Source organism: Stegodyphus dumicola, chromosome 4 (genome assembly GCF_044657685.1).
Source record: "Stegodyphus dumicola isolate Sdum_Otavi_A_Nest chromosome 4, ASM4465768v1".
In the NCBI taxonomy this organism is placed as follows: Eukaryota; Metazoa; Arthropoda; class Arachnida; order Araneae; family Eresidae; genus Stegodyphus; species Stegodyphus dumicola.
Genome location: NC_140771.1, coordinates 2,346,723 through 2,418,811, shown reverse-complemented (window position 1 = coordinate 2,418,811; position 72,089 = coordinate 2,346,723). Strand labels below are relative to the sequence as shown.

At 38.3% G+C, this 72,089-nt stretch overlaps 1 protein-coding gene across 1 annotated transcript; it reads left to right on the top strand.

Annotated features, from left to right (window-relative positions):
* The first annotated feature begins 40,266 nt into the window (after positions 1 to 40,266).
* Positions 40,267 to 42,623, top strand: LOC146997464 (uncharacterized). The gene has a single exon (XM_085814461.1). The coding sequence runs from the start codon at positions 40,311 to 40,313 to the stop codon at positions 42,342 to 42,344; it is 2,034 nt and encodes a 677-aa protein (XP_085670587.1). The 5' UTR covers positions 40,267 to 40,310; the 3' UTR covers positions 42,345 to 42,623.
* The last annotated feature ends 29,466 nt before the right edge of the window (positions 42,624 to 72,089 follow it).

Here is a 72,089-nt window from a genome sequence, read left to right as displayed (position 1 = left end):
TTAAAATCTCCACCTAAAATTATTCTATTGTTGAGTCTCGAAAGTAGTTGCAAATCGGCAGCTACATGCTTATGCCTGGGTTTGTTGTGTGGAATGTAAGTGGAGATAACAGTGTATGGTCGTGAGGTGCGTGGAGTGACTGTGATAGCTAATGCCTCTACGGCTAAAAGCTGTGGAAGTGTTATGCGAGTATGAGGGATAGAGCACTTAATGAGTACAAGCAAACCGCCTTCAGCATGCCGCGAGCTCCTGATCCGATCTAGGCGATACAAAACATAATTATTGATACTAAACACTACATTAGGACCAAGCATGTGTTCCTGTATGAGGATGATATCAGGGTCATACTCCTTTATAAATTCTCTAAGTTCATGGATTCGGTGAAACAATCCCTGAGCATTCCATGTTACGATACGAACACCACTGGTCATAATCAATTCATGCTAGCTATCCCGTTAACGTCTTCAACGACGCGATATAAGATATTAACTTTGTCGCCTAGCGACGTACAATTTTGAATGTTGGGCAATTCAGTTTTGAAAGCTCTGAGAATATGGTTTAGATTAGGGCCAAATGCTTTTTGAAATTCGGACATAATTTGCATCAGCTCTATAAAATCAGATATATTAGACACATTATTATTTGAGTTAAAATTAAGCAGTCCTGTACTAGCGTTATTGGTGGTAATATTATTTTGGCTAGCAGCATTGACCAATGGTGTCCGCATTGCAGCAGCAGGGCGTGCACTATGGGCGTGGCCAATGGGCCGATCTGAGTTCCGTGCATCTTGTGATCCGACCTTAGCCGCCTGTGCATAGCTATATCCAGACACAGTATTTGAAAATTTTGGAGTTTTCTTCCGTACCGAGGGGAAGCGTGGGCATCCACGATAACTTGCTGGGTGATTACCAGAGCAGTTTGAGCATTTGGGTTCCTCCAGTTGTCCTTTGGTGCAATTCCTGGTCTGGTGGTCTCCGGCGCACTTTACACACTTCGGAGCGAAGTGACAATTCTCGGAGCTATGGTGCCATTTCTGGCAGTTGAAGCACTGCGACACCAGGTTTTTGGTAATATATTTTTCCACCGTGATGGAAAACCTCAGTAGATCTTGTAGTGAATAGATGTCCTCAACTCGGTCGTTTTTAAATAACTGCACCTGGAACAGCGGCATAGGGGCTTTGGTAAGGAACTTCGTAAGCTGCACAACTTTGTGCACGTGAAAGCCTCTCGTGCTAAGCGCATTATGAATTTTTGTTTTATCCATATTCGAGGGCAATCCTCGTATAACAATTTTAATTGGCCTTTCATGCCGTAAATTTACCAGAAAATGCTCAACATTATTTTTTTGAAAATAGTCGCTGATGATCCTGTGATCATCCGGCGTTTTTGGTATGATTTTTAAAAATTCACCGCTAATGTGGCCAAGAAAATCAACATTGGGTAGTTTAACAGCCAACTCGTCCAGATAGTTGTCGAATCGTGCTTCCGCTCCTGGTTTGACCATAATAGGCGGGACAGAATTTACGCTCGCCTGTTGCTGCTGCAAGTTATTGCCGTCAGTTAAAGTTAAGTTGTTGAGAGTAGCGGCAACGTTAGAATTGACCATATCATTGTTTACATTATCATGAGAAGCCTCGGCTAGAGCATCAAATTTATTTTTAGTAGCAATATCATTATTTGGAGAATTTTTCATGTGTACGGCTCTAGCCGTTTTAATAGGTTTCACAAAGCCGTCGCTATCCGAAGAGTCATTAATATAAGACTTCCTTTTAGCAGCACTGCGCGTAACGGCGGGAGTGTGCACATGAGAAGACTGACTGCCGTTGGAAACTGACTTAGAATTTCCTCCGGATTTACATACATCAACAGTAGCATCATTTAAATTAGAAATATTTCCATTATTATCATTTACATTATCAATACCAGCTTTGCCAAGATTAATTTTCAAATGGGGAAAATAACTTGCCATAATTTCGCACTTACCTTGCAGTATCTCGATCTCCGGGACCAGCTTGTTCAGTGCCTGGTTCATGCTCACCAATGTCTCCGAAGGGGGGTCCGATGGCTGCCGTATCCGCTCCATTTCGCAGATGGTATCACCATATAATTGCACCTTGGCACGTAATTTCCATAAGTCCGCAACACTATCAATCAGGTCGTCCTCAGTCATAGCAAAATCCACAGGAAACGGCGTAGAAGAAACAGAAGTAGCGGCGACACCACACTCCATATCCGTGTCGCCGGAGTCACGGGGTAGCGGCGGAAAGCTATCCGCGTTAGGGTTAAACTCACTCGTCGGTTTACTCATCACCACTCACACCTTTCCGGCGACTCAGGCGAACGCAGTTCGCTAAAGCCGGCTCCCGCGCGGTTGCGCTATCCCGGGATAACCAATGTTGGCGATTTTCGAACTTGTGATTTTTACTGAGCATAGAATGTTCCTGAAATGTAAAGAAAATACAAAACATGTGGTACAGAGAACAAAAGATGGGAAGATGGGCCGAAAATAACATGCCCGAACATTACAGATGAAAGGATTGTCGTAAGAAAAGTCGCCGAAGGATCAGTTGCCCGCTACAGAGCAGGCGCTACGCTGATTGGTCGAAAGTGGAAAGTCCATGTGCGAAATCATGGCAAGCTGCGGGAGAAAAGGGGTGGAGTCAGGTAGCGCGAGAGGCTGTTATTAGCAACCAATCAGATGCTAGGAAAAGCTGGTACTGAGTATTGGACTAATTACAGAAATACAACACATTAGAAGTAACATATTATACATTAGGAGCAATTAGACAGTCGGATGATTGCCGTGTGAGCCAGAATTTACAAAAAATACAATACAATATAATACAAAACATTGAAATAGAGACAGGAACAGTTCTAGCCCGGTCGTAATTTCGGGCTAAACCTATGTACAGTAAGTAAGCTAAAGTCACAGGTATGCAAATGATACCATATGTTACAAGCTTTTTACACATTAACAACAGCAATATAATAATTTTGAACACACATAATCACAAACATATATATAAATCCTTTTTTTTTTTTTTTTTTTCCTCATATACACATGTGCGTTTACTGATTATTTGATTTTCTTGGCATTTCTTTGTGCATATAAATTTTTAAACTTTTTTTTTTTTTCAATAAATATATAAGGATAAAGATTTCATTCGAAATACAACAGCGACAATTATCTGAGCACTGCTAGTGGTCTTCTACGATAACGAGGATGGCGAAAATTGTACGAGAGACGAGGAATTGTACAGTTGCCTGTACGTGGAATCCTTCGGATAAATCTTTTTGATAGATGCTTGATGAAATCACGTATGGTGGGAATATTTAATTCCCTGTGCAATGCCTCGTTACGTATGAACCACCGGCAGCGCGTAATTTGTCGTAGGTAGGTATTCTGGCTCACTTGCAATTTTTTCATCCGAGAGTCACATACGAAGCCCCATGCGGGACCTGCGTATGTTAGGATGGGTCGTAACATGGATTTATAAAGGAGTAACTTATTTGCTAAAGATAAACCACTGTCCCGAGCAATTAAGGGGTTGAGTACACTTTTACGAGCTCGGTACTTTGTAATAACATGGTCAATGTGGGGCTTCCATGTGAGATGGCTATCAAGAATAATACCTAGGTATCGGGCTTGCTTGGTCCAGGGAATTGTACTGTTATTCATAAAAATTTGCCAGGAGGCATCCATTTTAGTTTTATGGGTGAACAGAATGGCCTCCGATTTTTCAACATTGACCTTAACTTTCCAGTGCTGAAGCCAGGTTTCCAATGCATGAACGTGGGATTGGAGTGTTTGTACGACTGAACTAACAGATGCATTTTGGGCAAGGATTGCGGTGTCATCTGCGTACATTGCGAGTGTAGAGTCGTGCATGTGTGGAATGTCGTTCGTGTAAAGACTAAAAAGTAATGGTCCTAAAAGCGACCCTTGTGGGACGCCACTATAAATGGTACGACTTGTGGAGTATGTATTATTAACACGAACGACGAAATTTCTATCACGTAGATAGGAAGAGATGGTGTGTGTAATGTAGGCAGGGACTCCCTGCACTATGAGCTTTGTTATGAGGCCCTCCAGCCAAACCCTATCGAAAGCCTTAGCAACATCGAGAAATATGGCACCAGTAGCTAATCTGTTCTGCAATCCATAGGAGATAAGTTCGGTAACTCTGTATAGTTGATGGGTGGTTGAATGTGATTTCCGAAATCCGTGTTGCTGGGGAATGATGATGTGTTTTTCCTCCACAAACTGAAGAAGTCTTCTCAGGATCACGTGCTCTGCGACTTTGCTAAGTGCCGACAGCAAGCTGATTGGCCTATAACTGATCGCTGCAGTTGGATCTTTCCCTGGTTTTAGGTGAGGTGAAATAACTGCTGTTTTCCACGCCGAGGGGAAATAGCCGTATCGTAGAATCAGATTTATGATGTGAACTAGTTTGAAGACAGTAATGATACCCATATTTTTAAGCATCTTATTAGTGATTTTGTCCCGTCCGGGACTCTTACGCGTTTTAAGTTTAACGATGTGCATAAGAACTTCCGATGGGAGAACGGGAGGAATGTTGTATGCGTTGGGTTTGTAATGGAAGTTTGTGACAGTGTCAGTAACAAATTTTTCTGTGGGGGGGTGAGAAATGTTGTGTGTATGAAACTGATCGGCAAAGTGATCGGCAATCGATTCAGCCTTTTCAGAGTCAGTGTATGCAATTCCTTGCGGGCCATTAAGGGGCGGAATGTTGTTGTAGCATCTTTTGTACTTTTGTACTTAGCGGCCGCTTCCCAGATAGAGTTATCTTCCGGGTTAAGCGACTGTAAGTAGTTAGTCCAATCTTTATGTGCCTGTTGTCGTGTAAGGTTCCTGACTTCGTGATTTAATTTTTTGAGCAACAGCTTGTCACTCGGATGCCTGCGTCTCTGCCATTCTTTTCGTGCCGCATTCCTACGTTTGATGAGGTTTTTAACCTCCGCGTTTCTTTGCATTCGACGATCTGGAATGGCTTTGCTGTTTTGCTCCAGTGCTGCATGCATTTCGGAAGTTAGTTCACTCACCAAGTTATCAATCTGTTCCCTGCTGTGTATTTCATGTGTTGCATAGTGTGTGTTGTTTAGAGCTTTGGTGTAAGAGCACCAATTAGTGACAAAAGCTCTTTGGTCTGGTGAGTTAGGGCGAGCAATATCCAAGTTGATAATAACAGGGTTATGATCCGAGGAAAGTCCATCGACTGCTTCGGCTGTAGCATGCATAATTCCCCTGATGAGGAAAAAGTCCAAAACCGAAGCAGTAGTCTCGCCGTAACGTGTTGGGGTGGGGGGAGCTGCGATGGTAATACCGGCCGTATGGGCGAACTGGTGGATTACTCGTCCAAGGTAATTGGTGTTAACGCAGTTCCAATCGCGGTGGTGTGCATTAAAATCTCCACCTAAAATTATTCTATTGTTGAGTCTCGAAAGTAGTTGCAAATCGGCAGCTACATGCTTATGCCTGGGTTTGTTGTGTGGAATGTAAGTGGAGATAACAGTGTATGGTCGTGAGGTGCGTGGAGTGACTGTGATAGCTAATGCCTCTACGGCTAAAAGCTGTGGAAGTGTTATGCGAGTATGAGGGATAGAGCACTTAATGAGTACAAGCAAACCGCCTTCAGCATGCCGCGAGCTCCTGATCCGATCTAGGCGATACAAAACATAATTATTGATACTAAACACTACATTAGGACCAAGCATGTGTTCCTGTATGAGGATGATATCAGGGTCATACTCCTTTATAAATTCTCTAAGTTCATGGATTCGGTGAAACAATCCCTGAGCATTCCATGTTACGATACGAACACCACTGGTCATAATCAATTCATGCTAGCTATCCCGTTAACGTCTTCAACGACGCGATATAAGATATTAACTTTGTCGCCTAGCGACGTACAACTTTGAATGTTGGGCAATTCAGTTTTGAAAGCTCTGAGAATATGGTTTAGATTAGGGCCAAATGCTTTTTGAAATTCGGACATAATTTGCATCAGCTCTATAAAATCAGATATATTAGACACATTATTATTTGAGTTAAAATTAAGCAGTCCTGTACTAGCGTTATTGGTGGTAATATTATTTTGGCTAGCAGCATTGACCAATGGTGTCCGCATTGCAGCAGCAGGGCGTGCACTATGGGCGTGGCCAATGGGCCGATCTGAGTTCCGTGCATCTTGTGATCCGACCTTAGCCGCCTGTGCATAGCTATATCCAGACACAGTATTTGAAAATTTTGGAGTTTTCTTCCGTACCGAGGGGAAGCGTGGGCATCCACGATAACTTGCTGGGTGATTACCAGAGCAGTTTGAGCATTTGGGTTCCTCCAGTTGTCCTTTGGTGCAATTCCTGGTCTGGTGGTCTCCGGCGCACTTTACACACTTCGGAGCGAAGTGACAATTCTCGGAGCTATGGTGCCATTTCTGGCAGTTGAAGCACTGCGACACCAGGTTTTTGGTAATATATTTTTCCACCGTGATGGAAAACCTCAGTAGATCTTGTAGTGAATAGATGTCCTCAACTCGGTCGTTTTTAAATAACTGCACCTGGAACAGCGGCATAGGGGCTTTGGTAAGGAACTTCGTAAGCTGCACAACTTTGTGCACGTGAAAGCCTCTCGTGCTAAGCGCATTATGAATTTTTGTTTTATCCATATTCGAGGGCAATCCTCGTATAACAATTTTAATTGGCCTTTCATGCCGTAAATTTACCAGAAAATGCTCAACATTATTTTTTTGAAAATAGTCGCTGATGATCCTGTGATCATCCGGCGTTTTTGGTATGATTTTTAAAAATTCACCGCTAATGTGGCCAAGAAAATCAACATTGGGTAGTTTAACAGCCAACTCGTCCAGATAGTTGTCGAATCGTGCTTCCGCTCCTGGTTTGACCATAATAGGCGGGACAGAATTTACGCTCGCCTGTTGCTGCTGCAAGTTATTGCCGTCAGTTAAAGTTAAGTTGTTGAGAGTAGCGGCAACGTTAGAATTGACCATATCATTGTTTACATTATCATGAGAAGCCTCGGCTAGAGCATCAAATTTATTTTTAGTAGCAATATCATTATTTGGAGAATTTTTCATGTGTACGGCTCTAGCCGTTTTAATAGGTTTCACAAAGCCGTCGCTATCCGAAGAGTCATTAATATAAGACTTCCTTTTAGCAGCACTGCGCGTAACGGCGGGAGTGTGCACATGAGAAGACTGACTGCCGTTGGAAACTGACTTAGAATTTCCTCCGGATTTACATACATCAACAGTAGCATCATTTAAATTAGAAATATTTCCATTATTATCATTTACATTATCAATACCAGCTTTGCCAAGATTAATTTTCAAATGGGGAAAATAACTTGCCATAATTTCGCACTTACCTTGCAGTATCTCGATCTCCGGGACCAGCTTGTTCAGTGCCTGGTTCATGCTCACCAATGTCTCCGAAGGGGGGTCCGATGGCTGCCGTATCCGCTCCATTTCGCAGATGGTATCACCATATAATTGCACCTTGGCACGTAATTTCCATAAGTCCGCAACACTATCAATCAGGTCGTCCTCAGTCATAGCAAAATCCACAGGAAACGGCGTAGAAGAAACAGAAGTAGCGGCGACACCACACTCCATATCCGTGTCGCCGGAGTCACGGGGTAGCGGCGGAAAGCTATCCGCGTTAGGGTTAAACTCACTCGTCGGTTTACTCATCACCACTCACACCTTTCCGGCGACTCAGGCGAACGCAGTTCGCTAAAGCGGGCTCCCGCGCGGTTGCGCTATCCCGGGATAACCAATGTTGGCGATTTTCGAACTTGTGATTTTTACTGAGCATAGAATGTTCCTGAAATGTAAAGAAAATACAAAACATGTGGTACAGAGAACAAAAGATGGGAAGATGGGCCGAAAATAACATGCCCGAACATTACAGATGAAAGGATTGTCGTAAGAAAAGTCGCCGAAGGATCAGTTGCCCGCTACAGAGCAGGCGCTACGCTGATTGGTCGAAAGTGGAAAGTCCATGTGCGAAATCATGGCAAGCTGCGGGAGAAAAGGGGTGGAGTCAGGTAGCGCGAGAGGCTGTTATTAGCAACCAATCAGATGCTAGGAAAAGCTGGTACTGAGTATTGGACTAATTACAGAAATACAACACATTAGAAGTAACATATTATACATTAGGAGCAATTAGACAGTCGGATGATTGCCGTGTGAGCCAGAATTTACAAAAAATACAATACAATATAATACAAAACATTGAAATAGAGACAGGAACAGTTCTAGCCCGGTCGTAATTTCGGGCTAAACCTATGTACAGTAAGTAAGCTAAAGTCACAGGTATGCAAATGATACCATATGTTACAAGCTTTTTACACATTAACAACAGCAATATAATAATTTTGAACACACATAATCACAAACATATATATAAATCCTTTTTTTTTTTTTTTTTTTTTCCTCATATACACATGTGCGTTTACTGATTATTTGATTTTCTTGGCATTTCTTTGTGCATATAAATTTTTAAACTTTTTTTTTTTTCAATAAATATATAAGGATAAAGATTTCATTCGAAATACAACAGCGACAATTATCTGAGCACTGCTAGTGGTCTTCTACGATAACGAGGATGGCGAAAATTGTACGAGAGACGAGGAATTGTACAGTTGCCTGTACGTGGAATCCTTCGGATAAATCTTTTTGATAGATGCTTGATGAAATCACGTATGGTGGGAATATTTAATTCCCTGTGCAATGCCTCGTTACGTATGAACCACCGGCAGCGCGTAATTTGTCGTAGGTAGGTATTCTGGCTCACTTGCAATTTTTTCATCCGAGAGTCACATACGAAGCCCCATGCGGGACCTGCGTATGTTAGGATGGGTCGTAACATGGATTTATAAAGGAGTAACTTATTTGCTAAAGATAAACCACTGTCCCGAGCAATTAAGGGGTTGAGTACACTTTTACGAGCTCGGTACTTTGTAATAACATGGTCAATGTGGGGCTTCCATGTGAGATGGCTATCAAGAATAATACCTAGGTATCGGGCTTGCTTGGTCCAGGGAATTGTACTGTTATTCATAAAAATTTGCCAGGAGGCATCCATTTTAGTTTTATGGGTGAACAGAATGGCCTCCGATTTTTCAACATTGACCTTAACTTTCCAGTGCTGAAGCCAGGTTTCCAATGCATGAACGTGGGATTGGAGTGTTTGTACGACTGAACTAACAGATGCATTTTGGGCAAGGATTGCGGTGTCATCTGCGTACATTGCGAGTGTAGAGTCGTGCATGTGTGGAATGTCGTTCGTGTAAAGACTAAAAAGTAATGGTCCTAAAAGCGACCCTTGTGGGACGCCACTATAAATGGTACGACTTGTGGAGTATGTATTATTAACACGAACGACGAAATTTCTATCACGTAGATAGGAAGAGATGGTGTGTGTAATGTAGGCAGGGACTCCCTGCACTATGAGCTTTGTTATGAGGCCCTCCAGCCAAACCCTATCGAAAGCCTTAGCAACATCGAGAAATATGGCACCAGTAGCTAATCTGTTCTGCAATCCATAGGAGATAAGTTCGGTAACTCTGTATAGTTGATGGGTGGTTGAATGTGATTTCCGAAATCCGTGTTGCTGGGGAATGATGATGTGTTTTTCCTCCACAAACTGAAGAAGTCTTCTCAGGATCACGTGCTCTGCGACTTTGCTAAGTGCCGACAGCAAGCTGATTGGCCTATAACTGATCGCTGCAGTTGGATCTTTCCCTGGTTTTAGGAGAGGTGAAATAACTGCTGTTTTACACGCCGAGGGGAAATAGCCGTATCGTAGAATCAGATTTATGATGTGAACTAGCTTGAAGACAGTAATGATACCCATATTTTTAAGCATCTTATTAGTGATTTTGTCCCGTCCGGGACTCTTGCGCGTTTTAAGTTTAACGATGTGCATAAGAACTTCCGATGGGAGAACGGGAGGAATGTTGTATGCGTTGGGATTGTAATGGAAGTTTGTGACAGTGTCAGTAACAAATTTTTCTGTAGGGGGGTGAGAAATGTTGTGTGTATGAAACTGATCGGCAAAGTGATCGGCAAGCGATTCAGCCTTTTCAGAGTCAGTGTATGCAATTCCTTGCGGGCCATTAAGGGGCGGAATGTTGTTGTAGCATCTTTTGTACTTAGCGGCTGCTTCCCAGATAGAGTTATCTTCCGGGTTAAGCGACTGTAAGTAGTTAGTCCAATCTTTATGTGCCTGTTGTCGTGTAAGGTTCCTGACTTCGTGATTTAATTTTTTGAGCAACAGCTTGTCACTCGGATGCCTGCGTCTCTGCCATTCTTTTCGTGCCGCATTCCTACGTTTGATGAGGTTTTTAACCTCCGCGTTTCTTTGCAGTCGACGATCTGGAATGGCTTTGCTGTTTTGCTCGAGTGCTGCATGCATTTCGGAAGTTAGTTCACTCACCAAGTTATCAATCTGTTCCCTGCTGTGTATTTCATGTGTTGCATAGTGTGTGTTGTTTAGAGCTTTGGTGTAAGAGCACCAATTAGTGACAAAAGCTCTTTGGTCTGGTGAGTTAGGGCGAGCAATATCCAAGTTGATAATAACAGGGTTATGATCCGAGGAAAGTTCATCGACTGCTTCGGCTGCAGCATGCATAATTCCCCTGATGAGGAAAAAGTCCAAAACCGAAGCAGTAGTCTCGCCGTAACGTGTTGGGGTGGGGGGAGCTGCGATGGTAATACCGGCCGTATGGGCGAACTGGTGGATTACTCGTCCAAGGTAATTGGTGTTAACGCAGTTCCAATCGCGGTGGTGTGCATTAAAATCTCCACCTAGAATTATTCTATTGTTGAGTCTCGAAAGTACCGGCGACTCAGGCGAACGCAGTTCGCTAAAGCGGGCTCCCGCGCGGTTGCGCTATCCCGGGATAACCAATGTTGGCGATTTTCGAACTTGTGATTTTTACTGAGCATAGAATGTTCCTGAAATGCAGAGAAAATACAGAACATGTGGTACAGAAAACAAAAGATGGGCCGAAAATAACATGCTCGAACATTATAGATGAACGGATTGTTGTAAGAAAGGTCGCCGAAGGATCAGCTGCCCGCTACAGAGCAGGCGCAACGCTGATTGGTCGAAAGTGGGAAGTCCATGTGCGAAATCATGGCAAGCTGCAGGAGAAAAGGGGTGGAGTCTGGTAGCGCGAGAGGCTGTTATTAGCAACCAATCAGATGCTAGGAAAAGCTGGTACTCAGTATTGGACTAATTTACAGAAATACAACATAATAGAAATAACATATTATACATTAGGAGCAATTAGACAGTCGGATGATTGCCATGTGAGTCAGAATTTACAAAAATATAATACAATATAATACAAAACATTGAAATAGAGACAGAAACAGTTCTAGCCCGGTCGGAATTTCGGGCTAAACCTATGTACAGTAAGTAAGCTAAGGTCACAGGTATGCATATGATACCATATGTTACAAGCTTTTTACACATTAACAACAGCATTATATTAACTTTGAACACACATAATCACAAATATATATACAAGTCCTTTTTTTTTTTTTTTTTTTTTTTTTTTCCTCATATACACAAGTGCGTTTACTGATTATTTGATTTTCTTGGCATTTCTTTGTGCACATAAATTTTTAAACTTTTTTTTTTTTTTTTTTTCAATAAATATATAAGGATAAAGATTTCATTCGAAATACAACAGCGACAATTATCTGAGCACTGCTAGTGGTCTTCTACGATAACGAGGATGGCGAATGTTGTACGAGAGACGAGGAATTGTACAGTTGCCTGTACGTGGTATCCTTCGGATAAATCTTTTTGATAGATGCTTGATGAAATCACGTATGGTGGGAATATTTAATTCCCTGTGCAATGCCTCGTTACGTATGAACCACCGGCAGCGCGTAATTTGTCGTAGGTATGTATTCTGGCTCACTTGCAATTTTTTCATCCGAGAGTCACATACGAAGCCCCATGCGGGACCTGCGTATGTTAGGATGGGTCGTAACATGGATTTATAAAGGAGTAACTTATTTGCTAAAGATAAACCACTGTCCCGAGCAATTAAGGGGTTGAGTACACTTTTACGAGCTCGGTACTTTGTAATAACATGGTCAATGTGGGGCTTCCATGTGAGATGACTATCAAGAATAATACCTAGGTATCGGGCTTGCTTGGTCCAGGGAATTGTGCTGTTATTCATAAAAATTTGCCAGGAGGCATCCATTTTAGTTTTATGGGTGAACAGAATGGCCTCCGATTTTTCAACATTAACCTTAACTTTCCAGTGCTGAAGCCAGGTTTCCAATGCATGAACGTGGGATTGGAGTGTTTGTACGACTGAACTAACAGATGCATTTTGGGCAAGGATTGCGGTGTCATCTGCGTACATTGCGAGTGTAGAGTCGTGCATGTGTGGAATGTCGTTCGTGTAAAGACTAAAAAGTAATGGTCCTAAAAGCGACCCTTGTGGGACGCCACTATAAATGGTACGACTTGTGGAGTATGTATTATTAACACGAACGACGAAATTTCTATCACGTAGATAGGAAGAGATGGTGTGTGTAATGTAGGCAGGGACTCCCTGCACTATGAGCTTTGTTATGAGGCCCTCCAGCCAAACCCTATCGAAATCCTTAGCAACATCGAGAAATATGGCACCAGTAGCTAATCTGTTCTGCAATCCATAGGAGATAAGTTCGGTAACTCTGTATAGTTGATGGGTGGTTGAATGTGATTTCCGAAATCCGTGTTGCTGGGGAATGATGATGTGTTTTTCCTCCACAAACTGAAGAAATCTTCTCAGGATCACGTGCTCTGCGACTTTGCTAAGTGCCGACAGCAAGCTGATTGGCCTATAACTGATCGCTGCAGTTGGATCTTTCCCTGGTTTTAGGAGAGGTGAAATAACTGCTGTTTTCCACGCCGAGGGGAAATAGCCGTATCGTAGAATCAGATTTATGATGCGAACTAGTTTGAAGACAGTAATGATACCCATATTTTTAAGCATCTTATTAGTGATTTTGTCCCGGCCGGGACTCTTACGCGTTTTAAGTTTAACGATGTGCATAAGAACTTCCGATGGGAGAACGGGAGGAATGTTGTATGCGTTGGGATTGTAATGGAAGTTTGTGACAGTGTCAGTAACAAATTTTTCTGTGGGGGGGTGAGAAATGTTGTGTGTATGAAACTGATCGGCAAAGTGATCGGCAAGCGATTCAGCCTTTTCAGAGTCAGTGTACGCAATTCCTTGCAGGCCATTAAGGGGCGGAATGTTGTTGTAGCATCTTTTGCACTTAGCGGCCGCTTCCCAGATAGAGTTATCTTCCGGGTTAAGCGACTGTAAGTAGTTAGTCCAATCTTTATGTGCCTGTTGTCGTGTAAGGTTCCTGACTTCGTGATTTAATTTTTTGAGCAACAGCTTGTCACTCGGATGCCTGCGTCTCTGCCATTCTTTTCGTGCCGCATTCCTACGTTTGATGAGGTTTTTAACCTCCGCGTTTCTTTGCATTCGACGATCTGGAATGGCTTTGCAGTTTTGCTCGAGTGCTGCATGCATTTCGGAAGTTAGTTCACTCACCAAGTTATCAATCTGTTCCCTGCTGTGTATTTCATGTGTTGCATAGTGTGTGTTGTTTAGAGCTTTGGTGTAAGAGCACCAATTAGTGACAAAAGCTCTTTGGTCTGGTGAGTTAGGGCGAGCAATATCCAAGTTGATAATAACAGGGTTATGATCCGAGGAAAGTTCATCGACTGCTTCGGCTGTAGCATGCATAATTCCCCTGATGAGGAAAAAGTCTAAAACCGAAGCAGTACTCTCGCCGTAACGTGTTGGGGTGGGGGGAGCTGCGATGGTAATACCGGCCGTATGGGCGAACTGGTGGATTACTCGTCCAAGGTAATTGGTGTTAACGCAGTTCCAATCGCGGTGGTGTGCATTAAAATCTCCACCTAAAATTATTCTATTGTTGAGTCTCGAAAGTAGTTGCAAATCGGCAGCTACATGCTTATGCCTGGGTTTGTTGTGTGGAATGTAAGTGGAGATAACAGTGTATGGTCGTGAGGTGCGTGGAGTGACTGTGATAGCTAATGCCTCTACGGCTAAAAGCTGTGGAAGTGTTATGCGAGTATGAGGGATAGAGCACTTAATGAGTACAAGCAAACCGCCTTCAGCATGCTGCGAGCTCCTGATCCGATCTAGGCGATACAAAACATAATTATTGATACTAAACACTACATTAGGACCAAGCATGTGTTCCTGTATGAGGATGATATCAGGGTCATACTCCTTTATAAATTCTCTAAGTTCATGGATTCGGTGAAACAATCCCTGAGCATTCCATGTTACGATACGAACACCACTGGCCATAATCAATTCATGCTAGCTATCCCGTTAACGTCTTCCACGACGCGATATAAGATATTAACTTTGTCGCCTAGCGACGTACAATTTTGCATGTTGGGCAATTCAGTTTTGAAAGCTCTGAGAATATGGTTTAGATTAGGGCCAAATGCTTTTTGAAATTCGGACATAATTTGCATCAGCTCTATAAAATCAGATATATTAGACACATTATTATTTGAGTTAAAATTAAGCAGTCCTGTACTAGCGTTATTGGTGGTAATATTATTTTGGTTAGCAGCATTGACCAATGGCGTCCGCATTGCAGCAGCAGGGCGTGCACTATGGGCGTGGCCAATGGGCCGATCTGAGTTCCGTGCATCTTGTGTTCCGACCTTAGCCGCCTGTGCATAGCTATATCCAGACACAGCATTTGAAAATTTTGGAGTTTTCTTCCGTACCGAGGGGAAGCGTGGGCATCCACGATAACTTGCTGGGTGATTACCAGAGCAGTTTGAGCATTTGGGTTCCTCCAGCTGTCCTTTGGTGCAATTCCTGGTCTGGTGGTCTCCGGCGCACTTTACGCACTTCGGAGCGAAGTGACAATTCTCTGAGCTATGGTGCCATTTCTGGCAGTTGAAGCACTGTGACACCAGGTTTTTGGTAATATATTTTTCCACCGTGATGGAAAACCTCAGTAGATCTTGTAGTGAATAGATGTCCTCAACTCGGTCGTTTTTAAATAGCTGCACCTGGAACAGCGGCATAGGGGCTTTGGTACGGAACTTCGTAAGCTGTACAACTTTGTGCACGTGAAAGCCTCTCGTGCTAAGCGCGTTATGAATTTTTGTTTTATCCATATTCGAGGGCAATCCTCGTATAACAATTTTAATTGGCCTTTCATGGCGTAAATTTACCAGAAAATGCTCAACATTATTTTTTTGAAAATAGTCGCTGATGATCCTGTGATCATCCGGCGTTTTTGGCATGATCTTTAAAAATTCACCGCTAATGCGGCCAAGAAAATCAACATTGGGTAGTTTAACAGCCAACTCGTCCAAATAGTTGTCGAAACGTGCTTCCGCTCCTGGTTTGACCATAATAGGGGGGACAGAATTTACACTCGCCGGTTGCTGCTGCAAGTTATTGCCGTCAGTTAAAGTTAAGTTGTTGAGACTGGCAGCAACGTTAGAATTGACCATATCATTGTTTACATTATCATGAGAAGCCTCGGCTAGAGCATCAAATTTATTTTTAGTAGCAATATCATTATTTGGAGAATTTTTCATGTGTACGGCTCTGGCCGTTTTAATAGGTTTCACAAAGCCGTCGCTATCCGAAGAGTCATTAACATGAGACTTTCTTTTAGCAGCACTGCGCGTAACGGCGGGAGTGTGCACATGAGAAGACTGACTGCCGTTGGAAACTGACTTAGAATTTCCTCCGGCTTTACATACATCAATAGTAGCATCATTTAAATTAGAAACATTTCCATTATTATCATTTACATTATCAATACCAGCTTTGCCAAGGTTGATTTTCAAATGGGGAAAATAACTTGCCATAATTTCGCACTTACCTTGCAGTATCTCGATCTCCGGGACCAGCTTGTTCAATGCCTGGTTCATGCTCACCAAAGTCTCCGAAGGGGGGTCCGATGGCTGCCGTATCCGCTCCATCTCGCAGATAGTATCACCATATAATTGCACCTTGGCACGTAGTTTCCATAAATCCGCAACACTATCAATCAGGTCGTCTTCAGTCATAGCAAAATCCACAGGAAACGGCGTAGAAGAAACAGAAGTAGCTGCGACACCACACTCCATATCCGTGTCGCCGGAGTCACGGGGTAGCGGCGGAAAGCTATCCGCGTTAGGGTTAAACTCACTCGTCGGTTTACTCATCACCACTCACACCTTTCCGGCGACTCAGGCGAACGCAGTTCGCTAAAGCGGGCTCCCGCGCGGTTGCGCTATCCCGGGATAACCAATGTTGGCGATTTTCGAACTTGTGATTTTTACTGAGCATAGAATGTTCCTGAAATGTAGAGAAAATACAGAACATGTGGTACAGAGAACAAAAGATGGGCCGAAAATAACATGCCCGAACATTATAGATGAACGGATTGTTGTAAGAAAGGTCGCCGAAGGATCAGCTGCCCGCTACAGAGCAGGCGCAACGCTGGTTGGTCGAAAGTGGGAAGTCCATGTGCGAAATCATGGCAAGCTGCAGGAGAAAAGGGGTGGAGTCTGGTAGCGTGAGAGGCTGTTATTAGCAACCAATCAGATGCTAGGAAAAGCTGGCACTGAGTTTTGGACTAATTTACAGAAATACAACATAATAGAAATAACATATTATACATTAGGAGCAATTAGACAGTCGGATGATTGCCGTGTGAGCCAGAATTTACAAAAATAGAATACAGTATAATACAAAACATTGAAATAGAGACAGAAACAGTTCTAGCCCGGTCGGAATTTCGGGCTAAACCTATGTACAGTAAGTAAGCTAAGGTCACAGGTATGCATATGATACCATATGTTACAAGCTTTTTACACATTAACAACAGCATTATATTAACTTTGAACACACATAATCACAAATATATATACAAGTCCTTTTTTTTTTTTTTTTTTTTTTTTTTTTTTTTTTTTTTTTTCCCCTCATATACACAAGTGCGTTTACTGATTATTTGATTTTCTTGGCATTTCTTTGTGCACATAAATTTTTAAACTTTTTTTTTTTTTTTTCAATAAATATATAAGGATAAAGATTTCATTCGAAATACAACAGCGACAATTATCTGAGCACTGCTAGTGGTCTTCTACGATAACGAGGATGGCGAAAGTTGTACGAGAGACGAGGAATTGTACAGTTGCCTGTACGAGGTATCCTTCGGATAAATCTTTTTGATAGATGCTTGATGAAATCACGTATGGTGGGAATATTTAATTCCCTGTGCAATGCCTCGTTACGTATGAACCACCGGCAGCGCGTAATTTGTCGTAGGTATGTATTCTGGCTCACTTGCAATTTTTTCATCCGAGAGTCACATACGAAGCCCCATGCGGGACCTGCGTATGTTAGGATGGGTCGTAACATGGATTTATAAAGGAGTAACTTATTTGCTAAAGATAAACCACTGTCCCGAGCAATTAAGGGGTTGAGTACACTTTTACGAGCTCGGTACTTTGTAATAACATGGTCAATGTGGGGCTTCCATGTGAGATGGCTATCAAGAATAATACCTAGGTATCGGGCTTGCTTGGTCCAGGGAATTGTACTGTTATTCATGAAAATTTGCCAGGAGGCATCCATTTTAGTTTTATGGGTGAACAGAATGGCCTCCGATTTTTCAACATTGACCTTAACTTTCCAGTGCTGAAGCCAGGTTTCCAATGCATGAACGTGGGATTGGAGTGTTTGTACGACTGAACTAACAGATGCATTTTGGGCAAGGATTGCGGTGTCATCTGCGTACATTGCGAGTGTAGAGTCGTGCATGTGTGGAATGTCGTTCGTGTAAAGACTAAAAAGTAATGGTCCTAAAAGCGACCCTTGTGGGACGCCACTATAAATGGTACGACTTGTGGAGTATGTATGATTAACACGAACGACGAAATTTCTATCACGTAGATAGGAAGAGATGGTGTGTGTAATGTAGGCAGGGACTCCCTGCACTATGAGCTTTGTTATGAGGCCCTCCAGCCAAACCCTATCGAAAGCCTTAGCAACATCGAGAAATATGGCACCAGTAGCTAATCTGTTCTGCAATCCATAGGAGATAAGTTCGGTAACTCTGTATAGTTGATGGGTGGTTGAATGTGATTTCCGAAATCCGTGTTGCTGGGGAATGATGATGTGTTTTTCCTCCACAAACTGAAGAAGTCTTCTCAGGATCACGTGCTCTGCGACTTTGCTAAGTGCCGACAGCAAGCTGATTGGCCTATAACTGATCGCTGCAGTTGGATCTTTCCCTGGTTTTAGGAGAGGTGAAATAACTGCTGTTTTCCACGCCGAGGGGAAATAGCCGTATCGTAGAATCAGATTTATGATGTGAACTAGCTTGAAGACAGTAATGATACCCATATTTTTAAGCATCTTATTAGTGATTTTGTCCCGTCCGGGACTCTTGCGCGTTTTAAGTTTAACGATGTGCATAAGAACTTCCGATGGGAGAACGGGAGGAATGTTGTATGCGTTGGGATTGTAATGGAAGTTTGTGACAGTGTCAGTAACAAATTTTTCTGTAGGGGGGTGAGAAATGTTGTGTGTATGAAACTGATCGGCAAAGTGATCGGCAAGCGATTCAGCCTTTTCAGAGTCAGTGTATGCAATTCCTTGCGGGCCATTAAGGGGCGGAATGTTGTTGTAGCATCTTTTGTACTTAGCGGCTGCTTCCCAGATAGAGTTATCTTCCGGGTTAAGCGACTGTAAGTAGTTAGTCCAATCTTTATGTGCCTGTTGTCGTGTAAGGTTCCTGACTTCGTGATTTAATTTTTTGAGCAACAGCTTGTCACTCGGATGCCTGCGTCTCTGCCATTCTTTTCGTGCCGCATTCCTACGTTTGATGAGGTTTTTAACCTCCGCGTTTCTTTGCAGTCGACGATCTGGAATGGCTTTGCTGTTTTGCTCGAGTGCTGCATGCATTTCGGAAGTTAGTTCACTCACCAAGTTATCAATCTGTTCCCTGCTGTGTATTTCATGTGTTGCATAGTGTGTGTTGTTTAGAGCTTTGGTGTAAGAGCACCAATTAGTGACAAAAGCTCTTTGGTCTGGTGAGTTAGGGCGAGCAATATCCAAGTTGATAATAACAGGGTTATGATCCGAGGAAAGTTCATCGACTGCTTCGGCTGTAGCATGCATAATTCCCCTGATGAGGAAAAAGTCTAAAACCGAAGCAGTACTCTCGCCGTAACGTGTTGGGGTGGGGGGAGCTGCGATGGTAATACCGGCCGTATGGGCGAACTGGTGGATTACTCGTCCAAGGTAATTGGTGTTAACGCAGTTCCAATCGCGGTGGTGTGCATTAAAATCTCCACCTAAAATTATTCTATTGTTGAGTCTCGAAAGTAGTTGCAAATCGGCAGCTACATGCTTATGCCTGGGTTTGTTGTGTGGAATGTAAGTGGAGATAACAGTGTATGGTCGTGAGGTGCGTGGAGTGACTGTGATAGCTAATGCCTCTACGGCTAAAAGCTGTGGAAGTGTTATGCGAGTATGAGGGATAGAGCACTTAATGAGTACAAGCAAACCGCCTTCAGCATGCTGCGAGCTCCTGATCCGATCTAGGCGATACAAAACATAATTATTGATACTAAACACTACATTAGGACCAAGCATGTGTTCCTGTATGAGGATGATATCAGGGTCATACTCCTTTATAAATTCTCTAAGTTCATGGATTCGGTGAAACAATCCCTGAGCATTCCATGTTACGATACGAACACCACTGGCCATAATCAATTCATGCTAGCTATCCCGTTAACGTCTTCCACGACGCGATATAAGATATTAACTTTGTCGCCTAGCGACGTACAATTTTGCATGTTGGGCAATTCAGTTTTGAAAGCTCTGAGAATATGGTTTAGATTAGGGCCAAATGCTTTTTGAAATTCGGACATAATTTGCATCAGCTCTATAAAATCAGATATATTAGACACATTATTATTTGAGTTAAAATTAAGCAGTCCTGTACTAGCGTTATTGGTGGTAATATTATTTTGGTTAGCAGCATTGACCAATGGCGTCCGCATTGCAGCAGCAGGGCGTGCACTATGGGCGTGGCCAATGGGCCGATCTGAGTTCCGTGCATCTTGTGTTCCGACCTTAGCCGCCTGTGCATAGCTATATCCAGACACAGCATTTGAAAATTTTGGAGTTTTCTTCCGTACCGAGGGGAAGCGTGGGCATCCACGATAACTTGCTGGGTGATTACCAGAGCAGTTTGAGCATTTGGGTTCCTCCAGCTGTCCTTTGGTGCAATTCCTGGTCTGGTGGTCTCCGGCGCACTTTACGCACTTCGGAGCGAAGTGACAATTCTCTGAGCTATGGTGCCATTTCTGGCAGTTGAAGCACTGTGACACCAGGTTTTTGGTAATATATTTTTCCACCGTGATGGAAAACCTCAGTAGATCTTGTAGTGAATAGATGTCCTCAACTCGGTCGTTTTTAAATAGCTGCACCTGGAACAGCGGCATAGGGGCTTTGGTACGGAACTTCGTAAGCTGTACAACTTTGTGCACGTGAAAGCCTCTCGTGCTAAGCGCGTTATGAATTTTTGTTTTATCCATATTCGAGGGCAATCCTCGTATAACAATTTTAATTGGCCTTTCATGGCGTAAATTTACCAGAAAATGCTCAACATTATTTTTTTGAAAATAGTCGCTGATGATCCTGTGATCATCCGGCGTTTTTGGCATGATCTTTAAAAATTCACCGCTAATGCGGCCAAGAAAATCAACATTGGGTAGTTTAACAGCCAACTCGTCCAAATAGTTGTCGAAACGTGCTTCCGCTCCTGGTTTGACCATAATAGGGGGGACAGAATTTACACTCGCCGGTTGCTGCTGCAAGTTATTGCCGTCAGTTAAAGTTAAGTTGTTGAGACTGGCAGCAACGTTAGAATTGACCATATCATTGTTTACATTATCATGAGAAGCCTCGGCTAGAGCATCAAATTTATTTTTAGTAGCAATATCATTATTTGGAGAATTTTTCATGTGTACGGCTCTGGCCGTTTTAATAGGTTTCACAAAGCCGTCGCTATCCGAAGAGTCATTAACATGAGACTTTCTTTTAGCAGCACTGCGCGTAACGGCGGGAGTGTGCACATGAGAAGACTGACTGCCGTTGGAAACTGACTTAGAATTTCCTCCGGCTTTACATACATCAATAGTAGCATCATTTAAATTAGAAACATTTCCATTATTATCATTTACATTATCAATACCAGCTTTGCCAAGGTTGATTTTCAAATGGGGAAAATAACTTGCCATAATTTCGCACTTACCTTGCAGTATCTCGATCTCCGGGACCAGCTTGTTCAATGCCTGGTTCATGCTCACCAAAGTCTCCGAAGGGGGGTCCGATGGCTGCCGTATCCGCTCCATCTCGCAGATAGTATCACCATATAATTGCACCTTGGCACGTAGTTTCCATAAATCCGCAACACTATCAATCAGGTCGTCTTCAGTCATAGCAAAATCCACAGGAAACGGCGTAGAAGAAACAGAAGTAGCGGCGACACCACACTCCATATCCGTGTCGCCGGAGTCACGGGGTAGCAGCGGAAAGCTATCCGCGTTAGGGTTAAACTCACTCGTCGGTTTACTCATCACCACTCACACCTTTCCGGCGACTCAGGCGAACGCAGTTCGCTAAAGCGGGCTCCCGCGCGGTTGCGCTATCCCGGGATAACCAATGTTGGCGATTTTCGAACTTGTGATTTTTACTGAGCATAGAATGTTCCTGAAATGTAGAGAAAATACAGAACATGTGGTACAGAGAACAAAAGATGGGCCGAAAATAACATGCCCGAACATTATAGATGAACGGATTGTTGTAAGAAAGGTCGCCGAAGGATCAGCTGCCCGCTACAGAGCAGGCGCAACGCTGGTTGGTCGAAAGTGGGAAGTCCATGTGCGAAATCATGGCAAGCTGCGGGAGAAAAGGGGTGGAGTCTGGTAGCGTGAGAGGCTGTTATTAGCAACCAATCAGATGCTAGGAAAAGCTGGCACTGAGTTTTGGACTAATTTACAGAAATACAACATAATAGAAATAACATATTATACATTAGGAGCAATTAGACAGTCGGATGATTGCCGTGTGAGCCAGAATTTACAAAAATAGAATACAATATAATACAAAACATTGAAATAGAGACAGAAACAGTTCTAGCCCGGTCGGAATTTCGGGCTAAACCTATGTACAGTAAGTAAGCTAAGGTCACAGGTATGCATATGATACCATATGTTACAAGCTTTTTACACATTAACAACAGCAATATAATAATTTTGAACACACATAATCACAAACATATATATAAATCCTTTTTTTTTTTTTTTTTTTTTTCCTCATATACACATGTGCGTTTACTGATTATTTGATTTTCTTGGCATTTCTTTGTGCATATAAATTTTTAAACTTTTTTTTTTTTTCAATAAATATATAAGGATAAAGATTTCATTCGAAATACAACAGCGACAATTATCTGAGCACTGCTAGTGGTCTTCTACGATAACGAGGATGGCGAAAGTTGTACGAGAGACGAGGAATTGTACAGTTGCCTGTACGTGGTATCCTTCGGATAAATCTTTTTGATAGATGCTTGATGAAATCACGTATGGTGGGAATATTTAATTCCCTGTGCAATGCCTCGTTACGTATGAACCACCGGCAGCGCGTAATTTGTCGTAGGTATGTATTCTGGCTCACTTGCAATTTTTTCATCCGAGAGTCACATACGAAGCCCCATGCGGGACCTGCGTATGTTAGGATGGGTCGTAACATGGATTTATAAAGGAGTAACTTATTTGCTAAAGATAAACCACTGTCCCGAGCAATTAAGGGGTTGAGTACACTTTTACGAGCTCGGTACTTTGTAATAACATGGTCAATGTGGGGCTTCCATGTGAGATGGCTATCAAGAATAATACCTAGGTATCGGGCTTGCTTGGTCCAGGGAATTGTACTGTTATTCATGAAAATTTGCCAGGAGGCATCCATTTTAGTTTTATGGGTGAACAGAATGGCCTCCGATTTTTCAACATTGACCTTAACTTTCCAGTGCTGAAGCCAGGTTTCCAATGCATGAACGTGGGATTGGAGTGTTTGTACGACTGAACTAACAGATGCATTTTGGGCAAGGATTGCGGTGTCATCTGCGTACATTGCGAGTGTAGAGTCGTGCATGTGTGGAATGTCGTTCGTGTAAAGACTAAAAAGTAATGGTCCTAAAAGCGACCCTTGTGGGACGCCACTATAAATGGTACGACTTGTGGAGTATGTATGATTAACACGAACGACGAAATTTCTATCACGTAGATAGGAAGAGATGGTGTGTGTAATGTAGGCAGGGACTCCCTGCACTATGAGCTTTGTTATGAGGCCCTCCAGCCAAACCCTATCGAAAGCCTTAGCAACATCGAGAAATATGGCACCAGTAGCTAATCTGTTCTGCAATCCATAGGAGATAAGTTCGGTAACTCTGTATAGTTGATGGGTGGTTGAATGTGATTTCCGAAATCCGTGTTGCTGGGGAATGATGATGTGTTTTTCCTCCACAAACTGAAGAAGTCTTCTCAGGATCACGTGCTCTGCGACTTTGCTAAGTGCCGACAGCAAGCTGATTGGCCTATAACTGATCGCTGCAGTTGGATCTTTCCCTGGTTTTAGGAGAGGTGAAATAACTGCTGTTTTACACGCCGAGGGGAAATAGCCGTATCGTAGAATCAGATTTATGATGTGAACTAGTTTGAAGACAGTAATGATCTTCTGGCATTCAAAAACGCCTTACCGCAGCTCAGAGTGGCTCCATCTGGTGCTGACGCGGCCTACTATATCTTTGAGAGTTATATTACTCTCCAATTCTCTGATTCCCACATTCATTAAAATTCAATACTTTGAAAGGGTTGAAAAATCTTCAACTATGCACCGATCACTTTGCCGATCAGTTTCATACACACAACATTTCTCACCCCCCTACAGAAAAATTTGTTACTGACACTGTCACAAACTTCCATTACAATCCCAACGCATACAACATTCCTCCCGTTCTCCCATCGGAAGTTCTTATGCACATCGTTAAACTTAAAACGCGCAAGAGTCCCGGACGGGACAAAATCACTAATAAGATGCTTAAAAATATGGGTATCATTACTGTCTTCAAGCTAGTTCACATCATAAATCTGATTCTACGATACGGCTATTTCCCCTCGGCGTGGAAAACAGCAGTTATTTCACCTCTCCTAAAACCAGGGAAAGATCCAACTGCAGCGATCAGTTATAGGCCAATCAGCTTGCTGTCGGCACTTAGCAAAGTCGCAGAGCACGTGATCCTGAGAAGACTTCTTCAGTTTGTGGAGGAAAAACACATCATCATTCCCCAGCAACACGGATTTCGGAAATCACATTCAACCACCCATCAACTATACAGAGTTACCGAACTTATCTCCTATGGATTGCAGAACAGATTAGCTACTGGTGCCATATTTCTCGATGTTGCTAAGGCTTTCGATAGGGTTTGGCTGGAGGGCCTCATAACAAAGCTCATAGTGCAGGGAGTCCCTGCCTACATTACACACACCATCTCTTCCTATCTACGTGATAGAAATTTCGTCGTTCGTGTTAATCATACATACTCCACAAGTCGTACCATTTATAGTGGCGTCCCACAAGGGTCGCTTTTAGGACCATTACTTTTTAGTCTTTACACGAACGACATTCCACACATGCACGACTCTACACTCGCAATGTACGCAGATGACACCGCAATCCTTGCCCAAAATGCATCTGTTAGTTCAGTCGTACAAACACTCCAATCCCACGTTCATGCATTGGAAACCTGGCTTCAGCACTGGAAAGTTAAGGTCAATGTTGAAAAATCGGAGGCCATTCTGTTCACCCATAAAACTAAAATGGATGCCTCCTGGCAAATTTTCATGAATAACAGTACAATTCCCTGGACCAAGCAAGCCCGATACCTAGGTATTATTCTTGATAGCCATCTCACATGGAAGCCCCACATTGACCATGTTATTACAAAGTACCGAGCTCGTAAAAGTGTACTCAACCCCTTAATTGCTCGGGACAGTGGTTTATCTTTAGCAAATAAGTTACTCCTTTATAAATCCATGTTACGACCCATCCTAACATACGCAGGTCCCGCATGGGGCTTCGTATGTGACTCTCGGATGAAAAAATTGCAAGTGAGCCAGAATACCTACCTACGACAAATTACGCGCTGCCGGTGGTTCATACGTAACGAGGCATTGCACAGGGAATTAAATATTCCCACCATACGTGATTTCATCAAGCATCTATCAAAAAGATTTATCCGAAGGATTCCACGTACAGGCAACTGTACAATTCCTCGTCTCTCGTACAATTTTCGCCATCCTCGTTATCGTAGAAGACCACTAGCAGTGCTCAGATAATTGTCGCTGTTGTATTTCGAATGAAATCTTTATCCTTATATATTTATTGGAAAAAAAAAATAAAAATAAAAGTTTAAAAATTTATATGCACAAAGAAATGCACATGTGTATATGAAGAAAAAAAAAAAAAAAAAAAAAAAAAAAAAAGGAAAAAAAAAAAAAAAGGATTTATATATGTATTTGTGATTATGTGTGTTCAAAGTTAATATAATGCTGTTGTTAATGTGTAAAAAGCTTGTAACATATGGTATCATTTGCATACCTGTGACTTTAGCTTACTTACTGTACATAGGTTTAGCCCGAAATTACGACCGGGCTAGAACTGTTCCTGTCTCTATTACAATGTTTTGTATTATTGTATTTTATTTTTTTTTGTATTTATTGTAAATTCTGGCTCACACGGCAATCATCCGACTGTCTAATTGCTCCTAATGTATAATATGTTATTTCTAATGTGTTGTATTTCTGTAATTAGTCGAATACTCAGTACCAGCTTTTCCTAGCATCTGATTGGTTGCTAATAACAGCCTCTCGCGCTACCTGACTCCACCCCTTTCCTCCCGCAGCTTGCCATGATTTCGCACATGGACTTTCCACTTTCGACCAATCAGCGTAGCGCCTGCTCTGTAGCGGGCAACTGATCCTTCGGCGACTTTTCTTACAACAATCCTTTCATCTGTAATGTTCGGGCATGTTATTTTCGGCCCATCTTCCCATCTTTTGTTTTGTATTTTCTCTACATTTCAGGAACATTCTATGCTCAGTAAAAATCACAAGTTCGAAAATCGCCAACATTGGTTATCCCGGGATAGCGCAACCGCGCGGGAGCCCGCTTTAGCGAACTGCGTTCGCCTGAGTCGCCAGAAGTAATTTGCTCTGGTCAATGCCAGGCTGATTTGAAATTTGGATTATAGCCAAAAGGATCTCGGTACAATTTAGAGTCGAATTTGCTCCTAAGGGGACCGATAGATTTGGAAGAATTTGGGGTGCAGTCTGTTGCATACCCGTATCATCCTTGAACCGGCACGTTCCTTTCAACGGGCGCCTGGACGGAAGGGTCCTATTCCGATCGAAGTTGCGTCTCTTTTCGAACATTGTGGGCATAAGTGTTGTTCGGCAGAGTGATGATGGCATGTCTATAAGCAATGTGGATGACATACAGTCCAGCTGAAAGATGATTTGATGATACCTGCACTTGGGGAGAAGTATTCAGAGGCTAACTCCTAGGTTGAAAGTCGCTGCGCTGAGGTATAGAAGGCGGCGTCGGTGGGCGGAGAGATCTTGAAAATCTTCAGGTCAGGTGGGTGAAAATGTCCAATGGGAGAAAAAGTTGGAATTAGGAAATAGACCTGAGGGGTCTCATGCAAGCAAGTGTATTATGTTAACAGATCAGAGATATAATTTAAGAGTTTTTTTTTTTTTTTAATTATTTAGTTAAAGATGTTAGCTTCCTCGCAAATAGTAAAAAGAATTAATAGTTTCTCCATGGGTGTGTCTGCTGCTTTTAATTGGTGTAAGTTATTTTTGAGAGTGGAAAAGAATTTAAATATGTTATTGTAGCCGAAGATATTATTGAGTTCTTTTAGTGTAGAAAAAATGTCGGTGAAAATGTTCGCGTTAGGTGTAGTGTTGGTAGTCTGATTTCTAATGTCTTGTGTATTGTTGGAAGTAACTTGTGCGTATGTTCTGCCTTGTGTAAAATTTGGGGTGCTATTGCTTGGTGTAAAAGTGTGATTTGGTGAATTATTTGTGTTTCTGTTTTTGGGGAATTTCTCGCAACCGCGGAATGAAGCTGGATGATTTTTTTGGCAGTTTGCGCATGTGGGGTTATCTAATTTACCTTGTGTTGGGCAGTCTGTTGTTTTATGTTGTTGTGCGCATTTAACACACCTAGGTAGGAAGAAACAATTGTCTGATAAGTGATTAAAACGTTGGCAGTTGTGGCATTGTGGTGTAATGTTTTTGTTGATATATTTTTCGATTGTGATAATGAACATACCTAGGTGTGTTTCACTGTAGATTTTGTCAATGTTTGGTGTTGGCATGAGTTGTATCTGAAATAGTGGCATGGGTTGTTTGGTCTTGAATCTTGTGAGTTGTACTACTTTGTGTACAGTGTATCCGAGGTGTGTGAGTTCCGTGGAAATTTCATGTGTGTCAGTGGTAATGGGTAGGCCTCGGATAACTACTTTAATTGGGCGTTTGTGCTAGGGTGTGATGATATAGTGTTCGATGTTATGTTTTTGTAGGTCTGTGGTGAGTTGTCTGTGATCATCTGTTGTTGAAGGTAGTAATTTGAGGTATTCTCCACTTATTTTGGCGTAAAATGTAGCGTGGGTAAGTGTTGTGAGTTTCTTGATGTACTGGTTGTGTGTGGTGCCATCTATCGGCTTGACCATAATTGGTGTAGGTGTGCTGTAGTTAGAAAGTCTTGTCCTTTTCTGGGTGACAGCAAACGTGTAGGACGTACTGAAGTTACTCTCCCGATTCTCGCAGATCTGTCCCAGTCCAGTAGGCGGACAGAGATTGCACTTTACTTTTTTCTTACCTTCGGGTATTTAAAATGTCCTTTTTTAGGACTGTCGGCGATACTGATGAAGACATTACGGAACCGGACCAACGGACTTATGATTTTAAGGATACGGAATTCTCAGAAAAACCTTCAAATAGCAAACAGAAACTTCCTTTAAAGTTGAATGACTTTTTGAGCCAGCCTGAGACGAAAAAGAATAAGAAAAAGAAAACTTCGCATGAGGGGAAAAATGATGAACCATCACAGGAGAGAAGCATGATACAAAATACGGAAAACGTTAAACCCACTGAATCAGCAATGTATAAAATCGATATACATGACCGAGAAAGGGAAAGACAAATCTCTGCACTAATAAAAGAACACGGAGTTAGCAATCTTCTGGAAATTCTTAAGCATGGGAAAACTCCCGAAACCCTGACTGAAGAATGGATCTCTCCCAAGAAAACTGCGAAGATTCCGAAAGAAACTACGTCTATGGAAATCATCACCGAAAATAGATTTAAAGACTTAGAAGAAAAAGAAGATAATGAAAATAACATGGAGACCACCAGTGAAACGGAAATTCCACCACCAATTGTATTTACACAAAAAGAAGTAAATTGGATGGAGATAAGAGAGCTACTTTTAACGGTATGCTCGGATGAATTCGAAGCAGAAACGAAAATGCAATCTATTTATGTGAAAGTCAAAACTCCCAACGAATATAGAGCTGCCACACGCTTACTACATGCCAGGAATATACCCTTTCACACATATAGACTCGAAAGTGAAAAACCATTGAAAGTGATATTAAAAAATCTACCGGCCAGCATGCAAGAAGAACTGATCAAAGATGATCTTGAAAGACGTAAATTCCCAGTCTTGAAGGTGAAACAATTCACACGCAGCCCAAAATTTAATCTCGAAAAATTACCTATTTTCCTAATTGAATTGAAGAAAAGCAAAGCAGGATATGCCATTTATCATCTTGACAATATGTTCAATATGAACATAAAAATTGAAAAATATCAACCAAAGAAAAGAATTATTCAATGCTTTCGCTGCCAGGAATACGGACATTCCCAACATTTATGCACGAAACCGGAACGATGCTGTAAGTGCGGAGCACACCATCGAAGCAAACTATGCCCATTAAAACCGGAAGAAAAGCCAACATGTATTTTCTGCTCGAAGCAACATGTATCCTCATATCGTGGATGTGAGGTTTATCAGAAAAAATTCGAAAAGAAAAAACCTGTACCAAGTGCACCAAAATTTAGAAATAACAACGAAGATTTTCCTCCTCTCCCGACAAGAACTGATAATGGAAACACTCAAAACGCCGAATCCAGTCGTAATAGAAGTAGAAACATCCAACCTCCGCCTGAAGATCTTAATGAAGCAATAGAATGGATCAAAGACCCCAAAATCAATAACTTATTAAGTAACATCATCAATCATATAAGAAAAATAAGAACAGCGAAGAACTCTGCTGAAAAGTTTATGCTAGGATTTCAAGCAGTCATGTCGATAATAAAGTTCGCCGAGGATTCTGATTAACTTCAAGTATCACAGTTAAAAATATTATCTGAAAAATTCTATTCATTAAGGCCATGAACCTCTCTTTTAACTTTTGGCTTCTTTTCAAGCAGCAACCGGAGAGTCAGCACTTGGGTGGGTGACCACCCTCGTGACTGGCCTCGACGAATGACGACCTTGGTGGGTGAGCGAAGAAATTCAGGAGTAAACGCAGAAACGTTTCGCCGCTCGGACAGCCACTGCTCATTTTGTTTTCGCTTAAAATCGCAGGATTTTTATCCTTTTGAATTTTTTCGCCTCTGTGCGGGTGCGTATTGCACCACTATTCTCTCTAATCAACTGGCCGTATGGCATGATCAAAACCGATTGGATTAAGGCTCGTTGTAGCCAAGGCCAATTTTGTAAAAGATACCGATTAGATTAGAAAGTCTTGTATCTGGTGATTGTGAGCTGTTTATTTGTTGTGTGGGTTGATTGGAATGAGTGTCTGGTTGCGAGAGTGCTGTGTAGCTGTTTTGGGTGGGTATAATGTTGGGTGTAACATTTACGGCCCAAGGCCCAAGGCGATATTTTCCGGAGTACCTTTGCAACTTAATGCAATTACCTCCACAACTTCGTTAAGGAGAACTGAGGTGATTAAGACAAAGCACTGGCTGAAGGGTAATGAAGGAGACCATTAAGGGTTTACAGGGAAGGAAGTGAATAAGGAGTCCACACTATGGACGATAAATTCTTTCTGCTTTCAACCTGTTTTACTAGGTTGAAAGAGAGAGAGGTGATGGACAAAGGCGAATTCCTGAATGCATTGCATTAATGGAATCAGAGAGATTGAAAGACAATTAGCCGGGAAACATAGTTTTCCAGGACTCGGGAAAGGTATATTAGGTAATACGGAAAACCGCAGTAATCGCTAATGCCTTGGGGATGGGCTGGGGGGGGGGAAGAGTCTTACGACTAAAGCTCGGAGCAAGGGATGGTGAAACGAAAAGAAAGGGGGGAAAGGATTCAGGAGGCGAAGAAGTTCTCCTACCGCCCGTGAGAGTACAATAGGAGCAACTTTTGAAGCAGAAGGAACCGTGAAGAAAGTTAACTGTAGAAAAGACGGAGAAGTTTTAGGATAGTTAAAGGGAAGGGAAGCAAGGAAAAGTGTTATAAGTTGGAGAGGAGAGGTGGATTAAAAAAGGGAAGGAATAAAAATTGGGACAGAATTAACCAAAATTACCTGATTGCAGTTGGTGATTGAAGATATGCAAGCTTGTATATATGCAGATTGCTGGAACAAAAATTCATGAAATAAAAGTGTTTTGAGTAGCATATGGGGGAGTTAGATTTAAAAGATTAGAATATTAATTTAAATTTCAATAATTAAGCAGTTTAAGTTGAATAATTAAGTTAGATGATAAAATAATAAAGAAACGTTAAAACTATTGCAAATCTGATTTATAATTGTCTGGGCCGTGTTTTATGAAAAGATGAGGTCTTGGCAAGTGGAGGGGCATGTTACCTATAGCAGCACGGATATATAACCGAGAAACGAGGCCGAATTAGGTCCGGCGGGCATGTGGAAGTATAGAAATAATTAAGGGTCGTCGGGTTAGGCCCGTGAAGTGCTTGTTAATTTAAAAAAATTTTAGAAAGAATTCCTAGTCAAGCAGACACCTCCGCTTCGGCTTCCTAGGAAAGATGTTATAAGTTCTATCAAGAACGCTCCTAGGTCGCTTAGCTGAGCTGGGCTCAGCTGGATCATAAGCAGGAAGTGAATGCAAGACTGGGTTTTCGATCTGTGTTAATCTATTAAAGAATTTGGCCGAATTTTGCCTGAAAAAGGCGTCAAGGGGAAGAATTTTGAGGTCGCTATGAAGCACTTCATTACGGACGAAATAATGAGCATTTGTCAGAATACGAAGCGTGACGCTCTGGAATACTTGAATTTTCTTCAGGTGGCTATTGGCGGCAGTCGACCAGACGACAGCTGCGTAGGTCAGGATCGGAAGGATGGTGCTTTTGTACAGGAGGATGTTGTTGTTGAGAGAGAGGTTGCTGGTTCTATTGAGAAGGGACATCAGTTGAGTTCTTGTAGTACGAGCTTTGGATATGGCATAATTAATGTGTGTATTCCAGAGCAGCTTCGCATCTAGATATACTCCCAGATATTTGTAGGCTTCCACCCAGGGTACATTTTCTTCAAATAATCTGAGTGGAGGGAGTTGACTATGGACGTTCCTCTTTCTGGAAAAGAAAACTGTGGCGGCACTTTTTGCGACATTAATTTTGATTTTCCAGGTAATGAGCCAGGACTCCAAGTCTGTTAAATACAGCTGTAGGTGGTTGAGAGTGGCATGTAGTGTTGAGTGCTGTGAAATGATGGCTGTGTCGTCTGCATAGAGTGCTAGGTCGACACTTGGTGTTTGTGGTATGTCGTTTACATACAAGTTGAAGAGCGTAGCGCTAAGAATTCCTCCCTGAGGCACCCCAGCCAGGATAGGGCGAGGGGAAGAGACAGAATATTTAACTTTAACAGAAAAGGTACGATTAGTGAGGTAAGAGTGCATTATGTGCACGAAATTAGCCGAAATTTCAAGTCGCATGAGCTTGTATAAAATTCCGATATGCCAACATCTGTCGAAAGCCTTTGCTACGTCTAAATAAACAATAGCTGTAGGCTTTCCACTGCGAGATCCTGTATGAATGATTTCTACTACCCTCAGTAGCTGGGCCTGAGTTGAGTGTTTAGCACGAAAACCGAATTGCTGAGGAATAAAAATATTTCGGTTTCGGCAGAAATCATTCAGGTATCTAAGCAGTATAGCTTCGTAAATTTTACTAAGTGAAGACAGAAGGCTGATCGGTCTATAATTTTGAGGGACCTTTGGGTCCATTCCAGGTTTTAGAATAGGAATGACTAATGCATTCTTCCAGCTATGAGGATAATATTTTAGCCTTAGCATTGAATTTATCAAAACTGCTAGGTAAAATATGAATTTTACTGGTAAGTTTTTAATCATGCGATTAGAAATCCTATCCAGGCCAGGTGCTTTTGCAGGGGTGAGATTTTTGACAAAAGCAGAAATCTCAGTCATTGTTGTGGTGATGGGTTCCTCTGAATTTGTATCTGAGGAGAGAAATTCTTCAACTTGGTGTTGGACTTCATGCGTGTGCTCTGCACAGGAATCGAACATGAGTCCAGTGTTAGGTGAAAATTGTGTTTGAAGGCTGTCTGCTATGCGTTCAGCCTTTTCGGTGTCTGTTAGTGCCATCCGGTCGTTGACCGTGCCCATTAGGGGGGGAATGTCGTGTTTTGGTTTGCGAAGCCGTGCGCTAGCAACCCAGAGGCTATTGTCAGAAGTCTTTAAGGACTTAAGATAGTTTGCGTATTTTTCGTCTGTGTGTTTCTTAATGTCAGACTTGATCTCATTCTGGATCCTTCGCAGTTGCACTCGAAAGTTTTCCAAACGTGTATTTTGCCAATCTCTGCGAAGGCGGTTTTTAATTTTGATTTTATCTTTAATGTGATCAGGTAATTTGTAATAATTTTGCCTGAATTTGGGTTTGGAAGCGGCTGTAAATGCGCTTCCTAGGGTTTGGTTGAGCCTGTCAATGGCAAAATCAACCTCCTGATTATCGTGAATTTTGATAGGGGGGAGAATACCATTTTCCAAAACATACCGAAAGTTGTCCCAATTTGTGGAGACTTGCGCCGGTAAATTTTGGTTAATTTTAGATGTTTTAAGGGTGAGGTGAACCGGATAATGGTCAGAGGACAATTCCGGAATCACTTCGATCGAATAATCTACTGGGATATTTTTAAATAAGGCCAGATCAATAATGGAAGGAGCACCTAACCCCCCAGGAAACTGGTAATGGGTAGGTGTGTTTGGCGCAATAATTTGGATACGGGCGTCCTGAGCCCAAATTTTGAGTTTATCGCCATAGTTGTTGGCAGTGACACAATCCCAACTTCTATGACGGGCATTTAAATCTCCTGCGATAATCAGGTTATTTGCTACACCACTTAATTTTCTGAGATCAGAGATAAATGCGGGTCCCTGTCTCGGAGGCATATAGCAGGACGCTACTGCTATTGGGGGACAATTTGGAATATGAATTTGTACTATAGTCGCTTCTAAGGCCTCCAGTGGTGGCGTGGGTATCCTAGAATGCTTTAGGGAGCGTTTTACATAAATGCTAGTACCGCCACTAGCACGAACAGTGTCACTGATGCATACCTCTCTGTCATTTCGGTAGCAGAAATAATTCGCGATGTTCTCGCTAAGTCCCTCAACCAGATGTGTCTCCTGAACGAGGAAGAGGTCCATGTGATGCTCATTAATAAAATCCCGGACTTCGTGAATCTTCTTCTTGATTCCGTTAGCGTTCCAGTAGGAGATCAGGAGAGAATCTTCACTAGTTGCACAGTTGAACTTGAGGCCTTTAGTTTAAGAGGCCACAGTATGCCTCATAAATATAAAATGCTCTCTCAGGCCCCGTGGAGACATTTCGGAGCCTAGGGAGAGCATTTCTAAAAGCCTCGAGGAGGATCTTATGTTCTTAGCAGTTTTATGTGGTTTTTGGAATCCTTCCGTGTCGTCGTCACTGTCTGAATTATCACGTGGTTTGCGTTTCTGTTGTGTGATTGGCTGTGTAATGCTTGCATGGGAAAGAGCAATATTCAACTTACCCCTCAGCTTATCCAGCAGAATCTTCTTCTTTTCTAGCTCCTTTTTCAGAATGTCCGAATGGTAATCCTTGTCCGTGACTGGTCTGTTGGCCGATAAATCCCGAATGAGTTCGCTGACGGTAGAAATATTAATTTCCAATCCAGTGATTTCCTTTCGAAGTGTAGCTATTTCATGCTCCGTGAGAACGTGATCAGCATTGCCCTGGTCCATATCAGTGTCCGTCGTATTCGAGGTGTCCAAAACAGGATCCATAGCTTTATCGGGTGGAACCGCTTCACTACGGGGAGTCTGCTTCGTACGAGCCATCTCAAAAGTAAGAGCTTCTTCAGCACTTCACAACGCAACTAGAAATCAAGAAATAATAAAAATACCCGTAAGGGCAGCAGAGTATGATACTCCAGGGCGAGTATTATTTGCACTGGGAGTGTGTGCAGCCGGCAGAACTGGAAATGTATTATGTTGTAAGTTAAATTTGTTTGTGTTGTCAACGGTCTGACTGGGTTTGGTGCTTGGCTTTGGAGGTTGTCTGTTTTTGGAGCCTGGGAACTTCGGGCAGGAACGCCAGTTAGCAGCATGGTTTCCCGAACAATTTGCACATTTGTTCGGCTCTTCAAAGGGTTTAGTGCATTCCTTGGCTTGATGCGGCCCAGCGCATCTGACGCATCGTCTTGGTAAGGTGCAAACTTCAGATGAATGAAAAAATCCCTGACAACGCCAGCATTGGGAGGGACCCTTCTGTCCTTTGAAGTGTTCCATGGATACCTCAGTTCCAAGGAGTTCAGTTATAGAATAGATTTCTTCGGCTTTGAGGCTATTGAAGATTTGTAAATAAAAGAGAGGCATTGGCATTTTGGTCTTCCATTTCTTTAGTTGAGAGATTTTGTGAATTTTGAAGCCAAGCACTTCAACCGCAGTCTGCACAACGTTGAGAGGTGTATTTGAGGGTAATCCCCTAATGACCACTTTAAGTGGTCTATCTGATTTGAGTGTGTGGGACTTGAATTCAATATTATTGTCTGTGAGGAATCTAACAACTGTTCTATAGTCTGTTTCATTAGTGGTAGTGAGTTTAAGAAAATCAATGTTTTGTTTGGAAAGAACAGTTGGTGCATGTCGGCGTAGCTGATTGAGGAGAAAGAACCAATCAGCTCGCGGTTTTATGAAAATTGGAGGTGGTGCTTGAATTTTTGGTGTTTGAGTGACAGCCGGCTGCTGCGTCGAGTGTTCAGTGTTATCAGAGTTTATGTTTGTGAAAGAATTGGATGTTGTGATGGTTTCATTACTATTAGTGTTGGGAAGTGTTTTTTTGGCAATTAAATGTTTTGGAGGAACTACAAATCCTTCATTGTCTGTGGGTCTGGTTCGTTTTTTAGAATCATTTTTGGGATTTTCTTTTGGAGGATTTTGATTGGCTGAGGATGAGGGTGGATTTGTGTTTTGAGTTTTAGCGTTAGAATTTTGAGTTTTGGAGTTCGAATCAGGGGTTTTAGAAGTCTTTTTGCATTCTTTGAAGAATTCCTCTTCAGTGGCAGGGAGGGTAAATAAATTTATGCCGAGTTTAGAGCAGAGGGTATGTAAGGAAAATAAAACTTTCTCACCCTCATCCTGTAACTGTTTGACCATCAGTTCCTTATTAGGTGTCTCAGTTCGTTGAAGACGCTGGATGTCAAAAAGGAGGTCTGTGTGCCGATTCTTGAGTGAGTATATCTGGATTGCGCTCTTGGATAACTCTAGCGCTGAAGGAGAGGCAGGTGGAATAGTTGCAGTTATTTCCATTTCGGTTTGTATCAGTAAAGGTGGAGGAGAAGAAGGTTGATTGCCCGCTGGCGGCGCAGGATACCATTCGCATTGACCATTCGCAGGATACCATTCGTATTCAGGATACCATTCGCATTGACATTACGGAGCTCAGAGCTCGTACGTCCGTCACTGTTAGCAGCCATCGCTGTAATGTAAACTCTCTACACCACTTGCGAACGTTTTTGACATCCATGCACGACTGTCCATACACTTCTGTCAATAGGCGGTGAATTTCAACCGGTTTAACGCCTTTTGCGTTCAAAAATTGAATAACTGCGCGCAGTTCGCAGTTGGCGGTAACGTTTATCGGGAGCTCCATTTCGAATGGCTGCCAAGCCAAGACTGAGCATCCGAGCCAATGCCAATGATTTAAAAATTTCGGAGTTCCTATGGTTCAAAACCATCTACCTCCACAATGCCAATGCCAATGATTTAAAAATTTCGGAGTTCCTATGGTTCAAAACCATCTACCTCCACATCATAATTACTAAAAGCGAGCAGAAATAAGAAAAATTTGGCATAAGTGATTTACTTGATGCACACTAGAGGGAGCCACAGGCTCGAGAAAGTTTAGGGATAGAGATGAGAAATAAAAACTTAAGTTTCATAATTTTTTTATAAGTTTTTAGGTTTTAAAATTTTTTTGTATTTTATATTTTATACTTTTTACATCCGAGCGAAGCGCCTGCGTGCTTATGCGGTAGCGGAGAAGGCACCACTGACAACAGTGTTGCCAACAACCGTATTAAAACTTTCTCTACGTCCCCCAAAAAATAGGAGACCTTTTTTTTGGAATTGCTCCTCGTACATTTCTACACCCGGTCGTAATAAGATAACAGTATCGAATTGAATTGAATTTACACCATTTGCAATAAAATTACTGCATAAATTTGAATTGTTCAAGTACTTTTCTTCCTCCACTCTATATGTACGGCCATGGCCATTAGATTGTGATCCTAAAGTAATAAAACCTAATGTAAACTTTATTATCGTATTTTTAGCATTCGTAAAAGAAATAAAAAATGAATACTTATAAATTACTTATGTGAATGAGCTTTCTGTACACAATTGCAACAAAATTATATATTAAAGAACACTAAATCACAAAAGCATGTATGAAAGTAAATCACAAAATAGGAAATAGAAAAAAGAAATAAACTTCATACATCGTATCATTAAAAAAATCAACTTCATACATTTGTTTTTCATTAAATAGAAAAAAAAAATCAACTTCATACTATCGTAATTTATTTTTTAATTGACCCTTCGAGGAGAGCGATAAGTTTTCTTTTCTGGAGGTCAGTATCTGTCAGAATCCCAAACTTTATGATTACATTATAAGGTATTTCTCCCGCCTTCTTAGCGAGCCTTCATGGTGTAGTGGTCTGCACGCTCAGCGCGTAATTGAGAGGTCCGCGGTCCGATTTCCGGCGAAGGCATTGCTCATTTTTCTTTCCTCCTGCTTCCAATCAACCTAATGTCTCTACAACATATCTTATTCAAATTTATTATACATGAGTTAAACTTCCTGTGCTTCACTTTTTAGAATGAGCATAAAATTTTACTAACCATAATTATAAGGAAATAAATAAATGATTGCTAAAATGAAGATAGCGTAAGGTCGCTTATGGACATCCTGTATATCAGGGGTAGTCAACCTTTATATACCTACCACCCACTTTCTAGGTAGTAAAATGCCCTTACCGCTCACCGGTTTCGCAGTAGCTTAATTTAGCGTCAATGCAAAGTAAATGTTTCAGTGCAGCATTAGTAAAATACATATAGTTAAATTTATCCATTTATTTGTAGAAACATTAAGTCATTCTGAAGCAGAAGACATGAAAAATGAGCACTGCCCTCGCCGGGACTCGAACCTCTGTCCTCTCGATACGCGCCGAGTGTGCTGGCCATTACACCACGAAGGAGCGCTAAGAAAGCGGGAGAACACCTCATATATTAAAATTTTGCTCATATTTTTAAGAGATAGAAAGTTGTGTTCCGCGTAGCTAGCTGGGACATTGGTTCCAACGAAAATATTTCAGCTAGGAGCCTTTCGATGGTAGGAAAAGAAGAAATTCGTTTCTAGGAAAAATTTCTCCTAGCGTCATGCTTTGTTACGATGTGATAATCCCATCATCGCGCTATCGTCGCAGAACAACACCTAAGAGAAATGACGAAGTCTTATGTATATGGAAACAGGAAAGAGCAGCACGTGGGGGAATGAACTTTCAGAATCAGATGGACAAAAGCCTCTACCACCCACCATTAATTCCTTCGCATCGAGAGAGGACCAAATCTATTTTTCTCAAACATCGAAAACGCCCGTGTGGGCAAATATCTCTTGGAATGGTTTTCCTTTCCCTACGACAAGTAGAATGCCACAGAACTAACAATAACCTACTTAAAGCGACAATTTTTTTCTTGGATGCTTTTACCACTGTGTGCAGTTTCCTCTTGGGACAGGATTGCAACTTTGGGCACCAACAACTAAACACTGACAGGAAGCAAAAGAAAAAGCTGGTACATTAAAATAACAGAAGTACCTTTATTCTCTTCAAAAGAATGATTAGGTTGTCGATGATTATGATAAACTCTCGAAAGCAATGCGCTCGCGTAATGGGGGAAAGCACTAGGTAGAAAATTATTCAGACGTTAGGGCGGCCTGCCAATATCTGAATCCTCGGGCGTTTGGGGGGACTTCGATGCGAAAGAGTTAAAGCTTAAATAGCCCTTTAGTAGACGGTAGGAACCAGATTGACTATTCCTGGTGTATATATATACAGGTGCGTCATAAAAATGTATACACATTTTGAACTATCATATAAAATGTATTTTCTTAGCTACAAGGTTAAATTTATAGGAAACGTAATGTTATATCAACATATGGCAGCAGAGTCGTCGATCTAGCTGCGCAACCAGGTAATGACAAGAGAGTAACATTGACATGGCGGGTGATATGTTTGGGCTTCCAACAGCAGAAGCGATATTAAATGGTACTGGAAACGCTTAGATACAGAGGAGATGTGACAATGGAACTGGTCCACCATCAAGATTAACAGTTACACCTCTACGAGAAAAATTCGAGGTTCATAGAAAAGTGTCTGATTTGCAGAAAGGCCGATCAAGTCGACGTCATGCGGTTGCATGTGATGAATCCTCAGCTCCAATGCTCAAAGCGTTTCAATGTTCACCACAAAAAAACTCACATGAATATATTGTAAGTGCTAATGGTGAGTGATAAGGTACCAGGACAGTTGATAGGACGCAGGGGACCAATCGAGTTTCCCCCGCTTCTTACGCCGCTTCGTTTTGCGATTTTGCGTCGAATCACTCTGAATGTACGTATCGCTTTTCAAACTATTGCCACCCAATATTATCGCCCTATATTATATTTGAGGAAATTAAATAGTGAAGAATCTGCATAAATGTATGTATGTTTCTCGCATTTTGCTAAAATAGCGGTACCTGGACCATCCAATTTTGAATGACGTAATCCTACTGCGAATATGGGCATCTGGAAGACCAAATTTGAAATTTAGAATTTGTTTTATTATCGATTTCCTGTTTTGCAAAACTTTAATGAATTTTTGATTAACGAACTCGAGAATTTCAAAGCGAGCAATGGCAGCGTTGTACAGGAAACACATTTTTATCTCCAGCGCGCGAAACTGTGTATCGGAAATTCTAAATATATGCTCAGTTAAAAATTATTTTGCGATATTGCTCTTGAACTGAATTCGATGGTTTAAGTGGGAAAAACATCATATTTAATAAATAAAAGTAACGTGCAAAATGTTAAAAAAGCGTCCTTTTGGACATAATTTAAACAAATAAATTATTTGATTTAACAGTTGGAAATAATATTCCAATAATGTGATAAAACCATTCGAATGCTATGAACAAAAATAATTATCATCAGATAATTTGCTTGGTTAAAAACACTTCCTTTATTAACTAAACAGTATCTACATATGTATATTAGGTACTTGTATTGCTTTTGGAAAAAGTTAGTATAAATAATGAAAAACGGAAGCTTTTGAAACATTAAGTATACCTTATAAATGAGAACCAAGTGCCGTAAGGGAGGATAATGAATTGAAATCCACGCACAGAGGTTTGAAGAAGGGCCAGTGAATTAAGCATATCCGGTTATTTTAAATAGTGGGTCTAACCATTTAAAAGGAAGCACTACAAGTATTTTGGTCAACTGCGTAGTCGGCGATATCCTCATCTGCATTAGAATGGGGTCGAAAAATGTTGCATGTTGTTTCGCTGAAGATCTATTCGATTTTGTGTGGAGGAAATTCAAGGTACCGGCAGAGACGCTTGAGGGACTATATGGTAGAGATAAAACTACAAAGTCTAAATTTACCGAACATATTGGAAGGTGGGTTGTCGTCTTTCAGCTAGCTGCTAGACAAGGTGCCAAACTGCGATTTGAAGCACATTATCCATCGCTTAAATCGGGAAAAAAAGTCGATTTCGCTAAGGTTTACGATGAATTTTCGGTAAATTTTCTTGTAGACAAACGAGATATTTTTATGCAAACTGCGGCTTCGTGCGCATTTTACGGTGAATTAACTTTGTATCAGTACACTCACTGCGACGTGAACCAAAAGCAAGTTCTGCGTTTATTACCAAGTTTGTGGTCTAAATTCTTCATTGAACATTTTAGCAAATCCTTTAACGAACAGGGAGGCTGGGAGGCGTTCCAAAGAAGAGCAGAAAATCAGTTCGCAAATTTGTCGGTGAGACTGGATCGTACACTTTCCCTCCTTCAACAACCTTATGAATTGAATCAAGCTGAATTCATGAGAATGCTTACGTCTGAAAGCGACAACGAATCTACTGATGAGAACATCTCTTTAAGAAGGTCTATGTGCCTTCAGCAATCTGGGAATAAAGATCTCGAGCTGAAACGATTTACAGTATTTTCGGTGCAGAAAACTCAACTAGAAATCAATTCGGAAAGTGACTTGGAGGAAAGTTCTCAGCAAACCGACTCAGAAAGTCAATTAGAAGCTGACTCGGAAAGTGAACTGGCTCAAAAAGGGACCTCTGAATCGGAAAATCAATCAAAGGATGTCTCGGAAAGTGAATCGCAGCAAGAACTAAGGTCCGAATCAAGACATCGGTCGGAAGAGGACTCGGAAAGTGAATCGCAGCAAGAAGAACCAAAGCCTGGATCGTCGAAAATTCGGTCGGAAGAGGACTCGGAAAGTGAATCGCAGCAAGAAGAACCAAAGCCTGGATCGTCGAAAATTCGGTCGGAAGAGGACTCGGAAAGTGAATCGCAGCAAGAAGAACCAAAGCCTGGATCGTCGAAAATTCGGTCGGAAGAGGACTCGGAAAGTGAATCGCAGCAAGAAGAACCAAAGCCTGGATCGTCGAAAATTCGGTCGGAAGAGGACTCGGAAAGTGAATCGCAGCAAGAAGAACCAAAGCCTGGATCGTCGAAAATTCGGTCGGAAGAGGACTCGGAAAGTGAATCGCAGCAAGAAGAACCAAAGCCTGGATCGTCGAAAATTCGGTCGGAAGAGGACTCGGAAAGTGAATCGCAGCAAGAAGAACCAAAGCCTGGATCGTCGAAAATTCGGTCGGAAGAGGACTCGGAAAGTGAATCGCAGCAAGAAGAACCAAAGCCTGGATCGTCGAAAATTCGGTCGGAAGAGGACTCGGAAAGTGAATCGCAGCAAGAAGAACCAAAGCCTAGATCGAAAAGTCAGTCAGAAGATGACTCTGAAAGTGAATTGCAGCAAGAAGGACCAAAGCCTAGATCGAAAAATCAGTCGGAAGAGGACTCTGAAAGTGAATCGCAGCAAGAAGGACCAAAACTTGGATCGAAAAATCAGTCGGAAGAGGACTCTGAAAGTGAATCGCAGCAAGAAGGACCAAAACCTGGATCGAAAAATCAGTCGGAAGAGGACTCTGAAAGTGAATCGGAACAAAAACTGAAGTCTAGATCTGAATCTCGATCAGAAGATGACGCGGAAAGTGAATTGCAACAAGAGGTACTAAAGTCTGAACCGCAATCTCTAACAGATGAGGACTCTGAAAGCGAAACACCGCAGAAGCTACTGAAACTTGACTCTGAATGTAAATTTCAGCAGAAAGAAAGACCGATTCGTAAAGCTAGTCAAAAGTTCGCTCAAGAAAGTAAAGTGGAACAGAAAAAAAGACCAATTCGGAAAGCCAGTCAGAAGTATACTCGGCGAAGTGCAGTGGAACAGAAACAAAAATTGACTCTGGCGAAAGCAAAAGCAAGTAGAAGATGACTCTGAAGGTCTACAAAAAGCTGAATAAGGGTGCAACTTGACTGCATTCTGAAGCAATGTGACCAGCTCGTGGAACTTTAATGTTTAAAGAAGTATGTTCAATAGCAGTGAAACTAACGTAAACTAATGGCCCTGTCTTATTGAAAGACTGTAATGATTAAATCCATATTAATTTTTACCATTTTTCTTAACACTGTATTTTTAAATAATATTTTGATGTAATATTTTTGAATGTTTTTAAGTTTTGACATTAAATCCACTTTTTTAGTCTCTTTTAAACCGTTTAGACTTGGTATGTGTTAACATTTTAAGTGTTTAGAAGTGTACTTGTGGACAGCATTATCATTTTAAAAATACATGCAAGATATTTTTAGTTAGCATTTGCTTAATCCGAGATCTTTAAAATTACAGGTAGGTGGAAATTGGAATGTAGTTTTAATGAAAGTAAAGAACACTTAAATCTTGTAAAAAATAAGCAATTATAAATTGAAAAGCGCCGAGACACATTTTCCTTTGAACAGCTTGTAATTTGTTTCTCGTTTACTTAATTGTTTTAAGGTTGTTTTTAAATAACCTCGACTTTCAAATGTTTTCGTTGAATAAGAAATTTCACTCTCCAATAGCTTTGATAGATGGCACTTTAATACAATAATAAATCCTCTAGCAAAAAGGTTGTAAATATTTTCAAATAACCTCAACTTTCAAATATTTTCTCTGAATAAGAAATTTCAGTTCCTGATAGGTTTAAACAAAGTTATATTTTGCAGTTTCTTACAGAAATAGAACTTCCTGCAAAAATCTATCACCTTTATCCAATTTAAATGGATTTTGACGTACCTGATGTTCTGATGTTAAAACAATTATGCCACACTCGAAAATTAGAATTCTCGGCATTAAGTAACAATAAAATAGCATCCACTACCTATAAATCTTGCAATCTTAATTTTATTCTTGGTATTAATCCGAAGTCTGAAATACTTAGTAGCAGATAAAATATTCTTATTTTGAGAAAAATTTATTTCTTGTATCTAGAAATAATGTTTGCAATAATAATGAACACAAATATTTGTTGTGCTTTTGAACAAATTTTAGTGATAATCAGTATCGAAATAAACTACTGTTCATTCGGAACAGATAATCGTGAAACGAACTGTGAATTTCTTCTGTTCCTGTCATCGGAATCATTCCATCAGCCACTGTGCTCAACATCGCTAATTAAACCGCATATAATGATCCTAGTTAGCCAATGTGACTAAATTATAAACGTTGCATATACAAGTCCTTCAAATTATGTGTCATTCCTTTTAATTGGGGCTCAGCATCGCAGTAAAATCACTGAACACTGGTAGTTCGTCCGAGGATCGAATCCGCCAACGGGCTGGCTGTATGGGCGTTTTCGTGGTTTTCTCTATGTGTAACGTGTGTACGAAACAGTTTCTTTTAAAAAGTCTTGGACTAAAGCATCCCTTTCCTTAGGTTTAACTTCGCTAAGCCCTCAGAAAACTATTAGTGTTAAACTACTAGGACCAAACTACTAGTGTTCAGCGGCTTTTGCCGCTTGTGGGACAAGTATCAGCATTTGAAAAGTAATTACTGTAGAGCTAATACTTTTTTCCAGAATGTAAGCAGATGAAACCAGTTAACTTAGCCCTCTAGGTTTAACCTAGAGGTAACTTAGTTTAGTAACTTAGATTAGGTAACCTCGAGGTAACTTAGTTAACTTAGCCCTCGAGTTTTTGCCGTACTTAACCAAACGAAACCTTTCAATCTGATATCAGGAAATTCTTGTATATCTGACTTTTAATAGTTCTTGCACATATACTTCAAGATAATTATAGTAAGTAAGGTTTTTAAATACATTTAAAATTTTATCGAATATAGGCACATTAGTTTTCTTAACGATTTGATTATTTGCGGTTATTTACTTATGACAGATTCTTTTTAAGAAACGATATTAAGTATAAATCTATATACATTTTCATACATGCTTTTATGCACATTTTAAAACTGGTACCATAGCAAACATGGCTTCTATGGTATCATGAACGTTTGTGTTTGTCCAATACTCAAAATACATTAATATAAGTATGAGGAACTATACGTTCTTCGAGATTCGATGCAAGATTACTCTAGAAGTATTTGATAGTTACCTACTGAACTAACTGACTGTTTAAATGTGTGAACTTAGTGCCAAATAACACTGTTTTCAGCTTCTGCAATTAATTACAATTCAATAGTTCAATATAATTCAACAATTATATTTAGGTTTTTGATATAAGAATTCTAAAATGTTTAAGTAAAGATTGGCTGTATTTTTGACAATAAATTCATTAACGTACTGCGAATTTAACAGTATAGAACTGACTGCAGTTATAACCATGAGTGAAAAAAACCGTGTGGGTTTCTCAGTCAGTAAGTGAGGATTTTAAATTGCATATCCTGTTGGCCTCTTTTAAATTTAATATTTTTAATTCTTAACAACGCCAGTTTCTAAGGGGTTATTTACAGCAAAGTTTTTGTTTTCAGAATATACATAAAAGTTTGCAAGTGTATTATTTTATTTCAATTTAGTTTACTGAGAAAAGGAATTGCAAATGTATCATCCTTATCGAACACATACAAAACAATTTCCTCCAGAAAAATATAGGTTGTGAGATCAACATTTCTGTGATTAAGTGTAATTTCGTGATAGCTCATTTGGATTATGATATAATTTTCATAAGCAAGACAAACACGCTTTTTAGGGTATTATTTCAATAAAATGGGGTTAAACAGATTTAAATTAAATCTATTTTATTAAAAATATTAATTAGAAAACAAGAATACGCTTGTGAGAGATAAGAATAATACGTAATACATAGACGCAGGTGAATCTCCTCGCCCCCCCCCCAAAAAAAAGTTACAAGCATCGGCATTTTTTTTTTTTTTTTTTTTTTTACTTATTGCGTGCTCCGCCCTTAGGAATACACTACACGGAAAGGGAGGAATGCTCCGTGGAGGCCTTTTTAAGGAAAACTGGTTCCTATCCACGTTACAAAACTTGCCTGACTAGCTCTCAAGCCTCCAGTCTGCTTTCAAGAGACAGAACGCTCAAAACTTCTTCCCCGACAAATTCACCTCATTTAGAGGATATATTTAACTACGGATTTCACAAATGTTAGGCCCTGAACTGGAATCTCTAAGGTACTGTTACAAGTAGGGGAAAATATCTCTTGCTGTTAGCCAGTATACAGACCAAAGTATCCACATTACACATGGGAAAACTACGAAAACGCCCATGTAGCCAGCCCGTTCTTCGGAACTCGAACCCCGGACCAAACTACCAGTGTTCAGCGGCTTTTGCCGCTGGTGGGCCAAGTATCAGCATTTGAAAATTAATTACTGTAGAGCCAATACTTTTTTTCCAGAGTGTAGGCAGATGCAACCAGTTGTTTAGCAGCGGCTGTCTAGGTAGGTAAAGTAAGTTCGCAGAAGCTTCAGAACAATTTAAATCGCAGGACGTTTAGAAAAGGGGTTTCGCTTGCAGGTGCGAGCCGCGATTCGTTGTCCTGCTGGAATATCCTGGAGGGTGGACGTACTAATGACTGCCGATCGTTACTGTGCCTCTAAGACAAGATTACGTGAAGCCAGGCGATACAAACGCCTCCTGTAAGACAATGCTCGCCAAACTCGACACCCCGCCGCTGAACACTGGTAGTTCGGTCTGGGGTTCGAGTCCCGGCGAACGGGCTGGCTGCATGGGCGTTTTCGTGGTTTTTCCCATGTTTAACGTGGATACGAGACAGTTTCCTTTAAAAATACCTCCACGGGGCATCTCTCTCTCTTTCCGTGTAGTGCCTAAAGGCGGAGCACGTAATAAGTAAAAAAAAAAAAAAAAAAAAAGACACCCCATACTCAAGAATTGCTGCAAAAGTTTAAATGGGAAGTCAGGGAGTCTGGCCCCATGTAGCCTAGGTTTAGCAGCCCAAGTTATTTTCTTTTTCTAGAATTGAAGGAACGTTTATCTGGAATGAGATTCTCTTCAAACAGTGATGTGAAAACAACCACCTAAAGGTGGCTCAATGGGCAGAGACATAATTTCTACAAAACCGGGTTAAACAAGTGGTGCTGCGTTCAGATAAATGCCTAAATAGGTTTGGTGATTATGTGGAAAAATGATAGGCAAGTGTGTCTCTTAATTTCCTTTTGTATTTTCTGTCTTTTTTTTTAATAAATAATTTTTATTACCCTTGTAACCATTTTTTTTTTTTTTTTTTTTTTTTTTTTTTTGATTCACCTTTGTATTTCTACGAAAAATTAGTTTAATGCGAATTATCTAAAACTGCCTGATATTTCAGTAATAACAGTTTTAGAGGAAATGTGAAAAATTAATAATAAAAACTAGAATTTCATGTAAAAGCAGAAAACGACTAGGCAAGTGTGTGTTCGCTAATGAATGACGCACTTTAATTACTTAAAAATTCAAATGACTTTAAAAAAAATCTTACTTCTTTCTTAAAAATTCATTACTTAAAAATGACTTATTTAAAGTCATGAAAATGCTTAATTTTGAAAGATTAAGCATTTCTTTTCTTCCAGTCTTCAACACAGTTCAGTACGGTGAGCAGTTTAAGAATAAATTTTTAAGAAATTGTTTCGATATTGTCGGTGCAGAAAACTGAGCTTGACCGTAACTTCTAAAGTGAATTACTGAAAACTTAACCACGAGTTGACCGGGAAAGTGAACATATGAAATGCTCATTAGAAACTAACACAGAAAACTATTTAGAATTCCACTCGGAATGTGAATTCTAACAGTTGCGACTGAAAATCGGCTCGGTAAATCTACAAGATCCTCGTAGAGTGTGCAGGAAACTGGTTTTTCAATCTGAAATAAAGGACCAAAGGGGAAGAGAGATGTTAAGAAAGCTTACGAGGATGTGGATTCGGTTTCTTTTGCTTATGGCAAAGCATTCGAGGACTATGCTTATGGCAAAGCATAGTCCTTGAAATACGAATGTACAGAGATGCATAAGAGAATTTTAATATAGTTTAAAAAGTAGTCACACTGGGGCAAGTGAAACTAAAATTTAGGAGTAATTGTAACATTTAAAATTACATAAATTTTCTCAACCTATTTTTTTCACCATTGTATTTTCAAGCAAAAGTTTTTATTAGCTGGTTTCTTAATAGATTAACCATTAAGTGGCAACAGTGCTGATTTTCAACAATCTGTAGCAATCTTGCTCTTAAGCGCCCACCAGCGGCCGAGCGATAAAGTCGCTGAACACTGGTAGTTCGGTCCGAGGTTCGAATCTCGCAAACGGGCTGGCTGTATGGGCGTTTTTGTGGTTTTCCCCATGTGTAACGTGTATACGAGCCAGTTTCCCTTAGAAAGTCCTCCATGAAGGCATCCCTCCCCTTAGGCAGATAGCCCTCGAGGCTTTGCACACACACACACACACACTTGGAGCTGCTAAAATTGTGCTTCATTTTTTTAGATCATCAAAAATGTACTGTAATTAATATTCTCATAAAATTTTTCATTGCCAGTTTTATCACGAAATGAGCAGTACAGTTAAATTAAGACCACTAGCGTAAATGTATGAGGGGAGACCAGAATTGTTTAAGAGCTTAGGGCCTCTAAATGTCTTAATTCGGGACATTTATTACTATTTTAAAATCAATATGCAAAGCATTTATAAATTAGTATTTGCGTTATTCAAGTTTTTTTTTTTTTTAAATTGTAGCAGTTTTTGTATACAGGTGAATAATTTTAGTGAAACTATAGATAAAACTGTAGTATTTTAATGTAGTGGGTTGGCTAAAAAGTAATTTCAGTTTTTAGTGTGAAATAAAGCTCAATTTTTGCTTTTTGGTATCTTTCTGTAACTTCATCATTCTGCCCTCATTAGATCTTTTAGTCTTTATCAGCAAAATACTCAGCCAAGTAGCGACTTGAAGTCATCGTTATTACTGAAATTTTTAGCATTTACTCATTTGACTACGAATTTAAAAAAACTTCAACCCGTTTTCTGCCCAGATGAAAAAAATAGGTCATAAATAAAGTAAATTTAGCATTTGGGTTTTTTTTTGACAAAACGTTTTCAAGTCAAAGGCCGTAGTTAATTGTGGGATACACATGTCCCCCAAGTAGCAATCGACATACTGTAAAGATACCTATTATTCTCGAAAACTATTATATGAAATGGATATGTATTGTTACGGTACAAGATAAAGTATTCTTTGCATAACCCAACATTACACATTGGGCAACTCATATTTGTTCTTTTTTCTATGAAAAAGATGACTTGATTATGTCGCCGCAAAACAGACATTTGGCGGGAAAATATTTAACACTAACTGGTAACAAAAGATGTGGTTGGTTCTGGTTTGATTCTACGACTTGGATACCCTGGTTTGATTCTACGACTGGGATATTTTGGTTTGATTCTACGACTGGGATATTCTGGTTTGATTCTACGACTAGGATATTCTGGTTTGATTCTACGACTGCGATATTCTGGTTTGATTCTACGACTGCGATATTCTGGTTTGATTCTACGACTGGGATATGTTACAGTGAATTTCCAAGTACTTTTTAACCCAGTAGTAATTTTTAGTGGCACATGTATGTCCCGTTAGTAGTTAGATGGTTAAAAATCTCTGTAAACTTCGAAATAAATAATTATCCGATTATACAAGGTCGAGGCTATATGAGGAGGCGATATCCCTTCTCTATCAAGCCAAAATAATTTCGTATATGTTGCTACAGATGTGTCAGTTCTCGCATTGTTGTGATCGAATATGATTCCTTCACGATTAACCAATTTATATTTCTATACGTTTTATAGGATTATTCTTTGGTTTAGAGTATACTTCTGCTATCATTGCATCTGCTAAAAAATAGTCTAATAAATCTAAAGCTATTTTCTTACATGCAAATCTGCCGAGTATTTGGCGATTTTTTTCCCTGGAATACAATACTACTACTATTTTTAACATTTATTTTGTTGTGTCTGGTATGTAAATATTTAAGTGCACATGATGATAAATTTTATTTTGAAACACATTAAAAACACACTGATATAGGCTATGTACACTTTTAGCCAAAATAACATTTCATTACATGCATTATTTTACAAGAGATAAAAGATCATGCTTCAAAATGCAAAGGAAAGCAGCTTTAAAAAAAAAAAAAAAAAAAAAAAAAAAAAAAAAACATTCATAAGAAAAACAAATATTTTACTAACATTACATTCATTAATGTTTAATCGCTTTCACTAAATTATAATAGTAAAATATTAAACATCCGTGAATATTCAAAATTATTCATTTAAAAAGGTCAAGATAATAATCTTGAGATAATTATTGCTAAATGTAATAAATTTAATCGAATTTAGGATCGATTCGATCAAGTTTAATCAAATTTAGGATTTTTAGAAAGCATATTTAGACCCGGATTATCCTCAACATCTGCAAAACCCGGACATACCGCTCCACAATTTAAATTCCTTCAAAGTAATTATGCAGTTACAAAATTAAATTCTATCATTTCAATCATTAAATGTATTGATGTAGAACTGTTGTTAACGTATACTTGGTAAAGTTAAAAATTATATACTGATTAGAAAATATCATTTTGTATGTATATGTTACCGCTAAATCTTAAGAGTCGTTAATGTGTACATTAAGTAGCTTACTTGCAGATTAACTGATTCGCTTCGTTAAAGGGCGGGATCAAGAGGTTTTCGCTTTTTATCTAGGTAATGTATCAGCATCGGTTTTTTGAATTCAAAATGTTTTCCTCTTTTCCCTCTTCCTCCTTCATTCTATTAAGATTCTTCAGGTATCGGAAAATAAAGAAATAACACTACATTAATTTGCTTAATTTTAATACTTTACGCCGTTGCAATAGCTCTTTAATTGATTCTGTCAATTTGTTGATTGTATTAACTTGGATTTTTAGTCCAAAGCGGCTTTGTCCCTGAAGGACTATTGTTTTCGTTTTGCGATTTTGCGTTGAATCACTATAAATGTCCGTTTCACTTTTCAAACTGTTGCCACCCAATGTTAGAGACCTGCATTATATTTGAAGAAATTAAATAATGGAAAATCTGCATAAATGTATGTCTATTTCTCGCATTGTGATAAAACAACGGTGCCTAGAGCCATCGAATTTTTGAATGACGTAATCCTCCTACGAATGTGGGCATGTGGAAAACCCAATTTGAAATTTGGAATTTATTATCGATTTCATTATTTTGCAACATTGCTATTGAACTGAAATTTGTGGTTTAAGTGCGAAGAACATGACATTTAATAAATAAAGGTAACACACAAAACGTTAAAAAAACGCCCCTTTGGACGTAATTTAAAATCTGAAACCTTTCAGATTTTTTTAAAATTTTATTTATTTATTTTTATGAATAAGTTAAGTCTTCGTTAGATTGATGACGTGTCTTAGCGTTACGCAAGGCATGCAAGATGGATTGGTCTAGAAATGACGCAGTCCAGAATTGTGATTATTTTCAGAATAGAGAGACAAAATACTCAAATTAAAAATGAAGAAGAGGCTTTTTAAGTTATAATTTTGTTTAGCATATCTTTTATACACGGTAAAAAAAAAAGTTCGCTCTTTACAGGCAAAAGTTTTGTAAAGTTACAGAAGAATTTCCTGTAATGGTAACAGGTTGAAAGCAAACTGTAGCGGTAACAGCTGATTTGCTTGTAGCATTACAGATAATGTTTCAGTAGCCGCGCGGAAGAATCACGTGACTGACTGGAAATTAGCCAATCAGGAGAAAAGTGTTTGAAAGCTAGTTGCAGAAAAAAACATGGCTGAATGCATGTTGGTTGTACAGCGCAGGTAAGTAAGAAAATGTTTACAATTACTACTTGAAATATTTTTTGTTCATTTTATGCAGATTATTCTCATGCACTTTGCACTGTTATATGTAGTGAGTAAGTATTTAAACGTTTAAGCTTTGCGATTAATTAATATCAGTGTTCGTAATGTCTAATGAGTTGAAAGAGTGCAAAATATTTATTCCAAATGCAGATCTAATAGTAGTATTTTGTCATTGTGCATCCGATAAATTACGCCTTCAACTGCCCTTATTATTATTTAAAACTAATTATTCCAAAATTTAATCACTGTTTGTGGTATATAATTGAAATGGTAATGTGGTTGTTGAAAACAAAACTAATCATTTTAGCGTTCTTTTCCAATCGTCTGACCAAAGAACGTTTGACATCTTTTTCCCGGCAGGCCTTGCGAGAAACGTTTATATAAACATTTAGAATTCTGAATGTAATGTATATATTTTTTTGCTTACTAGGTTTAGTTTATTCTTTTTCTAGGATTATCTAATTAGTTATACCTGGTTTATAATTCAGTCTAATATGTTTATGTACGAGTGTGTTATGAAGTAAAATTACAAAAACTTGAACAACGCGGTCGAGAATCTCGTTTATTCCTTTTGTGTAATAATATTTTTTTCAGTGGTATTAATTTCTTACGAAAATATTATAATTCCAAAATGAAGTAATTATATTGATTAAAAATATGCCGTATCATACTTTTCGTAATGTTTTGTTTTACTAACTAGATGCAACTTAATTATTCCATATATTTTAATATACCAATATCAACAGGGGAAAAATGGAAATGACCTAAAATATTTTTCTAACAATTCGTTCATTAATATTTTATAAATGAAAACATATATTATATTGTATATATAACTACCATTGCATACTTATAAGTTTTTAAACATTTAATGTAGAATTTATGTTGATTTTATTTTGCCCAGTTTTAAATACAGTTTTGAAGTACGATAGTCTTGTTACTAGGATAGCATGAATCTGCTAATACAAGTTTAATACATTTCTTGACAAATGTTTCTCTTATTCATGTAATATAATATATAAATCATAAAATAAGTTTTCTTAAAAATAAATTATTATTGTTTATATGAATTTAAAACAATTCTGTATCTGTATGTTGTATTAAAAATAAAATAATAATGAATTTTTAATGAAGCATTGATTTTAGCATTAACAATGTAAATATATATATATATATATATACACACATGAATAAATGGAAATGCAAGCTATTTTTCCTTACAAAACCGCCCATGAATATATACTTCCCTTTAGGCTGATAGCCTTTGCATGCTTTGCCATATTCTATCAATCCAAATGATGCAAATATGCAGAAAATTTTACTTTCTTTGAAAGTTAATACCGGAAATAAAATTCAGTGCATTTGTAAACTACATTAGTTCTCTTATAGCTTGGCATTTAATTGCCCAATGATTTACTAGTCCAAACTAAGGCAGAATTCAGATATCGTTCAAATAAAAGAAAATTAATAAGGTCTGATTTTTAGACGTATATATGAAGATTTATTTTTTTAAATATTATTTTAAGTCAACCAAATTAATTTCAAATTTAAGTAAGTATTCATGCCTTTCAGTAACATTATTTTTGATATCTTTTAAATAACTGAATGCAATATTTCTTGTTAATAAAAGAAAAGCAATGTTATGAAAGACTAGCGAAGTGGATTTGCAAGTTCTAATTACGAAAGGTCCCATGCTTTAAGGGGTCATTTTTAAAAATACTTAATTAAAAAAAATATTTAACGTAAAACTTCCAAACTTCACACATGTGGAATATTAATTCTATATATTTTATCTCATTCTTATTTTATTAATTAATTTCATAGCATTTCGTGTGACACTAGTAGTAATTATTAATTAAATTTTATGCTGTTTCTGATCTATGTTTTGATTTTGTTATTAATTACGTTAGTTTACATAAGATTTAAAATGATGTAAGGTACAAAAACTTTCTGCATCTATTAATATATGCTGAAGTGAATGAAATTATGCCAGTGAAATTTTTTTAAATCAAAAACAAATTTCTGTGGAAAATTAAAGTTCTAAATTCTAAATGCAAACAAAGGAGTGAATTTGAAAGTTATCAAATAAGCCAAAGTGTTGGTCATTTTTTCAGTTTTGCAGAAGAATTTTTATACTTTGCAGAATGGGAATATGATGTTTGGTTTTGTTAGTATTAATTATTACAACTGAATTATTGCAACTTACACTGCAACACGTAATTTAGCTTAAAATTTATTTGAACTTAATTTTCTAATTTTTTTTTATCATCTATATTTCATGTGTCATAAGTCTTTGAAATGAACTTAATTCTCATCCTATTTATTTACACAATTTTTTTAAAGAAGAAAAAGTCACATTTGTTTTGCTTAGTTGCACACGAAGATACTTGTCTCTATATATAGAGAGAAAGAGGAGTTATGTTTACTTGCAGACTTTTTTCCTCCTTTTATATTATAGTATGAAAATCAAGGGGGAAATTAAGCAATCAATTTAATTTTGAAGGATGTGATTACAATAAGATCATAACCAATCATAAATATTCATGAATGAACTACTGGTAACTATCATAGTATTATTATTTAAAAGATTATTTTAAAATTATTTTTAAATTATTATTTTTAAATTATTAGCTTTTTAATGAAAGACTTCTATCTGTTAATTCAAAGGAAATTATTTGAAGGTAAGTAAAAAAGTTATGCATTATTTCAAACAATAGCAGACTGTTGACAAACACTGAGTGCAGATAAGAATAAAAAGATTAGTTAGACGTTGTAATTCAAGCGTATCAAGCGTATGAACAAAATTTGAATTCCTTGTAGTAACAAAATGAAGTTAATTGCTATGTTGAATTCTTTAATTTATTGAAAATGTCATTTTTTAGAAGGAGAGAATATATTTTTGAAATATGAAGAAGAGCTGTTCTGAGTTCTTCATAGAAATATTTCACAAAATGTCTTTTACTGCAACACGTTTACTCATATAAGTTAAATCTAAAGCAACATATGTCTATTTTAGCTAAAATTACTAAAAAGAAAGTTCTAGAACATATCTTATTAACTGACACTAAAACATGCAAATAAAACATACTATTTTTTTCAGCTACTTTACAGGGCAAATATAAGGAGTAGCATATCAATTTGAACTTTTAAATTAATCAAAATGATAATATGAAAGGCCTTTCAATAATATCAGACATAAGTTTCTCTTCATAAAACAAAAATACTCTACAACAGACTAATGTTACTTTTTGAAAACGAATATTGCTGTTGAAAGCGCATCTTTTAAATTAATGCTATTCTGAGGTCAAATTGACTAATTTAAAAAGCCAAACTATTATGCTTCACTTGCATATATCTGTTATATCTGTACAATGATATACACATGCAGATATTGTTTTACTCAAAACATCTTGATTTCAATATATTTTATTATAATAAGCATCATTTTAGACAAAAAAAATCTATTACTTTTATAGACGTATCCTTTAGTATTATCTATGAAAAATATATTCTACACACATAATTACTTAATGGGATATTAGAAGGAAATAATCTGAAACCTTTACAGATACAACTATTGGAATTTTACGTAAGAAAAGTATCTTCTACTCACATAATAACTTGCTATAATAATACAAGCAAATAACCTGTAACGGTTACAGATATATCTGTTGAGATTTTACATGAGAAAAACATGTTCTTTTTACATAATTATTTGCTGTAATATTACACGCAAATAATCTGTAACCATTACAGATATATCGTTTGGGAATTTACATGAGAAAAATATGTTCTACTTACATAACTATATGCTGTGATATTACAAGAAAAAGATCTGTAACCATTACAGGCAAAACTCTTGTAATGTTACAAAGAAAACACCTGTTTCTGTTACTCAAATAACCCATGGCATCCCAGTTTCCATGAGTTTTCTTAGTAACCTTACAGATTTTTTTTTACATATACAGTATATAAAACAATAAAGCATCTTTACAGTAAAGAAATAGATTACATAAAATGATGGCAACTTTTCTAACACCGGTGTTGAGAAAGAGAGGATAAAGCATTCAAATCAAGTAAGAGTTTCAAGAAATTATTAAATTATGTAAAAATAAATTATGTAAAAATATTAAAATAAATGACTTAGAAAATGGCGATAAAAGTTTCTGCTTTCATGTAAAATACTAGCATTTCTAGGATTATATTTATATGCTAAACTTAAGAGCGAATTAAGAAACAATTTTTATTTTCTCGTTGCTGTCAAATGGCAAACGGCGTGGATTTTACAAACTTGTCGAATTTATAAATTCCGAAAATATTCAGCAATAATTACAAAAAGTGTTATTTCGAAAAGGAAACCAATTAAGGATCAAAGCATGCTATGAAGGGAACCAAATAAAAAAAAAACTCAGTTTTTCAAATTAGAGATAGATGTTCAGTTTTTAATTTATCTCTATTTCGTTAATTTCTAAAGTTAATGCAACTCATTTGTTTCGTGCTATGCAGATATAATAAATGATTAAAATCTGATATTTCCATCCTTTAACGCAGTTAGTGTATTCAAATTTGTTTTTAATGGCATTCTTTTCTTCCGTTTAAAAGCAAAATATCAAAATACCTCTCTCAAAATAGAATAAACAAATTGTTAAGAATTAAGCTCTTCTGTAACTGTCACATCTGAGAAGTTTATTCAAAATGTAACACGTGATATAAAAATATACTTCTCATTTAAATTTAAATCTTATTATCTCCTACATAAGTTCTCAACATTTTCGTAACTCAATTTTTTAAAAAAGTCTGGAATAAAGAGTATTTTCAATTTAAAAAAAAATTATAAACTACTAAATCAAATTAAATATAAGAACAGACATTCTGTTTAATCAGTTTCTTTCTTTTTAATTATTGCTGAGTATCTGAGACATTTTATAAAACTGATTCATCAGTTATTCTAAATGGTAACTAAGATGGTTAAACTTTTCATTGCACTTCATCGAATATATATTTGTTTCACTTGCAACTTTTTAAGTCGCCAGATGCTAATGTAAAATTTATAAGATGCGCAGAAGTCTCATTAGGATTAAAAATCTTCCAGCTTGCAAAGAGAAATTCTTTTTTACTTCCTTGTACGAAGTAAAAAGTAAGTATTGTAATCACGAAAAGTTTCAGGCAGCATATTCCAACGAAAATATCCATTTTGACCGCTATCGAATGCAATTTAACGATGTTTTTGCGTGATATCTGTACGTAAGGACAGAATAAAAGACTCGTTTCCTCCAAAATAATGATAAAACTGCTTTAAAATGAATTCTGAAGAGAATATTTCGTGGCGTCTGTACGAACGTATGTACGTACGTATCTAGAATAACTCAAAAACGATAGTCTCAGAACGTTGAACTTTTGTATATAGGACTACTATAACATGTAGATGTGCACCTCGTACTTTGGTTGCAATCGGCCGCGCAAAACGTATATATATACACTCTGTTACCCGGCTCAGTAATCTCAGTTTCTTTACTCTTATATGTTTGTAAAATGTACATTTTTTGCTTTAAAAATGATTGAATTATGTTGTTCTTATCTTCCGGTTAAGGTTTTTATGCCTTTAGTAAATCTTTATGCAATGTTTTTAGAATTATCAACAATTTTAAAGCTGTTTAAGTGCCGCTAAGCCTAATAATTGTTTTGATGGCGGCCATTGCTTGTTTACATTTGAAACAGCAGACTAGTGGATTTGTTGCCAATCTAGAGAAACTTAGGTTCGCAACAACAAAGATAACGCCTTCATTTATTATTGCGAATTAAATCATGCTTAATCCTTTCTGGAATTTTTTCGAGGAAATAAGTGTTTAAGATTTACTTCATAATTTTTAATATAGATATTTTGAGTTTTTATGTATTTTTGCCTTGTCGCGATGCGAGAACTGAATTAATTGAATGAGAAATACTGAATCGGCTGTGAAAAACTGTTTCTTTTTTGTTTTGTTTGCTTAATTTCTTTTATACATAATTCTAGCTTTATTATAGTATTTGAATAAAACATGTGGCAACGATTAGATAATTCTATTCTTTAAATGGAAATTTTGTGCATTCTGAGTTATAATATGAACGAAATATAATACTGTTAAGTGAATCTAGCGCCAGAGTGTCGCTATGGTAAACAAATACTAGAGTGAATTTTAAAGAATACATTTATTCTATTGTGGCTTATGCGCTGTCCGCGAAGTAGATTTAATTCAATCCAATAAGTTTAAATGAAATGTAAGAAAAAATGCGTATAATTTAATATTCCGTACAAGGAAGTCATGTGATGTACTCATCAGATTTTTTATTTTTAAATTTTAGAAGCGAACAGTTCTGTTTTTCTTTTAGGATCCTTTTCAAAATCTTTCTTTACATTTACTATCAGACTCTACAAAATCGTGTAAATGTCGTTTAGCGTATACTGGAAAACATCTTCACAGGTTTCGGATAAAAAAATTCTAAAGTAAGATAAATTGTTTCACGCAGAGCCTATCACCAAATTTTGCATAAAAACAGTGGTAAATATTATTTTCATTGCTACCAATAGTTGCTACCTTTTTTAATCACGTCTGCACTTCTCCCGAAATGCATTTTTTTTTAGTCCAAAGAGGCTTTGTCCCTGAAGGACTATTGTTTTCGTTTTGCGATTTTGCGTTGAATCACTATAAATGTCCGTTTCACTTTTCAAACTGTTGCCACCGAATGTTAGAGTCGTGCATTACATTTTAAGAAATTAAATAATGAAAAATCTGCATAAATGTATGGATATTTCTCACTTTATTATAAAACAGCGATACATAGAGCCATCGAATTTTGAATGACGTCATCCTCCTACGAATATGGGCATGTGGAAGACCCAATTTGAAATTTGGAATTTGTTTTCTTATCGATTTCATATTTTGTAAAACTTTAAGGAATTTTTGATTAACAAACTCAACGATTTAAAAGCGAGCAATGGCAAGACTCTACGTTGAAAAAAAAAAAACTTTTTATCCTCAGTGCGTTGAAGTGTGTATCGGAAATTCTAAAGATAGGCTGATTTTAAAATTATTTTTCGATATTGGTATTGAACTAAATTTTATGGTTTAAGTTCAAAGAACATGATATTTAATAAATAAAGGTAACACACACAACGTTAAAAAGACGCCCCTTTGGACATAATTTAAAATCTGAAACATTTCAGTTTTTTTTTTTTTTTTTTTTTTAATTTGTGGTTTTTTTGTGGGAGGGGATGAAGTTGTTCCACAGAGTAAAATTCTGCGCACTTTTTAAATTAACGTTTGGTATTTCCTTAAGCCATTTTTCCGGTACATTTAAAAGCCAGACGAAGGCTGGCCGCGTAGCTGCTAATCTAATAATGTAATACCTCTTCCGATACTGCAAAAGGCTGTGTTTTGGAAATTAAGGTGGAGAAAGAGGGTGACGAACAAGGGTTATTAAACAGAACATTTAAATACCAAAACTTTTGGGTACGAATGTGCTTAAATAAAATGAAAATCGTCTAAAAGATGTGTGAACAGGTTCTGTATTTTGTGCTCGAAAGTCCACTCATTCGTCAAAAATAATTAGCCGCTTCAAATTAAAGTAATTTTAATAATGTAAAATATAAAATTAGAAACAAAAAGCATTAATATATGCATGAGAAAAAAATATATGCCTTAAGTTTTATTTCAAAACTAAGGAGTACTGCATAGTATATAAACAAAAGAAAATTAAAAAAAAAAAAAAAATAGAGGTGATACCATAACTTATGATGTTAAGCCCCCATATCCGCCTTCTCATCCTCTTTGGTGGAGCTCCCTTTTCCCTCAATCTCTTGCACCGTGCAAACTCTTTATGCCATATATGTATGCGAATACGATTAACTCCGGCATTTACACAGCTTTCAACTTCCTATCGGAAAATGGATATCTTTGCTTGGTCTTCCAGCCGACATGTTTTCTTTCTTGACATCTGAATACTCCGAGCAAAGAATGCGAATTTTGAGTGGTAACTGTGATGCCTATGAAATCAGGAATGTACTTGAAAGTGTCAGCAACGACAGCTTAAAATTTCAGAAGTTTCTTCTGACGGCTGAAAATACGTCATTGTGAAAGCTGTGATGTTTAACTCTGATGTTTCTCAACAACGAACTGAAAGATAGCCACAAAATATTTCAGCAGAGGTGATGCTGTAGAGCTTGTTCCAAAACGATCGAATTCAAACCGTATTAATGCTTAACTGAAGTTTTTAACGGGATTATAATTTAATAAATACTCTTCACGTGTCCCTTTCGTCCCTAAATATGAATAATAGATTTTCAGACAAAAACACAAGCAATATCTATTATTACAAGGTTACTCATTGTAGTTTTGTTATTTTTTCATTGTTTTGTCTTAGAGTATTGCGACTGGACACGCATGATTGCGGCTGGACATACATGTACCCAAAGCCGCATAATTTATTGTGTCTAGCAATAATTTGTCTAAACTATGGTACACATATGTACCGGTAATAAATCATGGTACACATATGTACCAATAATACGGGGTGCGGCAGCGTTCATAGCGTAATTTGACTTGCGTGGCACAATAACGTACTGCTTGAATGCGTGCCGCATTCATGTACTAATGAGCTGCCATTTCAAGTGTGACAGTGATATGGATAGGTGGAGTGCACAGCATCGCGCCTTTGCTGTTGAAAGTTATTTCAAAAATAACTACTCTTGTTATTGCTACCCAGCGTCTTTCAAGAATAACTACGCTGTTATTGCTCAGTATCCAGGTCACGTTGCATTTTGTACTCATGTGCACGCCTATTAAGTTCTCGGGTACTTATGTATTTAGGCATTTACTTATTATGTATTAAGTGGCATTTACGTATGTATGTATCTATGTGTGTATATATGCGTTTAATTAGGTCGGGTTGTATGTATGAACATGTCGAAAAAGTATGTTAATATTTATGTATTCAGTATCCAAGTAACGTTGTATATAGTACTCATATGCACACGTCATTTGTCCACAGGTGTTTATGTATTTAGGCATTCATTTATTATGTATTAACGCAGCAATCACGTAATTATGTGTGTATTTATGTGTGTACCTATGTGTTAAATTACTTCGGTCTGTATGCATGAACATGTCGCAAATGTATGCTTATATCTAAGTATTCAGTTTTCAGGTAACGTCGTATTTAGTATTCATATGCATACGTACTTAGTTCTCAGGTATTTATGTATTTAAGAATCTTTTTATTATGTACTTGAGTGGCACTTTTGTATTTATGTATCTACGCATGTATTTATGTGCTTAATTTGGTCGGTCTTATGAATGAACATGTCGCAAATGTATGCTAACACTTATGTATTCAGTATCCAGGTAACGTTGTATTTAGTACTCATATGCACACGCAATTAATTCTCAAGTATTTATGTATTTGGGTATTTACTTGTTATGTATTAAGTGGCATCTATGTATTTATGCATCTATATATGTATTATTTATGTGTTTAATTAGGTCGGTTGTATAAACGAACATGTCGCAATGTCTGCACAATATTTAACAAACGAATGTATTACTGCCCCTGTTCGGCCATGTAAACTTTTTATTGGAGTTCAATATACTCTGGGCCCGGACGCTTTGGACGGGAGTCCACCCCGTTGGCATTTGGTCGGCATGACTGCTGACGGTACGGTCCGGGAGTTGGGACAGTGCGTCCTGTGCGAGGCTCGTGTGTGACCCCTCAAGCCGGACTCTAGATAAGGAAGGATGTGGCCCTATACCAATTGATCATCATGGTAGAGGGGTGGTACTCACGCCCTCCGTCACTTATCACTTATCACTTACCTAGCATCTTTCAAGAATAACTACTCTGTTATTGCTACCCAGGTCTATTTCGGCAACATTTAAACTTGAGACGTCATGGGAAGGTTGCAGATGGACGGACCATCGCGACAGACATTTCCAAGTAGCGTAATTTCCCATTTTGGTGACATTTCCTGGCCGCCTCGCTCACCTGATCTTTTATGTCCAGACTTTTTCCTTTGTGGCCACCTGAAGCAAGAAGTTTTCCAAACACGTTGTGCCACCATTCCTGAGTGGAAGGATAGCGTAAGAACTGCCGTCGGCAATGTGCTACGGAGTATGTTACGCCGAGTTATGGCAATCTTCCAACGCCGCCTAGATGAATGTGTTGTGCAGAGGGGGAATCATTTGACAGGCATTATATTCAAAAAGTAATCCGCGCAATGAACAAATGACTTACACATTAGTAAATGGCATACCTTTAACTATTAATTGACGTAAGAGGTACCGTAAATAAATTACAGCTACTGCCTTATGGTGTGTTTTTAATATCCTACTATGAACGCAGCTGCACCCTATACTACCGATTGGTACATATATATGTGATGTACCAGCTTTTTTCAGGAAAAAATAGATTGTTGAAAGAATCATCAATTTAGTCGTAACTTAAATTATTAGACGATAGTTTTAAAAAACAGGATCCATTTATTATTGGTCAGGAGAAATAGCAGTTACAAAATCAGATATCCGGAGTAAATAAAAAAGAGCTGCTAATAACATTTTGTATAAAGTTTACCGCATCGTGACATTTAAGAAAAAGCCGCCGATATTCTTTTGCGAGTCCTTTTATAGCCTCTGGAAAGGCGGAGCTTCAAAGGAATGACGTCAGCCAATCCAGTTCGCTTTAAATATTTCCAGAACATTCTAAAACGGTACGTGTAGAAAAGGCGGAAAAAAACAACTTGACTACGGGGCTGTGGATTTAATTCCACGTACTTTCAAATAAGAGAACGTCGCCATTAAAAATGAAAAGAACATACAGTTTGAATTTTAAGTGTATTCTTGACTATCGAATTTTATTATTACATATATATATATATATATATATATATATATCAGATAAACAAAAAGATAAATAATTTCTAAGCGCTAAGTAATTCATACATACCTCATATTCTATTTCTTTTCTAAATCTATTATAAGTATTATATAATAACAGTATGTATAAAATCAAGTTTATTCTTGCACAAATTTACTGTAAAATGTGTATAATACAAGGCCTTCGCTGGTTTATTAACAAACATAACGTTACATTTAGTGAAATTCGCATGGTGTTATACACTGGGGTCCCGTCGTGGTACTTAAAATACTTTTCTTTTAGTCATAATATTAAAATATGTCCTGCAGGTATTTTTACAGTGGTACACATGTGTACCGTTCCAGAGGAAAGGCTGAAAACTGCGTTCAGAATGATTCATACTGATAATAATAATTTGCCTCTTGTTGTTCTTGCTTATGTTCATTTGTCTGACAAATGAACATAAGTTCTTGCTTATGTCACATTGTTTGAACATAAGTTCTTGCTTATGAACATTGTTCTTGCTTATGTCATTAATCAGCGCAAGCCCACGAAATTCCACGTGGCAAGGAGCCTAGATTACGCCTGCCCTTGGCAACAGGCTTGAGCACCTATCAGGTGACAGTGCGATTTGGCTCACTTCCACCCCCAATTTTGATGCAGGGAACCCTGGGGTGCCGCACCAACACTATTACATTTGCAATTATCTATGCGTTTTCCGGGATTAGAACCCGGTCCCTTCGGCACAGCAGTCAATAACCACGAAACCGGTTGGGCGACTAGTTTCTTTTTCTGATACTAAGCATACATATATCCCCCATATATTTTTACTTGACAGCTTTCTTAATTATGCGTATGTTAGCATATGTGTACCATTTTGGGGAATGCCGCAATCTAAAATATATCATGTTTCAATTTTTAATAATTTTTTTTTATTTTAAATTCTTTTTTTAAAATCGTAGTACAAAATTCTGACAAGAAAATAAATTAATTTTTATTTATAGATCTGGCTTTTTTGTTTTATTGTTTATTTATAAGATAGGCAGCTAAGTAACTGTCATATTTTATTTGCGTTCTTTTAGATAACCGTAAATGATGCAGCTCCATACGCTGCTTGAAAAGTTTATATTTTCTTGTTAAATAGCTAACTTTTCAAGCCCTGTTTCCTCCCGTTTATTCGGACACAAAACATGTGAATCATGGAGGTGAAATAAGAATAGTGAATAAGGGTTAGTTTAACGCTTTCACAGCGAAGTCGCCTGAAACGCCCGAGCAGCTCAGCTCGCACAAAAGCTTGCGTCCATTTTCTACTTAGTGCTCTTCCCCATCAAGCTAGTGCATGACTCGTTGGTTTTGGAATTTGTTAAATGACATATCGGTAATTCTTTTGAAGCGGCTACAACGTTTAGCTATTGGTGCTCGTAATTGCAACCCTGTCCTGAGGGAGACTGGATTGCAGAAAGGGAGAATTGCAGACATTTGGTTAAACTGCACAAAGATCACCAAGAGAGAAGTAATCGTTTAACTGAAGTAAGTTATTGCAAGACAAGCATGTCAGTTTGATTTAATTTACTTGAGTAGAGATTTGGAAAGTAAATAATTTTGAAAGTATCCAGTATCTAAGTAAGCGGTTAATGTGTTTAACATTCTGCTGCTGTAAATAATTTGAAACTTTTTTATAATATATTTTCAGGCTGCAAGCTGCAGTTTCATTTCCTGTTTTTAACTGATTTAAATTTCGTTTACTTAAAATTAATCAGTTATTTTAATGTTACTTCCTTGTACAAAGTAAAGGAAATGCTGTAATCGCAAAAAATTTCGAGTATCGCATTTCAGCAAAAATAGTCATGAGTACATCTAAGCGATGTTTTTGTGTGACATTTGTATGTACAAACAGAATAGAGCATTGCTTTTCTTAAAAAGGATTGTAAAATGAATTTGAAACGCATTCAAAAGAGATTTTTTTGTGGCATCTGTACGTATGTATGCATTTATTCCGCATAACTCAAAAACGAGTAGCCTTAGGACTAAAAAAAATTTGTATACGGTTCTGCTATAACAGGAAGTTATGCACCTCTCTTTTGCAATCGGTCACACCAAAAATGTATAAATATACACTCACTCTCGATAAGGTCGGGTTTTCAATTCTTACATGTTGGTAAATTGAGTATTTTTTGCTGTAAAAGTGATTGAATTATGTTGTTCTTATCTTCCGGTTAATGTTTTATGCCTTTAGCTAATCTGCATGCAATAATTGTGGAATTATCAACAACTGAAAAGTTGTTTTAAGTACTAATAAGCCATTTCTTTACATTTTTTGAAATTCTCAGTAGAATAGTGAGTTAAGTCAGTTTCTGCACTTTCGGTGTCTTTTTGCCGAGTGGAACCAAAAGTAAACTTTAAGTTTTGTGGCCTTCTTGCCCGCTGGCCGAATTGCTTGTTTTTGCATAGAAACTCTAATTTTTAATTATTATTTTTAAAAAAAAGTTTCAAAGGCATTAATAATCAAACTTTTAAATAATCCTAGGTTAAAAGGTATTTGGTGTTTTATGATTTTCTATATTTTACAATTTTTAACGAAGTTGTTTGGAGTTTTTATGTATTTTTGCCTTGCCGCGAAGTGAGAAATGAATTAATGGAATGAGAAGTATACCTCTAATGAAATGCGAGGAAATAAGTTTAAATGAAATGCAGCAAAAATGTGCATAATTCAATAGGCCGTATAAGGAAGATTTAACAAGACTGGAACTAGTATTTAGTGAGCATATTGGGTTGACAAATCTAGAATGTTTTCATAATATGTTTTTAAAGCGTTCGGCAAGTCCCTAAATCCTCAAATTAGGTAGTATTAGTTTTTATAGTAAATTAAATGCACAAATTTTATCAAACTTGTGCATTTAATTTACTATGAAAAGTACTGAGTGATTAATTACTTGTGAGAGAGTTGAATTTTGTTGACTTCTTTGGCATAGTTTTATTTGTTATATTTTTATTTTACGTATTTTCTGTCATTCTAAAGATCCAATGATTAACCCTTAAATGTATGAGTTTTTATTTTTATTTTTTAAGGCAAAAGTATATTAGAATTGATATCAAATAAAATAGGAAAATACTAAAGAAATCTAAACTAAGTTTTTATTCCAATTTTTGAAGAAATATTATAGTTGCCAAATGACTACATTATGCAAAAATAATATAACAATTTTACACAGGCATACCTTATAAACTTGTTCAAACAATTCTAAAACTTTGAATACATCAAAATAAAAACAAACACAAAATCAAAAATTCGTAAACACAAATGATGTCCATACCATACACATCAACTCATAATAATGACCGTTACACCGTTATTGGTGCCACCAATACTGAAACTTTCAAAACTATATATGTAAACAGTATGTATCCAATTGGTTACACTATGCAGTAAGCTAAGATTTGTGTTTTGATTTGATTTACATGACTAAATATGTCAGCTTTAAATGCAAGCAGTTGTCAGACGGCAACTGCATGCATTTAAGGCTTAATAATTTTAGAGTACTTATAGCATAGTACCCTCTACATCATAAAAATATTGTTGCGTCATCTCCTCATAATTGAAATCATGCATCCTGCGGTAAATTGCAAACTCTGTTTTAGTTGATTTTGTGAATTTATTGGAAACACTTATTACCTGAACAATATATCACTAGCAATACTGCTTTAGAATGTACAAATACGGTAATATAAATTTGGGTATTAGGGTAACACAAGTTTCTGGGATACCAGAGTGCTAGATAATTCTATTTCATTCTAAATAGCTATAAAAATTTCTTCTACATTCTGTTTGCCTTTATAAAAATTCTGGGATTCAGTTCTTCATTCAACGTTTCAATAAGTTTCATTATTTTTTAGTTTATGAGTGGAAGTTTTCGATGTGAAGACATATGCTACATTACAACAATTGAATCGTGACTCTAAATATATATACTACGTTAAAATGTAAAAAAGAAAACAAAGTAATCCACTTCAGTACGTAAATTTTGAAATTAATATTCATCTGAAAAGTAATCATTATAAAATCTGGAATTTTTTTTTTCTGCGACACATTTTTATCATCACTAAATTTAAAAGTATGCCGACAAAGAGAACAATTATAACTTATCAGAATGTCCAAAGAATAAAGAATACAACCGAAATGAAGCCTTCAGCCTACCCCCAAAAAAATGTTTTCCTAAACAAATATGAATGCGCATTTTGCCGTCGCTTCTAGCACTGTGCAAATTTAATATTTAAAATCCGCTGAGAATGAAAAATGGAAGAAGCTAAAAAGCAAAGAACGAACCTTTTCTACCGAAAACAAGAAGATGGAAGACCAAGAAAGCAAAAGAAGCCGTCATGTTAGCATAATTACTCCCAAGTCTCCAGGGATTGCTAAAGTCAACTTAAAAGCATAATCCAGCGCTGAATATCAATTAGATTAAAGGCTTTGGTATTTTTTCCGATGCCTTTTTTTTTGTTCTTCCGAAACGCATGTTCTTTTTAATTTGTAATTGTTATTCGAGTAACGCTTTTCTTGGAGCTCCGAAGTAAAATGCAAAATATTAAAAGATTTATATATTTCTGACATTTCTATTCTTTATTCGAAAATCGATCCGAGCTGTTCTTGCCACGAGCTAAAAAGGCTTTCCTGCATTATTCGAAATATGCTCTTGACAAGAAATATTTCTGATACACGTAGCATTTGAGAATCTCAGCCAATGCAAAAATTATGCTTACGTTTCTAAGGTTTTTTTAGCTAACACATTGCTTTACCGTGCCGAAGGACCCGGGTTCGAATACCAGAGAAAGCATGAATGTTTGTAAATGAATGGTGTCTCTGCGGCAGGGGGCACTCCAAGCGCCTGACGAACAGAAAGTCTTATCGAGAGGTTGAAGGTAGGGGAAAGGGGTAGGAGATCCTCGTACCCGACCCCACCTAGGGTGCTTTCCATCAAAACTGGGGGGAAGAACTGAGCTGTCGTGCTGTCACCTGTATGCTGTTTAACCCTTTCCGGCACGGAATTAGGCCTAGGGCCTAGAGGATTATACAAATAGGCCTAGAGGAGTATACAAGTAAAATTTTGTGAAGATATCACTTATCGTTTTAATTCTGAGGGTGTGCCCACACTGAATAGAGCTTCGAAAAGAGTGCTGAAACGAGCATTGTTGTCAATGAACTGACCGATGAGATGCGGAGAAGCATAGAATACAGACTCTCAGTTGTCCTAGATTATCGGTGAGCCCGATCTGGCCACGCTTAGGGTTCGCCGTTTGATTTTAGGCAAGATTTCAAGGTAAAAATTTAAAACTAATAGAATAAGGAGATTAGCATACAGCCCAAAAAATAACGTAGAAATTTCTTTTCAAACAATTCCTTTTATACCCTAAAAAACAACTGGAAGATTTCTTTGAAAAATGAGGGTCTTAAGAAACTAAACATGGCTAATATATATGGACTGGTTTCTGTTGAGCTGCCATCTACTGTAAATAAAGATGGTTCAGAGTAACCTATAAATCCTTTTTCATTCAATTTTTCTGTGTTTACAGAAGGACATTTTTAGGTTTTAAGGATCATACAGGTCCAAGGACTTGAACACCATACAAGTGACATCCAACGACAGGTGCAATCTTACCACGATGAATTTCGTGGGTTTGATCTGAAGTTACTGCCAGATAAGTGAGATAGTTCAGAATAACAACAAAGCACGCTACATGTGATTCAATAGTAGAAGTACATCGGAGGCCTCGAACGAATTATTAAAGAGAAGGGCTCATAGATAAAACAATTTGTGAGTGATGCAACAAATTCATAGACTCGTGGTTTTCGAAATTCCATCTTCGTACTGTCGCCTGTATGGTTGCACAGGGCTATTGCCAACGACAGCAGCAGTCTTGCACTCCTTAATACGATGAATTCCGTGAGCTTGTTCGGATGTTACTGTCAGACAAGTGATATAAGTCACTACCACCACAACAACATTTAGTGGTGATAGTGATACCTATTTAGCCTGCGAATAACGCCTGTTAGCCTGGGAATAACGATTTACCTATTTATTTAGCCTATGACGTAGATCCGCTTACTTAGCAGACCTGTGGAATTGGCTAGTGAAGTTTATATCTCAGAGACCAGGATTAGAACCTCTACTAGCTAAAGTAGAGATATTTAAGTGAAGGTTAGGTTTTTTTCAGGATTTGAATTTCTCGAACCCTACAAGTAGCGATGCCTAGCATTTGTTAACTTTTAATTTGTACTATAAAACGTTGTTTTTAATAAACCTATTTAAAAAAATTAAGGTCTTCATTACTGTACTACTGATACTTATTTTTGCTTTAGTTTGTGAAGGCAAAAAAGATTTCGTTGATACAAAAAACGTTTCAATGTATGACATTAGATAGCTCAGAGGTTAAATATATGTCAGTTGATAGCTCATTGATTGCAGTGAACCATATGTCAAAATATACAGGATGCGCCAGACAAATGTATGCACACTTTGAACTGTCACATAAAGTTTATTATCATACCTGTAAGGTTAAGTTTCATAAAAGAAAGTAATGTTATATTTCCTCAACATGTGGCAGCAGAGTTATATTTCCTCAACATGTGGCAACCCAGTTAATGCCAAGAGAATAACTTTGACATGGTGGATATATGTTTAAACGTCCAAGAGCGGAAGCAGGTTATCTAACGGTACTGAAAGTTTGAGAATGTTGTTGCGGTTTAGAGCCAGTTGGAGATGTTGAGTATGGGATTCATCGACCATCAAGGTTAACAATTACACGTCTACGAGAAAAATTCGAGGTTCATGGAACAGTGTGTGATGTTCAGAAAGGCTGATTAGAGAGACCTCGTATGTGATGAATCAATCCTCAGTTTTATAGCTGAAACTTTTTCAATGCTCACCACAAAATTCTTCAAGGCAAGGATCACATGAATGTGATGTAAGTGCTATTGGTGAGTGATTATTTAACAGGCCAGTGGACAGAACGCCAAGGGACCAGTTGAGTTTCCTGCACGCTCTTCAGATCTTACGCGTATATCATAATACATGTCATTAGATAGCTCATTAGGTTAAACACATGCCATTAGATAGCTCATTAATGTCAGTGACATGTCATTAGATAGCTCATAAGTTAAATATAATATCATTTGATAGTTCATAGGCTAAGCATATGTCATTAGATAACTAATTTAAACGTTTAAATTTTAATACTTATTATCCTATTTTTCTTCAAAACAAATTAATACCTTTCTTAAATCTATTGTTGAAATATGTGTTTTTAATCACTCAATAATTGTAGCCCGTTGAGTCGCGAGTTATTCATTTTTGAGCTAATCCTTATGCACGTTGAGCAATGCAATGCAATGAAAAGAGAGCATACGTTGTTATTACTTTTCAGACCTGCTCTCTTTTAAACAGAAATTTAAATTTAATATATATATTTTTAATTAATGATAATAGTTTCCAAACGCAGAACCAAATTACATTTACATCGTCATTAAAATATCCCGGGAGCACTCGCCTAGCTCCCAAATATCAAATACAGAGCAAAACCGGCCAGATCTAACGGTGCAACAATGCTTGCATCTTGGATCTTCAAACTGCTACTGGTCTACAACTACTGTGAGATTTAACCAGAATCTCAAAATATGCCCTAATGTCCTTAGGGTCCGGCTCAATAAAAATGTTGCCCGAAAGGCACTTCACGTAAAAATACATCATGTGAGATTCCTAAAAAAGAAAACTTAACTAGAAGAGTTTGAGAGATCAAACTAGAGTTCTAATGGATTGGTATCTGAGATTAAAGTCATAGTAGAGATGCGGATGCGTGCAAGGTGAAAATTTGTAACCAGCATGGTGTTTAAAAATAACTACTAGCATGCCCCACAGAAGTGGGAATGTAACAAGCCGTAGGCTGTCATTGACATGGCACTGGTCCGTTAGGAAGAGGCAGGATAACTAGTCTAGTCTAGTCTGTACGGATATTGCCGAAGTGTCGCGCAGCTGCGCAACTTATCCGGCTCTTGACAAAATGAGCCCGAAGGGCACATAACGTTGTTTTTTCATGACAATTTTTAGGAGGTCAGAGGTGGTTACAGGGGGCGACCATGAGTCGCAAGACCATAGAGTGGCGCACGCATCAAGAAATTCGCAAAGCAGGAGCCGTGAGGATCTGTATGATATGTTTGTGTTGTATCATCAAAGAAGACACAGACAAAGTCCAACAATTTCAATCATGACATCTGAATTAAAACACTTCATAATAAATTAAACATACTCATACATTTTTACATAAATACTACGGTAACGTGAAAAGAAAACATAATAAATGATACAAATTACAATTGAGAAATAAAATTATGTACACTATATACAATATATACATGAGCTGTGCATACCCTTCATGAAGATTTTACGTGGGGAAATTTAAGTCCCTGGCGAGGTGGGCCGCGAGTGGTCTTAACGAAGCATCTTCTTCAAGAATAACATAATCCAAAACATTAAGATCAGTCATGTGATTACATTCTTGAGCCTTGTTAAAGAAATTGTCATTTGCATTATGCAGATACGTTTCGACGGATTCCATTTTTAGGTCACGGTGCAGGGTGTGATTTGAGACATAATAATGTGCATTAGTAATCATTCTAAGAACTTTATTTTGAATAGTTTGCAGCTTGTTTAACTCCTTTTTCTGAACTGTAGCCCAGGCCGGAGAAGCATACGCAAAAATGGGACGAATAATGGAATTGTAAATATGCCTCTTCCTCTTGATATCTAATCTGGAGGTCGCAGACAGGAGTGGCGTAAGACTTTGTATTACCCCGATAGTCTTGCCTCTGACACATTTTATATGCTCTTTCCAGAGGAAATTAGAACTATATTTTAATCCCAGGTATGTAGCAGTTTTTACAACTGGTACGACAGTATCAAAGAGCAACAGCTGTGCAGTTAAGGGGTGGTTCATCTTATTCTTTTTAAAAATCAGAAGTTTGAATTTATCAGCGTTAATTGCGATTTTCCATTTGGCACACCAGAAGGATAACTAAAGGCTACCGGATTTATTATATATGCAATAGTCCCCCACACGCTAACAGTGATGAGAGTGATGGAAGTATGCCTCTCCACGACGGCATGAGATGAGCAGCGTTGGGCCCTTCGATAGAAAGATATAACGATTTACCGGCGCCAAATGAAAATCTGGATTCATTGATGAAAATGGTATGGTTACGTTCGTTTCTTCCTTCTTTCTTTGGCCGACGAGAAGCCTTCAGACTTCATGGAATTTATTCTAGTTCTTCGGAATTTAAAACCAGCTTATATGATACTATAATATTCGCATTCACTCTGCGTGCAATAGGATAGTATATTTCACAAGACAACCCACCCTCCACCAAGTTTTGTCTTAATGGCTCTATGCTGCCGCTGCTTTCGGCCCGTTGACGGACAGCGCGTTGGAACCACTGCTCATAGTCTCATAGTCTCACTGTTATATCATTTCGACTCGCGTGTCCGGCGTTTCAGCGATGTGTCCACCCTGCTTCCCGAAAGGTGTTGATGCATTCTCTCTGGTGCGTATGACCCGATGAGGTGGTTTCCTAAGCATTCTGTTTGGCAATGACCCAGAGTCGTACCCCAGAAAGAGGTCTGAATGTAAACCGTCTGGCACTGTTGGGTCTTTGTTCGGTTGATGTGCTTCTTTAATGATATGCATAGTTGGGTTTGAGGTATTTTCATGCCAAATGTCATTATGTTCCATTTGGTATTCGCGTTGCGGCGGACCACGCAGAGATGAGAAAATCGTGTGTACGGCCCCTCCAATTCAAGCTTTTACGATGTGTCACACGACATGGTTCTGACATCGCAGACTCAATAATTCCTTCCAGTTGACAGTACAAGAGACATAACTTCACGATCAATGTCGAGACATTTTAGCGTTCCGCACCGTGTGTG

Bases quoted from the DNA above. Each gene is read 5' to 3' on its own strand.
- LOC146997464 (XM_085814461.1), top strand. From the start codon at position 40,311: ATGGGGTCGAAAAATGTTGCATGTTGTTTCGCTGAAGATCTATTCGAT.